The 72,089-nt window shown below is 36.8% G+C and overlaps 1 pseudogene; it reads left to right on the forward strand.

The window, feature by feature from the left end:
* The first annotated feature begins 40,545 nt into the window (after positions 1 to 40,545).
* LOC140498601 (elongin-C pseudogene) lies at positions 40,546 to 41,237 on the forward strand (annotated as a pseudogene).
* The last annotated feature ends 30,852 nt before the right edge of the window (positions 41,238 to 72,089 follow it).

Raw genomic sequence — 72,089 nt, forward strand, 5'->3', positions numbered from 1 at the left:
AGTAGTTAGCTCAGTGCCTGGCACACAGTAGGTGCTTAATAAATATTTATTCCCTTCCTCCTCCTCAATGACATAGAAAATACACACAAAGAAATACATTTTTAAATATGCAAATATAGAAGCCCTCTGGATTTTACTGTATCTCTCTCTCCTTTGAAGATGATCCTGCTGATTGTGATTTCTGGGGCTGACTTTTCAGTGTAAGCAGGATTTGTGCTTCGTTGGTTATTTCATTAGATATTCATTAAAACAGCAAATTAGATAGAATCCTAAATTATAGTCCCAAGTCGATGTAAAGGATTAATTCCAGCTAACATTTGTCAAGTGCCTCTCTACAAATCAAGCAGTAATTGAAAGAGCACTGGGCATTGAACCTAGGAGACTCCATTTTGCAGTCCCCTTTCTGCCCCTTATTTGTGACTAGGACCATGCTCTTTGATGCCCTTTAGCTTTGGTTTCCTTATCTCTAGGGGAAAAAAGATAATAAAACTTGCATTACCTTTTTTGCATTGCTCATACATTCCTGTAATCTTAGAGGTTTTTCATCATGCATGTTTTTTTTTTGAACCAGAATTTTTTTTCATTAGTGTAGATACTCCTACTATGGGAACTCCTCCCACTGAAGTAATTGGGCAACTGTTCTGTAACTAAGTCTTGGGGTATTGTCTGGTCACTGAGAAGAAAAGTGACGTCCTCATCACATCATGTGTGTGCCACAGGTAGGATCTGAAGTGGGAGTGTGCTGGAGCCAGCTCAGACTGCTTCTGAAGAGTTGATTGTTACATTTTCCTTATGAGTACTTAAGCATCAGAAAATGGCAAATGCTAAAAATCAGGTCTTGATTTATTGTTTTGTTAATGTCTAGATTTAAGAAAGAGATAGAGAACATGTCAACAATGCAAATTAAACTTAAACTATGACATGCATTCATTTTCCCCTTCAGTGAGCTAGTTGTTAAATATTTACCAGTATACCTCTGATGTGAACCCAGGCCTTTTTCATTATTCCTTATGTTGAGTGGAAACTTGCCTCTCAAAAACCTCAACCCATTGTTCTTGTGTGTGTGTGTGTGTGTTTTCAAGGAAATTTCTCTTTTAAAATCGCTGTCACTTCAATAGACTCTTCCAACATGGTAGAAATTTCTTTGTTGCAAATAAGTACAGTCAAGAAAATTAAATCAACTTGTTTGTGTTGGAAACACAGGCTTCATTCCACACCTACAGTCCACCACCTCTTGTTGGAATCCAATGAAGTCATAACTGATCATTGGATTGATCAGAATTTTGTTTTTCTTTATATTATCATGGACATAATAAATATCATTCTCTTGGTTCTATGAACTATGCTTGGCATAAATTCATATGTACCTTCTCAAGTTTCTTAAAATGTTCCATTTTTACCTGTGCTTATAGTACAATGCCATTTCATTATATCCAAATACCAGAATTTCATCAGCCATTCTCCTATTGATGGACACTCACTTTCCTTTGAATTCTTTGATTGAATTTTTTGAATTATTTGATAAATTTGATAAATAATTTGAATCCTTTAAATGATTAATAAAGACATTTTAATCAGAAAGAACTAATCTTAGAGCTTTAGTAGTTTTTCATTGACAAGACCAGAATTAGGGTGTGAAATATATATTTTGAAAGTATAAAACATTTGGATAGGCAGCATTTTATAACAGATCAAAGTAATGCAATCAATCACATATTTATTAAATGCCTTCTATGTTGCAGACACAGTGGTAGGCACTGGGGATAAAAAGACAAGAAGTAAAAGGAAAATAAAAATAATCTATGTCTTCAATAAGCTTACATTCCACTGGGCTATATCTATAGCTACATCTAAATCCATGTCTATATAGATAGATAAGTCAAAAGCTATCTCCATCTATATCCATATGAACATGTGAATATATGCAGGGTGTCCAGCTTAAAAATTTACTAAGACTTTGGGATACTCTGTGTGTGTGTGTATGTGTGTAAGTGCACACATATGCATCCATCCATTCACACATATGTGAATATCTATTCATAAATATCTATTCACTCACATGTGTGTGTATTTACAAAATATGTAGACTATAAATGAAATTTTTGTTTTGTTTGGTTATGTCTTTTTCTCATGGGGGAAGGCACCAGTGACTGGGGAAATCAGGAAATACCTGATAAATGAATTTGACCTTGAGATGAACTTTGAAGGAAACTTGAAATTCAAGAGGCATAGTATGTGCACAGGAACAGAGACTACAGATGGAGTGAGCTTTGTAAGAAATAACTGCATGTCTAGTTCAGACTCAAAATCAGAAAATCTTAGAGCCAGTATGAGCCTCACTACTTACCAAGTGGATAGCCTTAGCAAGTCACTTTAGTTCTCTAGTTTTTAGTAACATGAGCTTATTAATATTTTTACCTCATTGTGCTATTTTACAGACTAAATAAGAGCAAGATTTAGAGCACTCTGTGTTTATACAGCTGTATACGAGTTTAACCTATTATTATTATAGGTACTTGTCGAATTGCGTGGCTTATTGGTTATCTCTTGACTTGTTATATTTTAAATGTATATAAAATTACCCAAGCATATCTCCCTTAATAGAGACTCAAAGACCACTGACTAACAAGAAGTTAATGACATCACAGACAACATTCATGAAGGTTCATTTAAAAAGTAAACTTTGAGACACTTTTCACTGTCATTGAATAAAGCAAAGATAAGTGATCATTCATTCACGTTTATTACAGTTAAAACCTATCCTTGTTAAATTGTCATATTTGCTGTGTGATCAGGAAACCGAAGAATAGGATTTGTTAATCTTAATGAGCAGTTAGGTCAGAGGGTATTTATAGAAGGCCCCAGTCTGCCCTCTTCAAATTCTTTTCATCAGGAAGTATGATCAATATTTAGATCTCTACTGAAGATCCAATTTAATATTAGGCTCGTCTAAAAATAAGTTTGCTTTTACCACAAGCTAGCATATACTATAAAAATAATAAATTTAAATTTTGGTAGATATTGAAAAAGATAGCCTTCTTTGCTCTGTTAAATTTGATTTTATTTCTGGCCACAGTTGCTCACTGATGAGTTTATCAACTCTCAGGATGGCCTTATCAATTCGTTATTCCATTTCTTGTCATTCTGCTTAAAATTCTGGTGTTGAGTTTTTCATTCTTCATATTTGCATTCAGATTGTGTTAATCCTAATTAGCTGTCATTTAAATGATAGATATGGATGTATCTCTGACTATCATCATTTTAAATCATTTCACAATTGAAAAAAACAAGCTATTTGAAGTCTCACAATTATGCATGTCTGTTTAACATCATTGGCAAAGACTCACATCTATAAATTTTAACTGACTAGAATTCTGCAGCGGATGTTTATAATAGATGGTAAAATATTTATAGTAGATATATTTGTGGGGGAAAAAAGAGAAGGCAACCTTTTACTTTTTCTCTCCTGGTGGTTCATCAACTTGTTTCTAACTGATGGATTTAGAAGGGGATGGTTTCCTACTCTGAAAGGGAAAGACTGCCCCTAGTGATGGAATACTGACTGTAAGTTTCTGTCTTTGCTTTTTGTTTTGTTTCGCTTAAATCTGATTTTTCACTGATTAGATTATATATTTGTGTATGGGGAATTTGGAAGAGTTTGGTTCTTTAGATATTTTTGGTATGTCTTAGCCATGTTTGAAGATTGTTCATAGTTGTGTAGTGTCTTAATGGACTGTATTTTAAGAAAGAAAAGTACTCAAGTTGTTGTGGATTGAAAAAAAAAAGTATTCAAATTAAGTAAGGCCATAGCATTGTCTATATTGGTTTTGTATCCAGTTTAGATTCTTACATCGATCTTAATATTTACCATTCCCACCCCCCCCATCTGAATGCTTCTGACAATTGGACCAACCTCTGCTCATTTTGGACAGTTAAGATCTAGACATTAAACAGAAAAGCTATATGGAAATACTCCTTTGTTAACTATAACAAACTGTCTTCAAGAACTTATGATTGAGGGGCAGCTAGGTGGAACAATGGATAGAGCACCAGTCCTGGAGTCAGGAGGTCTTGAATTTAAATCCAGCCTTAAACACTTACTAACTGTGTGACCCTAGGCAAGTCACTTAACCCTAATTGCCTCCAAAAACAAAACAAAACTAATGATTGGAAAAAATCAGGGACCAATATTATGAACCTCAGATTTACAGTACATTACAGATAAATATAAAATATCGTATCCTAAATCTCTGAGAGGCTTTATATTTTGGTGGATCTCTAGACTGTTTAATATGTCTAATAATGATGGTGATAAAGAAGATGATGATAATAGCAATATAAAATGTCATCCTCAACGTTCAGAGAAATTAATTGATCCAGATTTTACAAGAAAATGGTACAAACTGTATGACATATTACTATAGGTTGCATAAACAGCCTTTAGCTAATAACTAGTAATATATAATCACATGTACAGGAATATGTACCTGTAATTTTAATTTAAATGGGAAGATCTTTCCCATTCATTACTAGACCTATGTGACCTGCTTAAATCATATGGAAGCCTAAGTCACGCATGGTAGGAGAAGCTTGTTGAACAGGTGGAACAAGAAGGGCAGAGCAGAACTGAGAGGAAGTTGGTGAGAGAGGTGAGGGGAGAAGAGAGAGGTTGTAAGCAGGCACAGCTAGACTTGTGAGTACTTGTGGGAAGGCCCCATCAGCAGCAAAGGCTTGGGAATGGCTTTGTTGCCTGCCCTGCTAATGTGTATTGACTTTTTGGTTACTATGATGGATTTGGCTTTCTGGTATTGGGATTTGACTTTCTGGTGTCTGAATAAATGTTTTTCCTTCTGTCTTCTATACTGAGAATCTATTATACTTTGTGATTCAAATTCTGGCATATTCATAGTTGCCCTTGGTGCTGCGAATATTGCCTGGGCGATACAGTACCAGAAGTTGTCTATCTTTCATAGATAGATGACAAATCCTCACATTGCAAATACAAACCCAAAATTTCCCCCAAAATTAAAAAAAAAATATATTGGAACTGAATCATTAGCATAAGTATAATTATTATCCACAATCTCCCAGGCTTAACCCATAAAAATTTAAGTGCAACATTTTAATGGTTGTCACCAATCAAATATTCAAAATTTTCAAGCTATGTGGAATGAAAGATTGTCAAAATATAGATAATTAACCAAAGAAAGCAAAACCACATGTAAACATGACAAACACATCATCTTTATCAACTTGTCTGCTACTGGAGTTGTCCTAAAGCTTCTTTCAGAAGATAAGTTTCCATTACAGCACTTTCATTCATTTCCAAAAGTACCCATCTCATGTTTCCTTATGGTCATTTTTTGAAAATTAACCATGAGAGAACAACAAGAACATGGCCTTTTGTCCCAAGATCATTAAAAAAAAATCTGGATTACATTGAATATGAAGTGAGAAAAATGAGGGCAACCATAACAGTCTCTGATGTTTGTATATTACTTTAATGTGTACTAAGTGCTTTGCATATATTTACTCCATTGGTTCTTAGAACAAGTCTTTTAGGTGTCATTATTATTCTAATTCTATACAAGAGACTCAAAGAATTTAAATGATTAACTAGTAAGTATCTGCAGGGGGATTCAAAGCCATATCTTCTTGGTACCAAATCTAGGGCTCTACCACTATGTCACACTGTTCGTACCCTTTGAATCAACCCCAATGATAGGCATATTCAGCAAGGAGATAAAAGACAGAAAATAAGTCTCACATGTGCTAAAATATTTATAGTTGTACTTTTTTGTGGTGGCAAAAAATTGAAAGAATGGTAAAAATGAATTGTGATATATGAATGTTATGGAATATTATTTCACCATGAGAAACCATGAATATGAAACATTCAAAGAAGTGTGGAAAAACATATGAATTGATGCAGAATAAGGTAAGAATAATCATGAAAACAATATTATTCACAATAATGTAAATGAAAAGAAAAAAACATGTCTTTATTATGCTCAAACCTGGTAGCAGAGAAGTGATAAGAAGTGCACCCCTCTCTCTTTAATGTCATTCTCTTTGGTGTACATCATTCTCTTTTGATATGTTGATTATTCATACCACAATTGTACATTCAGAAATGAAAGTATTGTAAATATAAACAATTTTGACAAAATTACAAATTCAAATAGTTATAAAGAAAACAATGGCCAAAGGGATAACTGGCACGATGGATGACAGAGACAGCTTCAAATGTATTTTGACAGACTAGAAAGTTGGACTGAATCTAGGAATTTAATAGTGAGAAAGGCATAATTTTGGCTTCAAAAAAAACACAAAATTAAAAAGTCAGGAGTGCATCCTAAAGATCAGCTTATTATTTTAAAAAAAGGATCCAGGATTTTAATAGATTGTGAAAGCTCAATAAAAGTCCAGCATATGATAGGGATACAATATAAGTTAATAGTGTCTTAGTTTGCATTTATGAGAGATAACATCAAGGACAGGGGAGCTAATTATACCACTGTATTGTGTGCTACTCAGAAGATATCTGAAGTTTGTTTCTTTTGGGGACCATTTTCAAAAGGCATTGAAAGTCAAATATTCTTTTGTAGACAATAGGGAGTCATAGAAGGATTTTTTTTTACATAAGGATGAAATGGTAAGATCTATAAACAAGAAAAAATGAAGTCTGGCCACAGTGTTAAGGATGATGCAGAGGTAAAAGAGAATTGAGGGTAGTAATGCTGTTAGAAAGTTATTACAATAATACAACATGGTGGTAAGCAATCACCATGCAAGAATTTTTATAATAGCAATAGAGAAGAGGGGATAGAAGCAAGATATTGAAGAGGGAGAATCAATACACCTTGTTAACTGATTAGGTGAGAAGTGAGAGAGAAGGGAAGGCCAAAGATGGCATCAGAGTTTTGAGTATGTGATTGACAGGGTAAAAGATAATGCTACTCACCAAAATAAAAGTGAGAAGGAAAAGGAGGTTTTGGTCAAATGATATGTTTATTTTGAGATGCCAGTGGAATACCCATGCAATGATGTCTTCTAGTCACTTTGAGATGTAGGAATAGACCTCAGAAGGTTCGTAAAAGATTTATGTGGAATTGCTTTTTTTTTGAAGATGGTGATATATGCAACCATACTGTTTTAGTGGGGGGGTATCTTTATGATTCAGTGAGTTTGTGAGTGGGTTCAAGGCCTTAAAATCTGAGGTTAAAATGAGTGTTAGAAAAGGCACTATTTACATTTAGAGACACCAATATAGTACTGATTGGTGAACTGTCATTTCTTGGATACTTTTGTGATATTTATATACCTTCAAAAAAGCATTGGTCTTGGTCACAATTGTGAAATAAATCAAACTTGTCTCTAAAAGTGATGAGGCAAAGGTAGCTTCGATAAGTATTTTTGGAGGGCATCACTCAACCCAGCACCTTCCTGCACTCTTTTTCTCTTTCCTTTGCCCACTGTTAAAACTTGATTTCACCTTACATAAATTACTTTTAAGTTACTGTGAACAATTTATCCAATAATTAGAAAACTATAGGAACAAACAACTTTGATAACTGTAAGAACTCTGACCATGCAATGACCATCCATAATTCCAAAAGATCAGAGATGAAGCATATTATGCAGATCCTAACAGAGAATTAATAGTACAGATTGAGACAATTTTTTTATCATGCTCAGTGAAAAAAATTATTTATACTGAATATGCACATTTGTTACAAGGAATTTATTTTTCTAGTGTTTTTTTTTATTCAAGTGTGTGTGGGGAAAAAAGAGAAAATAGATGAATGTTTATTAAAAATAAAACAATTTAAAAATATAGGAAGAAGTATTTTTACTGATCTAAAACCAAAAGCTAGCATCATTATAATGGTGGAAGTACTAAAAACTTACTTTGATGTAAATTGTAATGAATATGACACTCTTTAGCTTATGAATGACTCTCTTAAAATGTGGCATTCAGAAATGAACACAATATTCCAGAGGCGAATGGAGCCAGGCAGAGTTCACTGGAACTTTCACTTGAGCAACATTGGTACTAGGGAAGTGAAAATTTCAAATCACCTTCAGCCCACGTTCACTTTTTTTTGGTTGCTATATTAAACTATTAACTTATATACAGTTTTTATTCTACTATAAGGTAACCAGATTTTTTTTCATTTTAGTAGTTATTTAGCTCTACCTTCTCCATTTTGCAGTCAAGGAGCTATTTATTTGAAATCCAGGTGAAAAGTATATGTACATATGTTTCTCTGTGTGTATCACTATTAAAGTTTATTAGCTTAGATGTTTTAGTCTGTGAATACCTTTTCAAATCCTGACTCATACAATGTATTACTTATCTCTTACAGTTTTTTGTGTCATTCGAAAATTTGATATGTGCACAATCTATACCTTTATCTAAATTATGGATAAAAATGTTAAATAGTCTATGTTTAAACCCCAATCCCTGGAAGTTTCATGAGAAATCCTGTCAGGGAAACATTAAGTCAACCATCAGTGACTGCTCTTTGGTTCTGGCCATTGAAGGAGCTTAAAATCCCCCAAACTGTACTATTTTTAAGCCAACACTTTACCTGCATTTTCCAGACGTATAGCATAATAGGGCTTTCTCTCTTTAATATTGGTTTGTTTTCTTTAAATAATTTACTTATTTGGTAGTTGGTATGTACATCCTGGAGAAAAGTATTAAATGAAAGTTAATTTAAAGAAAGCATAGTAATAATAGGACAAACTTTTACCACGATAAAAAATACTTAGTAAAGTCTATACATAGTAGAACTTATACAAAACAATGGATGCCTTTGCAATTCTGAATTTATAGATATCTGTATTTTCTTTAAAAATAACACTTGGATATCCAAACACTAACCGATAAACCAAAGAATTTGTGAAATAAATCTGATGTTTCTTCTCATTGTCATCTGCTGTTGGCAAACAAACGAACAAAGAAAACTTTCAATTACTTCCTAAGAAAAGATTGAAAAAGACAATTTATACTTTAAGACCTAGAGAAGGGGAGGGAACAGTGAAAGTTTTAGAAACTTAGCCTAGAAAAACCGTCGTGCCTCTTCAGAATGCCCCTATCACCCTTTGCTGTCTTCCTTTCCCCACAAATGGTCTCTTTTCTTGGTACCCAAACACTTCATTCTCTACAACCATCTCTTAATTATTGCACTGAAGCAACACTCTCTACTTTGGGGCAGTCAATCTTTCCTGTCCTGGATCTCAAAAAGTTTTGTGTATACCTCTCAGGATCATGAGAGTTTACTTGCTTTCTAACATCTGATAAATCAACATGTACCAGTGGAGCATTGGTTGATACGTCTCAATGTCTTATCCTACCTAAGAGTGGTGGCATTTTAAAATTTGGAATCCTGGACAATACATTAATATAAAGGAAGAGCTCTACAATTGGGAATTTAGGCACTGAGTGCAAGCAGTGGGGTTAGATCCCTGAATCTTTTCCAATTCAGGCCTTCTGTTTACAAGGATAGGCCTAATCAATAGCTACTATTGAGTTCAAGGTTGCTCTCTGAACTCTTTTTGAAATATATTGTATTTTAAAATACCAAACAGAAATTTATTTTCCTCTTAAAAAAACCACAAAGATGCTAAGTCTATATTCATATGGAGATTAGGCTGTTTCTTTCTTTATTTTCAATAATCTTGTAATTTGCCACTATAGCAATTATACTGAAACCTTTTTTCATGAGAACTTGGCTAAGTAAACAGGATAAAAAGGAAACCGAATAGAAAAAGGAAAGAAATAGAAGGAAATTCCCTTCTATTCTTTTTGAGGCAAAGCTCAATATGAAATTAAATATTCAAAAAAGAATACAGTAGACCTTCTCTTCTGTTTTCCCCTTCTCTTTCTCTACGCATCTCTCCTCTCCTCTCCTCAAATTTAGACATTGTATATGGTATGAAATAAACTCTAAAGGAAGTTTCCTTCTCTCCAGAACCTTCTGCATCTGAGAGCCCTATCTCACAGAGAAGATTTGAAATAAGGAAAATCTGGCCTTGACTATAGCTCAGATACATAAGTTTGTAGATAGAGATATATATTCAGATACTCAGCCCTGGGAGAAGTCACTCAAACTCCTTCAGTGTCTCTTTCTTCATTAGTAGAAAGGGAATACTAGATCAAATGAAATAATGTACGCAAACCTCTTTGCAATCCTAAAGTGGCTTAATAATGTGATCAATTGTTCTTAATTATATACCAATATGATATGTCTACAAAAGAATGTAGCTATTCCTGTTATTCATACAGATCAGGAAAGAAATCTTTGAGTTCTATTAAGTAACTGAGCTAACTCCAGGAAAAAGTGCTTCAGTGGGTTGGACTTTTTTTTTTTTTTAATAAAAGAAAATAAATAAGATATTGTGGGGAAAATAAGGCAGTTGCTAGAAACTCAAAAAAAGTTAAATCTGTACCAAAATTCTTAGACTTAGCATTTTCTTTTGTAGAACAAGGAATATTTCTGAAGAAGATATGTGTTTAACATAAAGTATATTTGTATATTGTGAGCAAGCCAAAATATTTGAATCTCTTAAAAATCTAGTTTCAGCCTCATGAGCTAATGACTCTTTTTACTGGAGGATTCTGACCTTTCAGAAGATAAAACATGTGTTAGTTACTTTCATAGGTGAGCGGTGTTGTTGATAAAAGAGAGAGAAGATGATTTTGTTCCTTAAGACAAAGAGGATTAAATCAAACCAAACACATTGTTGAATGAAGATGTCTGTGCCTGTCTGCATTGCCCAGAGATCTAGCCTGAGTTGCTTTGCTCTGTTCTCTGGATTAAGGGAACTGCTTATTATTAAAGTTGTGTAACACTTTATCAATACACTTTCAAGGGTGATTTTGAATTAAAAGAGCTGATCACCAGTATAGGAACAGATAGAAAAGAAGTACAATGTGAACCAGAAGGAGAGTGCCTAGAAGTCAAGTGGTTTCTTGTGATACAGATTGTGAGAGGACTGCAAACATCTAGACCTTCTGTTGAGAGTTGTAAGTTGTTCTGAGCACAGAATTGTCCTCACTTAGCATCTTTCTCCTAAGTTTCTTGAGTGTGTACTCACTTCTCGCTATAAATATTATATGCATTGGGGATGAGTGTTTATGAGAAAGTTTATGAGTAGTATAATGTATTGACTATTCCTTCATTTGCTTCATAATAAATATCTACAATGTATTGATTTTTCTTTTTTTTTAACCTTATCAATAAGTGTTTTATGTTTAGATGAATAGTGTCACCCATGGCTAATGCCTGATTTCATGCAGATGGAAAGCACACTGATAAGGGTTTAGGTACTACAGTGACAAGTAGGGGTAATGTCTCCCCTCAAAATAAAGGGTTACTCCTAGCACCTTGACATAGTTGTAGCTGTGTGGTACTACCTTATGTCTACTATGCTACACTGTCTCTCAATATGAGAGTATTTCAGGGAAATTGTGGGAAATCTTGCTATATACCAGTCACATCCACTTGTCTCTAGCTTTCTCCTTCAGCAATGGAAAACATAAAGACAATAGGATGGTTTTGTTATATGTACATGTATAGTAAACAGAGTTCTAAATTTGGAGTCAGATGATATGAACCTTCTGTTATTATGTTTGTCAACTTTAGCAAATGCTCTAGTCTTGATGTTTTTATCTGTAAAGTGAGGGAGTTGAACTGGACTAGATCCCTAAAAATCTCATAATTATGAGTTCCTTTTCTCCCTTTCCCTCTTCTCTTTTCTTCTCCTTTTTATCTCTTATATTATGACAATTCCAAAGATTGTAAATGGTATGAAGCATCAGGACATGATTTACTCATGTTGTAGTTAATACCATAAAATGAATTATTTCACCCACTGTGTTGTTTGTCCTTCTTTCTTGAAGAGGATCATGACATCAGGGAGGTAATGCCATGATATGCAGGTGAATTGAATTTAAGCAATTGAGGGCTGTGCAGAGTCACCAGTGTCACTTTCTCTTCTGGAGCCATCTGGGTCCAATGGCAAGATATAGATCAGGCAGCTAGGTGGTGCAGTGGATAGAGCATCAGTGCAGGAATCAGGAGGATCTGAGTTCAAATCTCACCTCAGACACTTGACACTCACTAACTGTGTGATCTTGGGTGAGTCACTTAACCCCAATTGCCTCATCCTGGGTCATCTCCAGTCATCCTGATGAATATCTGGTCACTGGATTCAGATGGCTCTGGAGGAGAAGTGTGACTGGTGACCTGCACAGCCCTTCCTCACTCAAAACAAAGTCAAGTGCGAGCCATGTCATTATTTCTCTGATGGTATGGTCTTCTTCAGCAACAAAGGATGAACCCAGATAGATCAGGGCAGCTGGAGATAGATACCAGCAGAAGAAAAGAATCTGGTGTAGTCATTCCTTTGAATGCTCAATAGTGAAAGAAACATTGATTTAGCTGGCAAAGATTAAAAAAAACACAAGCAATGATGATTTAAAAGCTTAAATAGAGACAATGATATTAAAGAGTAGCAGGTAAAAGGAATAATTAGCAAAGTGTTATTTAATATGTGGCATGGAAAAGAGTAAAGGTAAAAATAGCATTTTTAGACTTCACAATGAGCTTTAATATGAAAAAGAACAGTTATTTTCATTAATTCAAGGGACCAAGAATATGAAGTAAAAGCTTTCAGAGATTCTGACAGGATGAAGATTCTTGCAGTTGTCAGATCAATCCAGAAAATGAAATAGGCTTTTACAATTTCATGGCAACCACAGATTTTGTACCCCCGAGATAAGAGATTCTTTTCACTTCACTAGTTAAGCAATGTCTCTGACCTTCTGTAGATAATTAATAATTATTGATTATAAATCAATAAGTCCATGGGAACTCAATTCAATGCTGCCTTTATAAAGTTCCCTTTTCGTACAAATTTAGGATGAAAATTCTATGTATCTACCTCCCCAGATCAAGTTTAATTTAGTGGTACTAAACAGAATGCAGCATTTGGTCATTTTCCATTTTGTTTTGTTACTGTAGATTACATTATTAGACATATTAGAAAGAATTCTTTAGAAAATCCCAGTGAACTATTAAAATATTTCTCAATTAATTTTTCATTATTTATCTATCAGTCATTCATTTTGTAAGAGACTCTAATTTTTTGAAGATTTTTTACCTTGTAGTCTCTGCACTCTCCAAGCCATCTTCCACACAGCTGCCAAAATTATAATGCTAAAGCTCAACCTTCAGGAGCTCCTTATTGCTTAATGATAAAATACAATTTGGTTTAATATTTAAAGCTCCTCAAAATTTGGTTCAAACCTATGCTTTTAGACTGATTTCTGATAACTCTCACCCACCTATTCTATGTTTCAGGAGCAAATAATCCTCTCTGCTGTTCTTCAAGCTTGATGTTCCATTTCCTGCTTTTGTAAAGAGTCTTTGTAAAGACTGTGCCTCTTGCCTGAAATATACTTCTAGATCCTACCCTTTAGAATCCTTGGATTCCTTCTAATATCAGCTCATATGTCCTCCCTTAAACAGGGGTTTCTAACCATTTTTGTATGTGTCATAGATTCCTTTAGCAATCTGATAAAGGCTATGGACCCTTTCTAGAAAGTATTTTTTTTATAATTGAAGGAAAAATCAAATTTCATGTTAAGATTACTGAAACTTAAGATGTATTTTTTCCCATCAAATTCATAAGACCTCCTGACAACTATCCATAGAATGATTCCAAGTTATTAATCACTGCTGCAAAGGAAGCCTTTCTCCTACTTGTTAGTATTGTATCCTCCTCAAATAACCACATATGTACTTATTTACTCTCTGCTAATATTTGTATCCCCACCTTGTCCCCAGTAGAATTAAACTCCCCAAGGGCAAGGAATAATTTTAATTTTTCCTTTCAATCTCTAGCACCTATTACATAGAAAGCATTTCTAGCAACACTTAAGTGCTTAACAAATATTTGTTGTCCTTGTTAACTGTTGGATTTGGATTGGGCTAATACTGAATCATATTTTGTACATTGGAAACTCCATCTAACACTCCATGCAGCAGAACAGAATTCTCTAGCAGAAGGCATATTGATAATAGCTTATCTGTGGGGCTCTTGTTTCAGTGCCTCCAAATCTTCAATTTTTGACCACCGTCTCCCTCAGTCTTCTCTCCCATCTTTCAGCCCCACTCCCTTTTACTCCCATTTTCCTTACTATTTCTTCCTTCCCTTTTAGTTCCCCCTCCCTTTTCTTTCTCCTTTCTCCTCCTACTGCCTATAGAGCTAGTTAGATTTCTATACTTAACTGAGTTTGTTGTTCCTTCCTTAAACCAAATCAGATGAGAGTAAATTTCAAACAATGCTCATCTCCTTCCTCTTTTTCCCTCTACTGCAATAAGTTTTTGTGCTTCTTCCTGTGATGTAATTTACCTTTTTTTGCCTCCTCCTTTTCACATCTCCCATTAAAATCCCTTTTCACCCTTAAATCACGTTTTTATCATTACATCATTTGCTTTATACCCACTCCCTCTATCTATGTATATACTTTTTATAAATCATAATAAGTATACAATTTTCAAGATTAGCAAGTATGATCTTCCCTTATAGGGATGTAAACAGTTGGCTCATATTGAATAACAAGGTTTTTTCCCCTTGCTTACCTTTTTATGCCTCTCTTGAGACTTGTGTTTGAACATCAAATTTTCTATTGAGTTCTGGCCTTTTTATCAGGAATGCCTGGATATCCCTTATTTCATTGAGTGCCATCTCTTTGCCTGAAATATTATGCTCAGTTTTGCTGGGTAAATGATCCTTGGTTGTAGACCCAGGTCTTTTGCCTTACAGAATATAATATTCTAATCCCTTTGATCTTTTAATGTAGAAGCTGCAAGGTCCTGTGCAAGCCTGACTGTAGCTCCTTCACTTAATAGTTCTGGAATTCGGCAACCATATTCCTTGGTGTTTTCCTTTCAGGAGGTGAACAATGGATTCTTTCAATGACTATTTTGCCCTCTGAATCTAGGACTTCTGAGCAGTTTTCCTTGATGATTTCTTGGAAGATATTGTTCAGGCTCTTTTTTCATCATGGCTTTCTGGTAGACCAATAATTCTTAGATTTTTCTCTCCTGGATCTATTTTCCAGGTCAGTTGTTTTTCCAGTTAGATATTTTACATTTTCTTCTATCTTTTCATTCTTTAGATTCTGTTTGACTGATTCTTGATGTCTCATAGAGTCATTAGCTTCTACTTGCCCAATTCTAATTTTTATCAAATTACTTTCTTCAGTTAACCTTCGTAACTCCTTTGCCATCTGTCCAGTTGTTCGTTTTAAGGAGTTATTTTCTCTGGTTAGTTTTTGTACTTCCTTTTCATTTGTCCATTTGCCCAGTTAGGTTTTGTGCTCCCTTTTCCATTAGTCCAATTTTCCTTTTAAATTCTTCCATGATTTCTTTTTTCATATTTTTAAAATCATCGGCCAGTTTTTCTTCTACTTCCCAATTTGGCTTTTAAAAATTCTTCTTGAGCTCTTCCAAGAATGCTCTTTGCACTTGAGACCAGTTCATATTCCCTTCTGAAGTTTTAGGTGGAAGTACAGTCTCAATGCTACCCTCTTTGGTATTGACGTTTTGATTCCTGCTTCCATAGAAAGATTCTATGGTCTTATCTTTTCTGTTTTGTTTCTTGCTCATGATGATCACTCTTTTCCTGGATTTTAAAGTGGATTTCTGCTTCTGGGGCACAGGGGGCTCTGTCCCATGGTTCTTGTGTTTAGAACTTAGGGCTTTGTGTATTGTGGCCTCTGGTTCTTTCAACTAAAGGCTAGAATGCTGTAGCTTACCTGGTGCTTAGCTGACTGATGTGCCAAAGCAGAGACTAGGTGAAGTCTTTCTGAGTTTCCCCAGTTACCCTAGAGCTAACTGTGTTAAGGGTGGGGGAAGGGTGGTCTGGCCACAGGAGGTCTCCTCTTCTGAGCACAGGTAGACTCAGTGTTTTTTGAACTAGTGTTTGCACTAGTGTTTTCCCTATTCCCCTGGCTGTGCTGAGGTATGCCTGGGGTCCTGGTGTTGATGATTGTGGGCTCCACCCCCACTGGGGCTCAGGATCTCCTCCCAGTTTGCTGAGGTGGGACTGTCTGGGATAGCTCTAATCCTGTACTGGTCCCCTTCAACTACAACAAGAAAGACCCTCCTTAGCAATTTTCCTAGTCTCATGGACTAAGAGAATGTTTATCCCTTTGGTTGATCCCACTGTTCCAGGATTTTTCCTGGGAAAATATTCTATGGATTTTTCAAGGTCATCAAGGGGAGGGATAGAGCATTTACCAATCACTCCTCCATCTTGTCTCCTGGAAGTTCAAGTAGGTGGCTTACAGACATTTAATTTGTGGGCTGACATTCTCAGGAACAGCTGCTGCAGTTAGCTGGGATTCTGCAGTTCTCTCTCACTTGGTTCCACTGAACTCCCATCCTGGACTGATATATTTGAGATTCCACTGTGGGGGTGCTGCTTCAGACAACCCAGGGCTTCCAGATTGGCTTTGCTATGGTGGGGACTGGACTGGTACAGCCTGTATGCTGTGCGCTCCTCCAGCCCCATGCAACAGATCCTTCCCAACCTTCTAGGTTGTTCTGGGTTGGAAATCTGGCACACTCTGTTTCCTATTGCATTCTGACACTCTGAAATTTGTTCAGATTCTCTTTTTAGAGGTATCTGAAGGAGTTTGTCTTAGAGCTTAGGTGAGTAGTTGCTCTCATTCTGCCATCTTGGCTCCACTCCCCTCTAAATCTTTAAAAAGTGGTTTTAGCTGTAGGATAGGACCCAAGGGTAGTATTATTACCAAGGTCCTGGCACTCTTTGATGGCTTCATTCAATATTATTCAACTACATTTGTGTGGACATATTCTAGACATGCCTTACTTTCCTACTTCTTAATTCCACTGCATTATCTGGCTTCCAAGATCCATATTTTGTTGTATTATGAAATGATCGAGGACAAAAATCTCTAAAAGATTCCTGCTGACAACATATAATGTCCTGATTCTGGCCACTGATCTTTCATCTCCTACTATTCTGGGATCACAAATGTAGTTTCCCTAGAGACATTTGTTTTATTGGTTTGTCTTTGTCTTTTCAGGAAAGAAAATATCTAAAAGTAACAAAATAAAGTTTTAGTTCACAAAAAAAAAAAAAATACATACCTAAATAAATTCTACTGAAGAATCAGACTAAATGGCTTGAGTGATTCCTAAACTATTTTAAATCTGTCTCATTTCCCTGGACCCAATGAGTTTACCATGATTCCCCTAAAACTCATGCTGTCCTATGTCTTATAAAGAGAATGTTATTATTGTTCTATAGTAGTCTTTTATTCATCAATGAGTGGGCTCTAGTCAGAGGTTCAGGATGAAGTTGATTGGGATACAACCCAAGGTTCACTCTACTCCCATTAGGAATTATTCCAATAGATGTAGGTGGATGCTGCTACTCTACTTTCCCATGTAACTAATCTCACTAAATTTTCCCTATCGCTACCCTCTGATCCACTGAATTGCATCATCTGTTTCAGGGAACTGTAATCAGTGTGTCCTGAAAGTCTCAGTACAGCTTTAAGTTTTAAGCTTTAGCTTAAAACCAGTTGCATAACCTTGTGCAAGTCATTTAACCCTGTTTGCCTCAACTTCCTCATCTGTAAAATGAGCTGGAGAAGGAAATGGCAAACCACTTCAGTATCTTTACCAAGAAAGCCCCTAATGGTATCCTGAAGAGTCAAACACAACTGAAATGACTGAACAAAAATGTTCATTGTCTCCTAAATGATCTTTTCTTTAAGAACTTTTGAAGATGAGAACAAGAAGGGAAAGTGCTTCTTTCATTTTCTTCTTTTTTAAAAAGAAATTCAAGTTGAATACTAAATTATAAAATTATCTCTTTTTAAAGAATAAATTCCTATATAATAGTTCCAAAAATTCCATTAACCTTATCTTGAAATTATTTAACAGACCAAAATAATCAGTAGAGTAACGGTAGTATATACATATGTATAATTTATATTTACATATTAAATGTGCTTATTCTGTAATTTATAAAAAAGATACCTTAATTCTTTCTCTCTCTTTCCTTCCTTTCTTCTTCCTTCCTTCCTTCCTTCCTTCTTTCTTTTCTTTCTGGAATAAATAGCCAGATGTAAGAGATTTGAGTTCAAGTTAGCCTTCATGCACTTAGTAGCTATATGTACAATCATGAGTAATGATACTTCACTAGGTTAAGAAAGTATTTTGCAAGACTTCAAATGCTATATGAATGTTAGTTTGTATGTTATTTATAATCCATATCATTATTATTATATGGAAGTTGGAATTTATGACAGAAGCATATAAGTTAATGGTCTTATAGATTCAGTGAGTTAGGAGGGAGTATGTTAAACCCTCCTTATAATCATGCCTCTTTGAGGGTCAATGTCAGTAGAAGGCAGACGACAGCCATCAATTATGAACATAAATCTCTTAGAGATTTAGCTCAAAGGTTGAGCCAAATAAAACATAAGCTACCTGACATTCTCCGTAATTTGTTTTTGGATTTATTAAAAATTTTAGTCAATTTATTAACAGATATTTACTAAGCGTTTGTCATGTCCCAGGAACTGTGCTGAGTGATATGTGTCCTTACAAAGAGAGGTGAAAACAATCTCTGCCCTCAAGGAGCTTACATCCTGATGGGAGAGGGGAGACAATATGTAAATAAACAGAACAATCTAAGATATATGCAGAGTGGATGGAAAGTAAGCCTAGAGGGAAGGGTCTAGCCAGAATCTATGCTTTTTCAAACAGCCTTTGGAAGGTTTTGGTCCTTTAGATTTTGGCTCTTGTAGTCACCTTGATAGCAGTATAGTTTCAAATTTTGTTTGTTTTGTTTTTCTTTTTATTTCTTTCCTCCCAAATAAGACTCAGTCTTATTATTACCCAGGTGAGGATGGTCCTTTCCCCACCCTGAGATATGGCTCATCATGCCCTTGTGTCATCTCTGTCTTGGCCAGAATAAAACAGTATTGCCTAGAGTCTTAACAGTATTTATCTGACAATGGCAGAATCATTTCTGTACAGTAAGCCCTGTAGGAGGGGGTCCAGGTGCAGAGCTGAGTCAATAGTTGTCCCAGACCTCAGAAGACCTGGCAAGATGAATTTGCAATTCTGCCTGAAGGCAGTTCTCAGAGTCAGCAGTTCTTACTTCAGATTGCACCTGGAACCCCCAAGATTATTTTGCCAGGTAGACAGACTACTTGCCAGAATTTCTGCCATAAGGTAAACTGTTTGTGGATCTTCACAGACTAGACCAAATGGGCTTCTTATCTAATAAGGCAGGCTACCTAGAGGTCCATTTTCTACATCATACACACAAAAACTCACACACACACAACTCTTATTAGAAAATGTACAGGAATTTCTTCAGACATTCAAGAAAATTGTTGGCTGTTGGCAGCCTCTTTCCCCAATTAAGCTGAAATTATAGGGATGAGGACTAGCTCTGGAATGTCATTGATATGGGTTCTCCACAATTTATAATTCTATATAGTTGTGGTTTTTGTCCTTTCAATTGTGTCTGATTTTTGTGACCCCATTTAGGATTCCTTGGCAGAGATCCTGGAGTTGTTTATCATTTCCTTCTCCATGTCATTTTATAGATGAGGAAACTGAGGCAAACAGGGTTAAGTGACTTGCCCAGGATCACATAGCTAGTAAGTGTCTATGGCTGGATTTGAGCTTATATAGAGGGCTGTAACCAGTATGTATACAAGAAAGACCTTAAACCAAAGTCTCCCTAACTTTGGTCGACTCTTTATCATTTATCTAACCATTTCAGGCTGCCTATTGAAGAGTACAGGACTAAAGATTTATAGAGGGAAGTGATCTCAAAAGCAATCTAGTACAACTCTAATTTTATAAATAAACTGATCCTAGAAATGAATTAAATGAGCTGTCCAGAGTAATACAGGAAGTCACTAAATAGTAGAGAGATAATTTGAACTCTGGTCCTCTGACTCCAAATCTAAGGCTTTTTCCATTATACTATGAGATAGCTAATCAGAAAAATTTTCCAGTTCAGGCAAAGGATGGCTTGAAAGAATATAATAGTTCCTCCCAGACCTTGAAGTAACACTTGGCTTGGAAAAATACACCTGTGTTTAGATGTATTTTCAGGGAGCTTTCCTATAGTCATTTAGAATAAATGGACCTTGAAAACTGGACAAGCATTGATTTTCCATCAATAACTGTATTCTGAGGCCCCCACTATGGTCATGGTCTCACTTGTTGCAAACTCTCTCTTAATTTAAGCACTGGGAAATGATTGAGTGATGGGAGGAATGGGTGCAGCTATAGGATACTCTGTCTCATACTAGTAGCCCTATAACAATTCCATCCATGTGTGAAAAATACCTCTCTTCCTTCAGTGCATAGATAATCACATTCTACATGAAGCCCTTCCTGATTCCTTTCTCACCTATTTGTCTGTAGTAACATGATCCAGCCATTCTGTGAGACTCAGGGAGGGTCCCTTTCTGTTCCCATTAAGGCTTAAGGCATTGACTAAAAGAGGTATATGCTGCCTCAAGTCACCCACTCAGCTGCACCCCAGACAAGAGCTCCCTCTCTAGCATGATATTTATCAGGACATCATTTATCACAGTTGAGGAACAGAAGTTTCCCTCACAATTGTCTGGTTGTACCATAACTGTGGTTCCAGAAGCTTCAGTCCTGACGAAATGAACCTCCTCATTTCCTAGGTCCAAGATGGTGGCCCTGAAATAATTCTTGAAAAAAAACTGGAAAAAAGAGTTTTATTCAACCTGGTACATTCCCCACTAGAGTGCTGGGGGGAATTTATTTAATAAATTACATTTATTAAAAGAAAAGTAGGGAGCTAGGTCTGACATGACCATAGAGCATGAATCTATCACTGATAGGCACTGGTAACCCTAACCATTGATACCTGATCCAATCCAATCAGTTGGCAAGAGGTGACTGATGACAGTCACCAAATTATATATGCACCATTGTCTAGTTATAAAGGAATTAATAGCTATCTCTTTCAGACTCTATAGTGTAGATGGTACAGATGCTATGAATATATGAGTTATGCCTTTCGACCTGGAAGCAACCTTACAGAATTTCAAGGACTCATGAATTTGGTATTTCAAGAATTGCTGGACTAGAATGTGATGGTTTATTTTGGTGGTATTTTATATACTTCTGGCATTCTGCCAAGTATGCCTAATGAATCTGAACCTTTCCCTAGAACTTACATTAGTCAATGGATATATGCCAAAATTGAAGAATGTCAATTTGAGATGGAAGTAATAAAGTCTGAGGGCAAATAATAGGTTGGTGGTAAGGGATCCATGAAAAAAGCTGGCCACTCTGCATTTGAGGACCTCTACTTCTATGAAAGACACTTCATTTTTCTTTGGCTTCATGTCCACATTTTCTGCCTTGAGAATACCCTTTATTGATCTGTTTGAATGAACCCAAAGTTTTGCAGCAAATATCAGAGATAGAAGACTCATTAATTACTGGAAGAATTCATATCCTTCCTTCTCTTCATATATTCAGATCCAGAAAAAATAGCTCATTATGGAGACAAATGCATTCAACCTTAAGGAGCCCAACCTCACATAAACCACATTATTGTCTTCTATGTCCTGACTCTGCATTTTCTTTCTAAAACAGCTATGTGTAGTACTTCTGAATGTCTACTTCAAGTGTTGCAAATCTCATTCCATTTATAATCTGTTGCTGGACTTAGAACTAGAAGAGATTTTTGAAGTCATCCAATCCTGCATTTTACAGAGGAGAAAACTGAGGCCTAGAGAAGTAAAATAACTTGTTCAATGGGTTTCAAAAGGTAGAGCTGGAATTTGATCATAGATACTTTTGTGAGACAAATACTCCAGTGTATCTCATATTTCTGGACCATAATATTCATGATATTTCAGATGAAGATTTAAATTTCTGTCACATATAACTCGAGTCAGTATGTCCCAGTATATAGAAAATTGTCCTCATAATTACAAAGATCTGAGTTTAAGTCCTATCTGTGACTCATATGGACTATGTGACCCTGGGCAAGTCACTTTCAATACCTTAGACAATTTTCTAAGATTTTATGCTGCAGAGAAGTTACCAGCCTCCTTCAACTGGGACTTCCTTGTACCAATGAAATCACAAGCCTGATTCTTATCCCTCAGTATCTGTTGACAAAACACACATAGACAAAACATTTTCTTCTGTTCTATACCTCCAAGCATTAAGATAAGTTTCCTACTATACCCCAAAGAAACTTTTTAATAATAGCCACTTGACCACTCAGAAATGCCATTCAATACCAACTATGTGTTTTTTTTTTTAAATTTTTTTGGTTTTTCTCCAGGACACTTCTTGAAAACCATGGTTTTCCAGAGTCCATCAAAGACTACTTAGGGGAGTTAGATGCTTCTGAAACTGATTTGCATTGTAAATTTAACCATTGTGGTGCGGTAAGAAGAGGCTAGCTGGTTACAATCCCAAACTTGAGAGCCCTTGAGCACAGCCCTTGAACACATTAATGAGTTTTCTATCTTTAGTATTTATTGCAAAATCTTCTGTCTTTGATATTTATTGCAAAATCTTCTGTCTCTAGTATGTATTGCAAAACCTTAGGTTCATTCAAACAGATCAATAAAGGATATTCTCGAGGTAGAAAATGTGGACATGAAGCCAAGGAAACACTATATGTCTTTCATAGAAGTAGAGCACACACAATCATAGATTCTTATGGAAAAATTGGTAGTCCCTTTTTTTAATACTCAGGTACCCACTTCTATCTCTGTATCTACTCTGGGTTCCACCAGTCTTTGCTACAAAGGAGTTACCTCAACCCACAATTATACCCTTAAAGTTCCCGCCCTCCATAATTAGTTGTGGATGCTTAGGAATTCCAAGATCTATATATCCATACTCAGTCTTTTTCCTGAGCTCCAGGCCCACACCACAGGCTTCTTGTTAGATATTTCAGACTGAATGTCTTGTAGTCATTTCAAACTCAACAAGTTCAAAACTGAACTCTTAACCTTTCTCCTCAAACCCACTTCTCTTCTGAACTCCCCAATGATAGAAGTCATTGCCACCCTTCCAGTCACAAAGGCTGGCTTTCTTGGGGTCATCTACTCCTCCTTATCTCCCCACATAATCTAAGCAGTTACCAAATTTTGTTTCGATTTCCACAGCATTTCTCCTGTACATTCCCTTTTCTCCGGTCTTACATATTCCATTCTAGTTGAGGTCCTTATAACTTCTTGCCTGATTTATTGCCATGGCCTCCTGTTTTCTCTCTTTGCCTCAAGTGTCTCTGCACTTTCATCCAGACTTCATACAGGTTTTTTTCTTACTGTAAAGCCCAGATCCGATCATGTTGCTTTCCTAGTCAATAATTCTGGTCGTTCAATGCTATCTCTTAGATAAAATATTGACTCCTATATTTGGTATTTAAACATTTACAAGTACCCTCTCTAAATTTCCATTCTTGTTAGACACTGCTCTCCTCTGTGCCATTCTTCCCTTTGTCTTCTCTATGCCTCTGAAAAGACTGTCACCATGACTGGTTGTACTCATAGGATCACAGAGTTTTATCTAGGTGGGATATGAAAGACTACTGAACCTACCTCCTCATTACATGGATGAGGAAACTGAGGAACAGAGAGGTTAAATGAATTGACCAGGGACGTGTAGTATCAAGCAAATATCTACAACAATATGTGAACCTAAGCCTTCCTACTTTCAAGTTCAGTACTGTATCTCATATCCCCTGATCATACTTCTAGACTTCTATTGCTTGGAATCCCTGGTTTCTTTTCATACTCAATGTTAGCATCTTCTTTTACAAAAAGCTTCTCCCCCATTGCTATTTCTGTTTCTCAGAAATCCACCTTATACTTATTTTGTACATATTCTACTGTTATAGTATATGTCCTCCTCTCCACTGGAATATAAACGTATTGAGCCAGGGTTGTGTTTTTTCTCTTGTCTTTATATCCCCATGTATTTAATAGGTTCTTAATAAATGCTGGCTGATTAATTGATTGTTCAGGATATCTTTGACTTTGACTGTGTCAAGACCATCTCTCATCCTGAATGCATTGGCAGGAATATGAGCTCAAAGGTTGGTCATAGGAAATGGTGGCTAGTGTGTAGGCCTGAAAATTAGTGTAGAACTTCTACTTCTATCTGACCAAATTAGTGCTTTGGGGTCAGGAAAATGTTTTGGGGAAGTAATGATTTTACCCATTATTTCATGAAATCAAGGGAGTCAAGGGGAACAACTCTAACACTTTTTAAAAGAAGAATATAAATTTTATTCAAATAGTTACCAACATACTTTAAAATAAAAGAAGTTTAGAGCCCCTAGGTTGAGTCTCTGTTATAGATGATACCCATAAAAAGATGAGAGCTTCTCAGACAAACTCCCATCTTTAGTTTATCTGGAGGGAACTCCTTTAAAAATTGTTTTTCTTTTTTTATTTAGTATTTTATATTTCCTGAGTTACATGTACAAACAATTTTTAACATCCATTTTTAAAACTTTGAGCTCCAAATTCTCTCCCTTCCCCCCTCCCTAAATCCCACTCTCATTGAGAAGACAAGTAATTTGATATAAATTATACACAAAACATATCCATAATAGTCATGTTGTGAAAGAAAAGAGACAAAAAAACCTCAAGAAAAATGAAGTTAAAAAAGGAAGATGCTTCAATCTGTTTTTTTTTCTCTGAGGATGGATAACATTTTTCATCATAACTCTATCAGAGTTATCTTGGATCATTTTATTGCTGAGAATAGTTGTCATTCACAGATGATCATCTTACAATATTGGTGTTAATTTGTACACAGTATATTTCACTTTGCATCAGCCCATGCAAGTCTTCCCAGGTTTTTTTGAGAGCATCCTGCTTATCATTTCTTATAGTATGGTAGTATTCCATCATAATCACATAACACAACTTGTTCAGTCATTCCCCAACTGATTGGCATCTCCTCAATTTCTAATTCTTTGAACCCAGAATAGAGCTGCTATAAATATTTTTGTACATATAGGTCTTTTTCCTTTTCCTTTTTTATCTCTTTTGGGATACAGTCTTAGTCATGGTATTAATAGGTTTTGACCCAAAGGGTATGAATGTTTTTGTAGTCTATTGGACATAGTTCCAATTGCTCTACAGAATGGTTGAATCGGTTCACAACTTCACCAACAAGGCATTAATGTCTAGTTTTTCCCACAACTTCTCCTCTTCTGACATTTGTCAATCTCCTTTTCAATCCTTTTAGCCAATCTAATTAGTTTGAGGTGGTACCTCAGAATTGTTTTAATCTGAATTTCTCCAATTAATAATGAATTAGAATATTTTTCTATATGGCTATAGATAGCTTTGATTCTTTCTTCTGAAAAGCTTTCTTATCTTTTGATCATTTATCAATTAGAGAACAGACAACCCTAACACTTTACCACTGAGGAGAGATAGCCAACAGCAACTGTTGTCCTAAAAGAACCAAAGTTTGGGAGAGAAAGGTTTAGTCAAATGGTCAGCTTTGTGTCCCTCCCTGTAGTCTGCTTCCTGGTCTGAAATAGACATCTTGCTTTGTATCTTTGCTCAGAGCATCAGTTACCTTTTTGTCTTATCCTTGTTTTGTACTGATCTCTTGGATTTTGGTGTTCTGCAAATATCCTGATATCAACATAGCCTGGCTTTTTGGTTTACACTTATTCTCTTCCCAACTTAGATCACACCTTCTCTTCCCCAGACAGAAATTTATCTTTCCTTCCAGCAACTTTGTGTAAACACTGGTACATGCTGACCTTTTCTCAGCAAAAGTGGGGCAAAATAAATTATGTACTTTGGCTTTAGGAAAACCTTTTGTGGCAGTCAACAAACTTATCTGAGCAAATTAACTTGTTGAATATGCCAACTAAAAGTCATATGTAGAGCCAAATTGTCAAAAAAAGAAAAAAAATCTACATTTATTAAGTATTTAAATCCTGCCATTGACATATGAAATCTTTGTGACCTTGGGCAAGTCATTTAACCTTTTAATGGCCCAGGCACTAAAACCTTACATTTCAGAGATACTTCCTAACCAGGAATTCCTTAAGTACCCTACATTAATGAAGCCATAGCTCCAGCAAATACGTGTGTGTATGTGTGTTTGTATAAAGAATCAGACTCATCCTGTCTCTCTCTCTTTTTTTTTTAACATGGTCTTCAGGAAGTGAGAAATATTCTATTAATTGAGCTCAAAGATGCTTCATTCACATTTGGAAGAGTGCAAATTTCTGACCAAAGTTTACATTGTTCCTACTGCTTTGTCTCTTTATAGCCAAGTAAATTTCCCATCTTAGCCCCATGACTGATATTGCCATCAATTGAAAGGATACTTTCTTTTCTGGGTATATATTTAGATAGAAAAGTATATATTAAGATAGAAATATATATTTAGCTAGATAAATATGAAACTATGAAAATATGATGTCCAGTCTTTAAAAACAAACAATTTGATCATGAGAATCCCTTGAAAATATATGTAGGAATCCTTGTGCCTAAAAAAGTATTAAACATTTCTAAAAAAAAGATCGCAAGCAATAAGCCTGTTTACATGTATTGTCTCAAATAGACATCAGGTTAAAAACCTTGTCTCTCTCATATCACTAATTTAGGGTTATTTATAAGGCAACTAGATGGTTCATATGATAGAGAACTGAGTCTGAAGTCAGGAAGACCTGAGTTCAAATCTAGCCTTAGATATTTATGAGCTGTATGACCCTGGGTAAGTTATTTAACTTTAACTTTTATCTTAGTTTCTTTATCTGTAAAATGGTAATAATAATAGCACCTACTTTGCAGGACTGTTTTTACTATCCATAATATTTTGTAAAGCACTTAGTATAGTTCCTAGCACATTGTGGGTCCTACGTAAATGTTAGCTATGATGATGATGATTAATTTTTTCACCTATCATTCAGGGTTGTTGTAAGGATAAAGTGAGATAATATTTTAAAAGCACATAGCTCAGTATCTGGCAGATAGTAGACAGCCTATAAATGTTAGCTACTATTGTTATTAGTGTTATTTTCAAATATATAATCTAAAAATATCTTCATCTATTTTGTTTTTGTTGGAGTCCATAACATTTCTCACACATCTGACAAAGGTTAGGGGGAAAGAGTGCTAGTTTAGACTCAAAGTTACATAGTATAAATTAACAATTGCTATTTGAGCCCCAATTTTTCTATTTCTACTTATAAAACTTGAGCAAATCACATTAGCTCTCTCTCTCAGTTTCTTAAGCTGTAGAAACGGGTAATAACACTGGGACTGAGTGGCAGCTTGATATGGTATCTATAGGGCCAGCCTTGAAATTAGGAAGATCTAATTTCAAATCAGAAAGACCTAGCTTCTATCATATACTGGCTGTATAACCCCAGTCAAATTGCTTATCAGTTTCCTAGGCAATAAAGACTATGTATTATAGCAAAAGTAGAGAACTGCATTGGGAAAATTTCCTCATAAGAAGTTCCATTCACCAATGAAATAAAAGATCTAGGCAAGAAAGTAAATACTGGCATTACCTACATCAAAGAGATCACCATGAGGACCAAATGAGAGATATAATGAACTTCTGAGAGAAAGTTAGAAATCCAAAGCTATGTCTGATGTACCAGTGTTTGCTTGTTCAAAAACCTTGGTTGTAGAAGCTTAACATCGGTGTAAAACCAGCTTGAAGCAACTTAATTTTGAAGGCTGTGAGTGTCTGAGCTTATCACAAGTTTTATTTATAAACTTGTAAGCCAGTGAAATGTCAAAAGAAATTCAATCAATACTTATAGTCACAAATTCTACATGGGTACAGGATTGAAATGTAACCCAACCTGGGGATGGTGTTATCGTAACTGAAGACAACCAGGAAAATTGAAAGTGCTGAAGCATGTTTACTGTGTAAATACTGCCACCTTATTAATTTTAAAAACATTTTATGTCTTTTGTATTCCTCATGGCGTAAAGAATTCAATGAGTTGCTGAAGTGTGGAAGTATGAACACAAGGCTTTAAAGTAATTTCCCTACTTAAAAATAATCACATTATGGGATTAAAAAAAGGAATTGTAACAAGAATAGTACTTGCCCTTTAGCAAAAGTTCATGATTTCCCAACCACCTCCAGAACATAGTAAAACAATTCCAGTAAATACTTTTTAAGTATCTACTATATGTGTTGGAATCTATGGAATAATTCAAAGAAAATAAGATGAAATTCATGTTGTCAAGGACATGGCAATATACTTGAGTGAATAAGACAGCAATACATGCAAGCACACATGTAATATAAATGCAAAAGGATAAACATGTAGGGCAGGCGCAAAGAAAGTACCAAACCTAGTGTTTGACATAATGCCTGGCATTTGATAAACGCTTTTTAATTGATTCATTCCAGGAGGGAGAGATTATTTTTATCTGGGAGGATTAGGGGAAGCTGCATGGAGGATGGAGCATCCCAGGTAGCCTTTGAAGGACAGGTAAGATTACAAGAGGATGAGATGGAGTGGGGGTCGGGAGGGCTTAAAACATTTGAAGTACAAGGGATGGTGTCAGAAAATATACAGAACTGAGGAAGTGTGTGTGTGTGTGTGTGTGTGTGTGTGTGTGTCTGCATAATTCAGTCCAGCCATAGTGAAAGGTATATAAGGAGGAGAAATATGAAATAAAACTGAAAAGGCACAAATAACCATATTATGGAGTTTTGAAATACGAGTCCATTTCTTCAATAGATAGTGAGAAACCCTATTCATTCATTCATCCATACATTTATTTGTTTGTTTTTTAGTCAGGAAATACTGTCATCAGAATTTGTTGCCAGGGAAATTATGTAGAAGTAAAAATTACTTGGAATCAATGTTTACACTCTGCTGGTCTGAAGAGACTTAGAAGATTACTGCTACAGTTTGATCTGAGGAGCAGGAAAGGAGATATTGCCCATGAGCCGACCAGTCTCACTTCCAACTGAGGCTGCTTGCTATAAGATTATAAAAGAAAAAAACAGCTCAATATTCTAGACAAGTGCTGCAAAGCTGAATGTTGTTAGGAAGCAGAGAGAATCAGGTCAGAGTTCTGTGTGTCAGAGCAATGCAGCTCTGAAGAGTCTGGGTTATCTCTTCTGGCTTATTTCCTACTGTCTATAAAAATGCTTGGGACAGCTGGATGGTTCAGTGGATAGAGCACTGGACCTGGAGTCAGGAAGATCTGAGTTCCATTCCAGCCACATCACTTACTAGCCATGTGACCTTGAGCAAGTCACTTACCTTCTGTCTTAATCCACTGGAGAAGGAAATGGCAAACCATTCCAGTATCTTTGCCAAGAAACCCCATGGATAGTATGGAACACAGAGTCGTGAAGGGTAAGACATGACTGAAGGACTGAACAAGGATAATTATACTCATGTCTCCTTTATCCTGAAGGATCCTCATATAATCCTTCCATCCTCACTAACTAGTATCCTGTATTCCGGATTCCTTACTTTCCAAGCTATTGCCTGTCGATTTCACCTCTCTTGAATATGCTCCCCTCCTTTCTTCTGACACTGCCACCACCCTGGTGCAGATCTTCATCACTTAATGCCTAGATTATTGCAATAGCCTTCTGGTGGTTTACCTGTCTCATATCTCTCCCCACTCCAATCTATCCCTCACTAGGGAGTAAAAGTCATTTTACTAAATTGCAGGTCTGGTCATCTCACTCCCCATTCCCCTACTCAATAAATTCCAGTGACTTCCAATTGCTTCCAAGAGCAAATAGAAAATGCTCTGGAATTCAAAACCTTTCATAACCTAACCCTCTCCTACCTTTTCAGTCTGCTTACACCTTACTCCCTCACACACGTTCTTGGATCCAGTTAACGCTGGCCTACTGGATGTTCCACTCCATCTCTCAGTTCCCAGCATTCTCTCTGGCTGTCTTCATCTCTGGAATGCTGCTCTGTTCCTTCTTCTGCTTTACATACTGACCTCCCTGGCTTCCTTGAAGTTGCATTTAAAATCCTGTGTTCTACAGGAAGCAGTTCCCAACCTCTTTTAATTCCAGGATCTTCCTTGTGTTAATTACTTCCTATTTATCCTGTTTTATATGGATATGGACCTTTTTTGCCTCCTTTTGTATTCCCAGCACTTTGCATTTGAGTCTAACATTTGTTTTTCAGTTATTTCTGTCCTGTCTGACTCTGTGACCCCATTTGGGATTTTCTTAGCAGAGATACTGGAGTCATTTGCCATTTCCTTCTCTAGTTCATCTTACAGACGAGGAAACTGACTTGCTTAGGGTCACACTACTAGTAAGTGTCTAAGGTCAGATTTGGACTCAGGAAGATGAGTCTCCTGACTCCCTGCCTGGGATTCTATCCATTGTGCCACCTATCTGCCCTTGGGCTATTTTCAATCTACTTTTTTGAATTGGGGTAAAATAATTATTTTCAATTTCCAACAGGATCTCAGTCACTAATCTGGACCCCTACAAATCAATAGGACTCACAAATGTTGTCCTGCTTTTCTGTGAATAAAGGACTGAAGCAATAATTGATAGGACTGAAGTAGGATGGAAATAGATATAATCAATAAGACGCCAGAAAGTAGAAGATGAGGGAGAAACACAATATGATTCCAAGGTTTGGAAATTAGGTGCCTAACAGAATGATTACACCATTAACAGGAAAAGGGAAGGTGGGGATTTGGGTTTTGGGAAATAATAATGATTCTGGTTTTGTTTACAGGTAAAAATGTCTTACTGGCAATTGAGGATGTGTGTCTCTAGTTTAAGGGAATTATCAGGACCAGGAACTATAGAACTGGGAATCATTGAGATAATGGTGATAGCTAAAGTGTAGAAGTGGATAGCATTACCAGAGAACAGAGAATAAAGAAAAAAGAAGAGAGCAGAAAGTAGAACCTTAGTAGATTTCCACATTTCCAAAATGGGAAAATAATGGAGGCAAAAAGACTTCAGAAAGAAAGGAAGTCATGGAAATGGATAGTCAATGAAAGCAAGTGCAGAGAATGACAGATAGTTAATAGAATCAGTTGCTCCAGAGAAATCACAGAAGACTAAGACTGAGAAAAGGACAATAAATCTCAGTCATAAGAAAGTTATTGGTGACCCTTGAGAGCAGCTTTGGTTGTGTTAGTTCCAGAAGCCAGATCGCATGGGTTGAAGAGGGTTGGGGAGCTAAACATATGCTACATTCCTTATCAAAGAGTTTGGACAACCTCTTTATCAGGAATTTTGTTTGAATCTCTTATTTTAGATTAGTCTTCCACAAAGGAGAGTTAATCTTTAGATGATCAACTTAACTACTTTGACCAAATTAAAAATTCAATTTAGTGAAAAGAATTCTTATTTGAATGTTTTGACCTCTGAGCTGGATCAAAAAAGCCACTTCGGTGCCCTTCATTTTGCCACAACTTTCCTCAATGCTAGAAACTTGTGGGAGTTTAAGTTCTCTTTTATTGTAAGTTTTTTTTTTTTTTTCCACATGGACTGAGCATTGTCATGTCCGAGTCTCCCAGTTGTGGAAAAAGGAAGGTCTGTTCAATGAGAAACATACAGCTCTCGGTGAGTAATCAGGAACAGAGCTGTCAACATTATGAAAACAGTCTTTTGAAAGTTGTGACTTTTTTTCAAAAGGCTGTCATAAAAGTAATCTGTCTTTTCAAACTTCACAGGGTGACGCTTCATTGCCATGATTCAGCAGGTGTTCTGAAGGAGATGCTAATAAAATATCTAGGCATTATGTGGTTTAGAAATGATACACTGGTTCTGCAGTTCTGGAAATAATCTTAAAAAGCAAAACTAATTTAGAAATCTCATTATGTCCAAGGAATGGCATTTCTCAATGTATAAACAGAATAAATGCAGCTAAGGCTGGCTTTCAGCAAATTATATAGTAAGTGAAGTTTGTTTTGGGCATCTCTTACCAACTCTTTCTGTATTTCTCTTCCCCTCTTTCTGTGGTTCTTTTTTTCCTCCCCTCTCAGCTCCTCCAAATGAAAGTAATTGGACAAAATAATTCATATTAAACTGTTGATGACTAACATGTTACCCCTTGTCAAGAATATATTTTAAGAGTGTATAACAGACAGAAAGCTGCCTCCAAAGGTGAAATTTCATTTTTTGGGGTGCCTGTTTTTTGGAGATCATGAGGATTTGAATTGGAAGGGATTTTGGAAATCACGTAGTCCAATATTCTCACTTTTTGGAAAAAGAAAATGAGTCAGGAAGGAGAAATGAATTGCCCAAGGTTACACAACTGGTAAGAAGACCCAGGATTTAAATTTGGATTCAAATCCATTCAATCCACTGATAAACCCTATTGATTCTATCAACAATCTCTCACATCTGTGTCCTTCATTTCACTCAGACATCCAGCACCCCAGTTCAGATTCTTAATGACTTTCCTTAAACTATTGCTAACCGTCTCCTGAATGGTCTTCCTGTCTCTGCTCCCTTCTTTTGTTGCTACAGAAGAAATCACCTTGAAGTCCTTCTGGGCTTAGAAATCTTTAGTAGTTACAGATTAACTGTAGGATAAAATAGAAACTCCACAAAATGGTATTTAAAATCCTACATTAATTTGGCCTCAACTTACCATTCTGAATGTGTTTCACATTATCTTCCCTGCTATATTTCAGATAAATTGGTTTAATTGTTCACCACACTCACCACTCTGATCTCAAGTGCCTCCCAGCCTTCCACTCACCATGTTCCCCCCTCCAATAGTGTTGACTCCTGTCCACATCTCACCTTATGCTATATTTATAGTAGAAGCTCATCTGTGTCAGCTGTCAGAGCTCTCTACCTTCAACAGTAAATTGAACTAAACATGGTGCAATTGACCAGAGTCAATGAGGGATTCACCTGCAGTTAGTAATTTGGATTGCTGGTGGGACCTAAACATGCAGGGCTTCTCCAAGGAGTGACCAGGGGCAGCACAGTTGATCACCCAGGAGTCTTGGAGCTGATCAAATGATGGTTCTCAGCTTTTGCAGCCAGAGTGACTGAATACGTGGGTAATAGAATCTCACCATTGGTATCCTGCCTAATGGGTTTTTCTCTATGTCAGGAAAAAAGATCACCTCAAATGTAGACTGTATGTACTCTTATTCAGCAAAATTAGGTGTTAAATAAGCTTCTAAAAAATTCTGAACATAACAACAATCAGTAACTAAGATGAGCATTTCCATATTTTAGAACACAAAGGCTTTGTATGTGGAATCATGAAGTAGATCTTACTTTCTTTTAAAAGTACATAATAAAACCAAATAGAGCTTGTATTAAGGCTTATGTTGGTATTTTCAGGCTGACCTGGGGGATCTACCTGCCATTTCAGTGAGGAAAAATGTGTTCTGAGTTCTAAACAACCTTATTATCAATCTTTTGGAGCAAGACTTTTCTGAATTTCAGGATTGCACATGTTGTAGTAAAATACCGACCTGGGAGACATAAGTTCGGATCTTGTCTCTATTATGTGCTGGCTGAGGGACCCTGGGTAAGATACACAACCTCTCAGTGTCCCTAGCTAACTCCCTAAGATGAAAAACTGCAGACCAAGTACTCACCTGCACTGATAGAGAATGCTTCCATATCTTGGTGAAAGTACTAATAATGACAACAAAAAACCACCTCTTTGGTTCTTTACATGATCCATATTTTGGGTTCCCATTTTTCTGAATCTCCTTCAAATGGTGAAAATCAGAGCTGGACATCCTCATTCCAATGAAGATTCAGTTCTTCCCTCAAAACATGGTAAAATCATTCCTAGGAGAAAGGTAAGAATGGTTTGTGGTAGAAAGTCAATTTAGTTTGATTATGATGTGTTTTTTTAGGCTGCCTGATATGCATCCATCTAAACAACGCAGATCACACATCCAAAATTGTTCTTTAGTCATATTTAAGGGTGATACTTATTATCTTTTTTGTCTTATGACACTACAGAAAATACTGCAGGAAGCATAAACTTTATTAATGAAGATTCAGCAATTGAATTGTACTGATAAAAGCACCAGAACCAAATTAGAGCATTTTTGTTGTTCAGTCGCTTTTGATTCTCTGTGACTCCATTTGGGGTTTTCTTGGCAGAGAGATTGCGGTGGTTAGCCATTTCCTTCTCCAGCTCATTTTACAGATGAAGAACTAAGGAAAACTGGGTTAAGTGAATTTCCTGGGGTCACACGGCTAATAAATATCTGAGGGAGAATTTGAACTCGTGGAGATGAGTCTCCTTCAGTCCAGGCCAGGCACTCCATCCACTGTGCCACCTAGCTGCTTCTTCCCTAGAATATGCTCTCTTTTTGCCGAAGGTAAAGAGTTCTGCTTTCAGATGTCAGAATGCCTGAGTTCAAATCCTGACTCTTCTATTATTTTTATGGTCTTGTAATATTCACTAAACACCTCCGGGCCTTTGAATCTTTATCTGAAAAAGGATAGTTGAACTAGATGGCCTAGAACATTGTTTGGAGTGAGTATTGCTGAATTTGTGATTTCAGTAGTATAGGAAACTCCCACATGAGGAAATTTTCTCTACCAATGAAAGTAGACTCTTATTTATTCTGCAGCTTTTCATCTTAAAATGTGCTTGGAGCAGAGGTGTCAGACTCATGCCTCCAATTCTCCCTCTATTTCCAATTGCCTTTGGAACTAAATTAAATGTAATTGTGAAAAATAACAAAATAAAAATGCAATAAAACATCAATAACATATTTTAAGACTAAACCAATATACTACTTACCCACATGGATCCTTATGTAAAGATTAGTGGCCCCCATTTCTATCTGGGTTTGACAATTGGTATAGAGCACTGAGAGTTTAAGTGACTTGCCAAGGGTCACTTGTCCATTATGTGTGAGAGACATAACTTGAACCCAGATCATTCTGGCTTCAAGGCTGGTCCCCTATCTGTTAAGCCATCCTATTGATAAACTTGTTATTTGAATGCAGATCTTCCCCTCATGTGAATTTTTTTCAGTGTGCTACAGTAAAAAGTGGAGTCAGATAAGACTTTGGTTTAAATCCTGCCTCTGACTCTCAATTACTGTGTGACTATAGAAAAATCCCTTCAGTTCTCTGAATCTGTTTCCTCATTTGTAAAATGGACATATGTCTGCCACGCTTGCTTTCTAGTGTTGCTGTAAGCACTTTACAAATCTTCAAATCTTGCATAAAGGTCAGCTGGTCAGGAAAAGGGTGTGATAGACCTATTGAACTCTGTTCTCTTTGAACCTCATCTGGCTTATTGTGTTCATCTGGATACAATGGTTTAAAAAGGAAGCTAAAACACTTGAGAAAATAAAGAAAAGGGAAGTCAGCATCAGTTGAAAAAATTTGACGTGTAGCCTGTAGAAAACTGGGGGAAGGTGGTGGTAGCATTATTCAAGTATTTGGGGACTTTCATGGTAAGTCATAAGCATATATGGAAACTGTCAAAATATTGAATTATACATATGTTTATATATACACATATGTAGGATATATCTCTGTGTGTGTGTTCGTCCTTCATTGCTGAAGAAGACCATGCCATCAGAGAAATAATGGTATGACTTGCGCTTGACTTGATTTTGAGTGAGGGAGCTTTGTGCAGGTCACCTAGTCTCATTTCTCCTCTACAGCAATCTGAATCCAGTGACCAGATATTCATCAGGATGACTGGAGATAACCCAGGATGAGGCAATTGGGGTTAAATGACTTGCCCAAGCTCACAAAGCAAGTGAGTGACAAGTGTCTGAGGTGAGATTTGAACTCAGGTCTTCCTGCACTGGTGCTCTATCCATTGCACCACCTAGCTGCCCCTAATTAGTAAGTGTCTGAGGGCAGATTTGAACTCAGTTTCTCCTGACTGCAGGGTCAGTGCTCTATCCACTGAACCAACTATATATAATATATACAACATAATTGTATTATACATACATATAACACAAACACAAAACATGTACAGTATTTAACATATGAAATATTAAAACATGTGTGCATATGTATTTGTACATATATGTGTGTGTGTATAGACACATAGATGAAGAATGGGAATTAGTCATATTCTCCTTAGTTTCAGAGAACTGAACCAGGAACCATGGAGAGTATCTGCAAAGAGGAAAATTTAAACTTCATATCATGAAAAACTTCCCAACAATCAGAGCTCTCCCAAAGTAGGATGGTTGCCTTAAGGGATTATGGATTTGCTCCCTTTGGCAGTCTTTATGAAAGGGGTGAAAGACTGCTTCTCTGGTATATTATAAAAAGGATCCCTTTAGCATATGGCTTAGACTAAATGATCAGTGAGGAGGGTCTTCCAACTTTTAGAGTCCGTGATTCATAGCCTCTCTCATTCTATTCTATGGCTGTCTGCATCTGTTTTTCCCCCAAGAGTATAAATTCCTTGATGGCAGGGATTATTTCTAAATCATTGTTGTTTCTCCTTAATCACCTAGATATTGTCCAATAGTATCTGATTCTTTGTGACTCCATTTGGGGTTTTCTTGGCAAAGATACTTGTTTGCCTTTGATTTCTCCAGATCATTTTACAGATGAGATAACAGAAACGAGTGACTTGCGCAAGGTCACATAGCTAGAAAGTGTCTGAGGCTGGATTTGAACTCAGGGAGATGAGTCTTCCTGACTCTAGGCCCAGCTCTTTATCCATTGTGCCTCCTAGCTTCCCCCACCTCCTAGTACAGTGTCTTAATTATGGTGTGTATACAATAAATATTTGTTGCCTGCATTTAGTTGAAAGAATATTGCACTGAAAATCAGATAACTTACTGCTGAAGCAGGGCTATTTTGGTAAATGTATTTGGTAAATGTAATATTTGGTAAAAAAAACTTTCCAAAAAGACACTACACACATTCAAGTTTAATCTGCATTACTAAAAAAACAAATTAAGCCAAAATTTATGGAATTTGTTGATTTCTTAGGTGTACATACTTATAATGAAAATTTCACATCCAGTTCTTATGAGCTGGCTCCAGATGACTCTAGTACACCCCAACTTAGATCTCTTGCTACTTATGCGAGCTTGGACAAGTCATCATTCTCTATATTTTTGTGGCCTTCTCTGAAAAATGAGGGCTGGGGACCTTGACATTCTTTAATGATTCTGTAGCTACTAGTGGGTATGTAGTTCTTAGGTCCCTATATTCCTTATTATTCCCCACTGAAATGCCACTAGGAGTGTGTGTATCCATTTAAAAGTATTCATCACTCTATAAGATACCGACTCCCAGACCTTCCTTAGTGTGTATAAAGCCTTGACAGCTGGGGTGGGAGTGGGACAGGCATGAGTAAAGGGTCATCTGTTCTGGGTCACTGACTTGAAAGACACCATTTACTTAGAGCTTGTCAAAGTTTGCCTTACTCACCAGACTCAGGAAAGCCTTGTGCAACTGGTGTCTTTTCTCTTCTGGACGTGTGTATCCTAGCAATATACTTCACTTAAATCTCCACCCTCAGGTGTATCTTCCAGTCACTTCTGGCATTTCCAAACTAAATACAAAAGTAAACAAGGCTCCCTGATTCATGAGGTGTGGCCTAGATCATCTCTAAGGCCCCTCCTTAGTCTAAAATTCTGTCATTCAGAATAAGAAAAAGCACTTTATTACACCATAACTCAAACCCCCTTGGCTTAAGGAGTGATATTCCAATGTATCACTTTTAAAATGTTCTTCCTGAGTCTATTTATGTATCATTCAGATGTTTTATGTTTCCTTAAACCCACACAGCTAAATCAATGAAGGTCTGCATTAAGAGCTTTTTAATGCTCATGTAAGCAGTAAGTAAGCATATGTTTTAGTACTGGTCTTCTACATAATGATACAAGCTACCATTACTTGTGTTTTCTTTTTCTTCAGCAAATTTAGAGACATTTAGGATCACAGAGCCAAAGAGTCAAATGAGGTTACATGACTTTACCAGAGTCACAAAGGGAGGATTTGATTCAGGTTCTATATCTAGTCCTCCATCCACTATCCCATTCTTTTAATTAAATATTTATTTATCACAGAAGCTAAAAAAAAAATCCCATCGCAACAGAAACTTAATAAATTTTGGAAAGTTTCTAACATCTCAAATGTTATGAAGTAATTTCATGGTCAATCATAAGCATGTATGTGAACTCTTTTGAATTTACACATTCACATGTAATATCCATATATACACACACACATACACACATATGTAGCTGCATTGAATATGGATGAATTATACATGGATATATATATATATATAAAATATATATGTACACACACAAATATAATTTATACCTCCCACCCCACCCAATCTCCATATACATACACATATACATACATATGTAGACAGACATATATAATTTGTCAAGGCCTCTGAGAGTTTAATATGTGTAAACGTATAATATAAACATATATAATGTATGTAAATACATACATACACATACATACATACATACATACATACATACATGACTTGTCTAGGTCACTGATAGGTTAGGTAACTTACTTAGGATTACATATCTGGTATTTTTTACATATATATTTATATCTATCTAGATACCTATACCTAGATATGAATGTATTTTACCTTTATATATCCACAGATACACACAGGTATGTGTGTGTGTGTGTGTGTGTGTGTGTGTGTGTGTGTGTGTGTGTGTGTAAAGAATCTCCAAATGGTTCAGAAAAGGGCTTGAAGATGGTTAGAATTTACTTGGTAAAACCATAAGAAACCACTGAAAGCTTTTTTGTTTTGTTTTGTTTTTCAAGGAAGTGAAATGATCAGAACTTCACATTAGGAAGCAAATTCTGGCAGTCATGTGTAGGATAGATTAGAAGGGACATAAATGAGAGGCATTGAGACCATTTAGATCAGCCAGGAGACTATTTATTGCCAAAGTCTAGATGATCAGTAATCAGGTTAACGTCCTCTTTAGAGCCTGTAGAAGTGGAGAAAAGTGTGCAAATTTAAATGATAATATTTCTATACTTCTTATACCTACAATCTCATCCATGTAACTACTTTCTCCCAAATTGCTGATTGCCATCCATCCATTGTCATTCTTTTTCATATCTTCCCATCATCCTCCAGGGAGAGATACAATCTCACCATCATGCTGGGGAATTCCTCTAGATCTCATGAGAGCATAGTAGAAAACAAGCATTATCCGTATGTTGTCTTTTGCTACTTCTACATGATTGTCCCCATCTTATTGTTCTGACATAATTAGAATGTCAGAGTAATGTATTACATACATGTGTGTTTATATATACACATATAAATTATGAGATAGTATTTTAAAAGTGCTTAGTTTATTCATTGGTAACATGCCACAGCATACCCACACTCACAATGTTTCTTTCTATGGTCTTTTGGTTGACTTGCAACTTTAATTCGTCAGTGATTATGAAATTCCACACTTCATAGCCATAGAGCAGTACAAGAAGAAAAATGATATTAAAAATATGGTTCTTTATTTTACAAGCTTGGAGTCATTAAAAACACTATGTAATCTCCAAAATGAGATCCAATAAATTTTCTCCAATATAGTTCTCACCCATTTCATTTGGGTGTCTATCCAACATAATTGTACTGATTCATGGATCTCTGCCTGTCCAACTAACAGGACATCATAGTGGGGACAATAAGCATCTTTCATCAACTTTTTAAAAAAATATGTAGGTAAGGTGAATTATTTTGCATAAATATGGATATTTGAAAAGGAAGCTTTAAAATGTTCTGGAATTTGATGCAATTAAGATATATTGGATGTTGTTGATGTACAAATGGCAAGATTTATGAGCTGATTGTATGTGGGACATGAAGCGGAAAGAATAAAATATGAAAGGCAGCTAGGTCGTACAGTGAATAGAGAACCAGCTCTGGAATCAGGAAGACCTGAGTTCAAATCTGGCCTCAGACCTTTGACACTTACTAGCTTTGTGACCTTGGGCAAGTCACTTAACCTCAATTGCTTTGCCTTCCCCTCTCCAAAAAACAAACAAAAGGAAGTGAAAGATGAGCCCGAGGTTTTGAGCATAGATATTAGATGGCACCAATAAAAGAAATAGAAAAGGTAAAAGGAGACACTATTATTTTGTGGGGAAGATATTGAATTTTGTCACTTGATATGTTAAACTTCAAGTGATGGTATGATACTAAAACAGGAACTCACCAGAATAAATTGGGAAATGTGAATTTAGAAATTAGGAGAGAGGTTAGGTGTTCAAATTTAGGTTTTGAGGTTATTTACATAGAAGCTGGTCTTGAGAGTAAATGAGATTTCCAGTGCACAACCTGTAAAGAGAGACAAGAAGGAGGCTCAGGATAAAATTCTGATGGATGTCAACATTTAGGAATAGAAAGAAGAGAATAGGTGGCCAAAGAGGTAGGAGAATGACAATATGATATTAAAGAAGCCATGACAAGCGAGAGCTTCAAGAAAGAAGGGATGATCAACGTAGTCAAATCATGATGAGCGATTAGTTCAAACAAACCTTTATTGATGATGGTTAAAGAGGCCAATGATGGAAAAGGTCATTGGAAATGAACGCATCCCTTTAGAAAGAAAGTCATGTTAAGAAGGCATTAGATGTGTGGTTAGGTATAGATGGCAAGTAAGGAATACTATGATATCTAGAAATTTGAGAATGGAAGGGAAGGGAGTGAGAAAGAGAATGCTAGCTAGGAAACAGCAAAATTGGGGAATTGGGGGGGACGGTCCCGGGAGCAGGGGCTGTGGTGATGAGTGGGGACTAAGCTGCAGCCACTGCAGAACCGACAAGAGGGTGTTTTGTTAAAATTCCTATGGAAACAAAATATAATTTCATAAGGAGATAATGGAGAAGAGAAAACATACATAGGACCCAGATGCTATGTATATGAAATTGATATCTTCCAATGGTCATGAATTTATTGTGAAAAGAGAGCATGCTTTAACATCAGGAACAATAAAAGCCCTGTCAAGTGGCCCAGGTCAGTTTGCTGAATATGAAACCAATGAGGTAAATTTTAGAGAAATTCCATCACAGGTGCTATCAAAAGTACGCATGTATTTTACCTACAAGGTTTGCTGCACTAACAGCTCTGTAGAGATTCCTGAATTCTCAATTGCACCTGAAATTGTGCTGGAATTGCTGATGGCTGCAAACTTCCTAGATTGTTAAGTAAAATAAATTATAATAAAATGTTTTTTTTTTAAAAAAGAAAATAGCAAAATCTAAGACAGTTTTTTTTGGGGGGGTGGGATTTGGTTATATCTAAATATCCAAAGCAGAAAAAGAGATTAAAAATGCGGTGGATTCACAAAGGATAAATTGTAAGTTTCTACTCACAGTGCAAGATTACTCTGTATTTATGACTATTCTCAGGTGAGAAGTTCAGCACAGGCATGGTCTGTGGGTTGACAAAATACTTTTTTCCCCTGATGACTCATTCAGATAAAAAAAGTAAATATTGTACCTGCTAGAGAAAATCAATTGATTCTTCTGTAACTTTTCTCTATATTGACTCATATACACTGTATAAGCATTTACTATAGAATACTTATTTATTCTTGTTCCATTCTCTGCTTTCATTATCTTGTGGTAGAACAGAATGTTGTTCATTTTAAATACCACCTTGAAAATGGAGAAAGCCATGAAAGCATCCTAGTTGTTTGATTCCTAGTACAAAAACAAAATCTAAAAACCTCAAATTCAGTCACTAAAAATGCCTGTTTTCCATTTATTTGCATATTATGCCTTAAACAGTCTTTGTAAATAACTTCTGAATATCTGGTCACTAGATCCAGATGGCTCAGGAGGAGAAGGTGAGGCTGGTGACCTGCACAGACCTCCCCCTCTCAAAACAAAGTCAAGTTCAAGTCATGTCTTCGTTTCTCCGATGTCATCTTCCTCTTCGAAAATGAAGGATGAACACACAGCAACAAATAACTTCTAAAAGGCTAATCAATTTTTTTTAATCTGACTTGTATTTTTACTGTATGATTTTACTTTGCTTTCTACTGTTAGAATTTTTGTATTCAAATTTACTAATTGTCCTGGAAATATTTGGCAAGACATTGCATGAAAAGTATCTTGTTAAGCTTTCAGAAGTTAAATCTATTGCAAAACTGTGCACTTTTGTGACTTGGAGTCCTACTTGTCATGAGTTGAGCTATGAGATTTAGTAGAGATCCTCCCATATTGAATTTTCTCCCTGTTATTTAGATCCCCTCTCAATTCTTTTCTCTAAAGCTTTACTTTATAGCTCTCCACCCACCATAAAAAAGTAGAGTAAAGAGATGAATCTTCCCAATGTAAAAGACCAGGACAATATTTAGGAGTAGAATAAGTGCTGTTAGTCATCAGCAATCAGGGAAATGAATGACAGGCTAATGGCAAAACTTAACCAAGTGTAAGAGATGTGGGTGGTTATTGGAAATTAGTTATAATTTATTTTTAAAGATGTCTTTGAAAAAATAATTTTAATGGATTCTGTTTCCAAGATACTAAAACATTAAAGGGAGATAATGTTCATGCTACCCACCCCTCTCCTAAACTATAGCTCACAGCTCAACTGGGGGGAGGGAGGAGAATTATCATGGAATTACAGAAATTCAGAGCCTACAAGAATCTCAACAGCTATCTAGTTCAACTCATACTTGAAAAAAAGAACATCTCACATATCTTCATCTCATGCCTGCTTGAAGATCTATTGCAACATCATATCCCATTTATGGACCACTCTAGTTGTCAGGATATTTTTGTTATTGCTTTTCTGGCATTTGCCTCTTATCAGCTTTCACTCATTGTCTCTACTTCTGCCTTAGGAAGCAAGGTGAAACACATCTATTCCCTTTTCTGTTTTTGGAGGCAATTGGGGTTAAGTGACCTGCCCAGGAACAAATAGCTAGTAAGTAGCTGAGGCTAGAGTTTGAACAAAGGTCCTTCTGACTTCAGGGCTGGTACTCTGTCCACCATGCCACATAGCTGACCCATCTAATCTCTTTCCTACAGGATAGGTCTCATACTTGTAGACAACGATCATGCCCCCTGAGTTTTCACCTCTCCAGGATGAGCATCCCCAGTTCCTTCAAATAATTCTTATTAAATATGAACCTTAGCTGCCTGTAAAACTCCAGTTCTAGAACCAGAGCAGTGTGCTTTCCCTTAGTAACCCTGACTTAAATATTCTGAAACTTTAAGAAGGTGGTATAGTGGATGAAGTATTGAACTTTGAATAAAAAAGACCTGAGTTTAATTTTAAAAGTGGTATATAAATATTATCTATTATTAATAGTTACTGTTATTATTATTAATATTAATAAACACATGCACAACTACCACTTCCAGTCCTTATAGAATAGACTCAGTCTTTTGAACTCAATTAAAAAAGATATTTGATGTCGACGCAAATACTATTGGATCCCATTTTCATCAACATTATCTCTCATGCTCTGCTCCTTTATTTCACTTGAACTACATACAGATTGCAATCTTGATCTCATTATCATTCCATAACTTAATACTTCTTTCTGACTACAAACTGCTAATATTTCATGTCTTCCTATTTCTCACTTCTCCTTAACCTCTTCTCCCTCCTCTTGGCAACCTCCTTTCATTCTACTTTCTTTTTCAAGACAATGAAATTCTGCTTTATTTTCCACTCTGCTTTCTCTCCCACATCCTCCCCGCTTCCCCTCAAACTCTGGCTTTTCTTTTGAAATCATGACCTTGTAAGTTATCATTTCAACTTTTCTTGTTCTCTGCCCCTGTATCTTGTTCCCCTTTATGTAATCAGCTGCTTTTTAATCTTTGCAAATATTGATCCTGGATTACATCCATTATTGCCCTTCCATTATTACGACTTTTTGAGCTATTGTAAACTGTACAGGACATCACATAGCTTTGAAAATACATTTGTTATCTAATTTCAACTGAGTTTCACTACTTCATAGCAATGCTTTTTCTTATGTTCTCCATAGTAATGTCTCCAGCTTTTCATCTTTCTCAAGCTGCCTATACTTCCCCCCACCTTCAGAAGAAGATTTTATCTTACACTTTATTTAAAAAAAATGACTACATTCACTGAGACCTTTTCTTCCCAGTAACTTTCTCCCCCTCTCCTTTCTTTCCAACTGAAGAAGAGGCAATCCTCCTTGCAAATAAGAACCTCTCTAACTTTTTGCCACTGATCTTTTGCTTTCTCCTGTGGAAACTTTCTTTTTTCATAATTTCATCTGTCAATTCTTGCTGTCATATATATCTGTATCTATGTCTCTGCCTCTCTGTCTCTTTCTGTGTCTCTCTGTCTCTTTCTTTGTCTCTTTCTCTGTCTCTCTCTGTCTCTGTCTGTCTCTCTCTCTCTCTTGCTGTCTGTCTCTCTCACTCTCTCTTAAGTGCCTGAGATGTGCTAGAGTCTTCCAAGCTTATATTGGACTGATCAGCCAGTCAAAAACACTGTATCCTGGTTCCTACATCACGATGTCATTGGTCTACTTTGAGTATGAAGGATCAACAACCATGTCTTACATGGGGGCATCTACCATGATTCTGTCCTGGGTACTCCTCTGCTTCTCTGTGTCTGGGTGTATACCTGTGTCTCTGTCTGTCTCTGTCTCTGTCTCTCCTTGCTGATCTCAACATGATCCATGGATTCAGCTATCATTTCTGTGAAAATGATTTCCAAATCCATCCTTTATCTCTCTGTTGAATTCCCGTCCCATATAACAACTAGTTGTTCAAAATCTCTTTAGACATGTTGAGTGTGAGATATTCAAAACATAACTTTCCATGTTTCTCCTTTATCCCAATCATAAGCTTAAATTCCTAATTTCTTTCAAGGTCATCTTTAAACTCTTTTGTCCCTGACATACTCATTCCTTTATTCAATGAGTTGCCATTGATTTTACCTTCACAGCGCATCTTCCATCCATTCCATTCTCTCTTGATAGAATATGGTGGCCACCTCCTTAATTCAGGTCTTCAGTTTTACCTAGCCACACCTTTCCAATCTATTCTTCATGAATAGGAGGAAAAGTACCACACTGTCTTAGGTCTCCATCACCTGTCACATAGACTATTGAAATAGTCTTATAAATGGTCTCCCTAACACATCTCATTCCCATTCCAATCCATCTTCCATACAGCTACTCAGGCTAATATTCTTAAAGCACAATTTGACCATGTCTCTTTCCTGCTCCTGAAGTTCCAGGGCTTCCTTATTATTCATACTCATTTTGGTATTTCAAGCTATTCACAATCTGGATTTAAATTATATTTTCAGATTTATTTCATATAATTCCCTGTCATACTCTGCCTTCTAGTCAAATCTCATTGCTGGAGTCTGCTCCCTCCTCATCTGTAGCTCTTGGAATTCCTTACTCCTTTCAATGTTTATCCTAAAGGCCACTCTTCTACAAGATGCTTTTCCAGATTTTCTCACAAAAATACCTTTTATTTCTTTTCCTGTTTCTTATTTGTTAGATACTGTTTTCTCCTCAGTAGAATATAAGCTCTTTGACAGACTTACTTTGTTTTTGTATCCCCAGAACTTACAAAGTGCCTGGAACAAAGGAGGCATTTAATGAAGACTTATTGAATTTTAATTGGGAGAAAGAAATCATATTACCTTCAAAAGATAATGCAATGATGGAACATTCCAAATTCTGCATGACATTATGACTGAATAGTTTTATTTCATTTATTTTTATTTATTTATTTTTGTGAGAATATGCTTTTAAAATTATAATTTATGAAATAAAACAAGCATTCCCACAACATAGTGCAATAAAAAAGATGATTATATATGAAACTGCAAATCTCCTATGCACAACTAGCCATTCATTTCAAATATACAATGACATTATCATGCAAATTTTTTTTTTTCTCTTCCCCATACTAGAGATGTCTATTACAGAAATATATATACACACACACACACAAACACACACACACACACACACATATATATATATCTAAAATTATTCTATATATACTTTTATGTATCAGTTTTTCCCTGGATGTGGATAGCATCTTTCTTCACATGTCCTTTATACTTAATTTGGGTATGTATAATAGACAAAATGACAGTCATTCAAAGTCCTTCTTAAAACAATGTTGCTGTTACTGTATACAATGTTGTCTTGGTTCTGATCAGTTAGCTCTTTATTATTTTGTGTAAGTCTTTCCATGTTTTTCTAAAATCATTGAGTTCATCATTTTTTATAGTGTAGTAGTATTTCATCATAATAATGTACCACAACTTGGTCCAATTGGTCCCAGTGATGGCCGTCCCTGCAAAATACAGTTTTTGCCACTACATGGAGAGTTGCTATAAACATTCTAGAACACATAGTTTCTTTTATTTTTCCCAGTCATCTTTGGAAATAGACCAAGTAGTGGTATTAAAGTCTCCTACTATTGAAGTACTACTATCTTTACCTATAGTTATTAACTTTTCTTTTAAAAATTTACATGCTATAGTGTTTGGTGAATATAGGTTCAGTATTGATATTGCTTCATTGTCTGTGCTACCTTTTATCAAAATGTAGTTACCCTGTATGTGTCTTTTAATTATATCTATTTTAGTTGTAACTGTGTTTGAGATCATAATTTCTACCCCTGCCTTTTTTTTTTTATCAACCAAAGTATAATAAATTCTACTCCAACCCTCCATTTTAACTCTGTGTGTATCTCTCATTTTTAAGTGTGTTTCTTGTAAACAACATATTGTTGGATTCTGATGTCTAATTCACTCTGCTATCCATTTCCATTTTAAGAGTGAGTTCATCCCATTCAAATCCAAATTTATAACTGCTATTTATAAATTTCTCTCCATCCTATTTTTACTCACTATATTAATTCTTAGTCTCTCTTTTTACCCTATCCCTGTTACCTTATGTTCTGCCCAAGTCTTTGGTGTTTGTGGGTTGAGAAATCTGGAAACTGCCTCAGCTGCCAGTGATTCAGTTCCTTGAGGTCTGATCTGTGTTTGCTGGGGTCCAGTCTGTGCCTGAATGACCTGCTTTGGACTGCCTTCTTTTTGCTTTTCAAAGCAATTTCATAAGAAAGTTGATAAATTCCTTGCTGAAATCCAAATTTGTTGTCCCATCAGTATTCTCCTGTGTTAAAGCAAATATGTCTTCTGTGATATGGTTTATTATTATTTTTGAATTTTTTGATATATTTTTTCCATTACTTATTTTTAAATTTATTAGTGTGTTACTTGTGTGTAGATAATTTTAATTTTTATTGTGAAAAGTCATCAGCACTAACATTCCACTATTCAGAAAACAAAAAAGAGGATTATATATTAAACTGTGAAATTGTTATATAATTTTTAAAGTGCGTATGAAATTTAACAGGGAAGAAATGAAATTACCCTGTTTGTCATGACTTGAATGAAGAAATCATAAGGAATTTATTAAGGGATTACTATGTGCCAGGTACTATTCTAAATAGGGATAAAAAGGTGTTTTTTTTTTCTTTTTAAAGAAATAGTCTCTCCTTTTTAGAAGCTTACTTTAAGGATAGACAGTATCTGTAGGGGATGGTGACTGGAAAAAGAGTTTCGTTTTTGGAACATTCCAGAAGGGTGGGAGATGGGGTGAATTAGGAGCAGTGGGGAGGGTTTCCCAGCAGGAGTAGGCAAAGTAGATGACTAGAGAGGATGTGAAACTCAAGCACATTTTCTGGTGTCCAGGGTAAGCCAGTAGTAGGTATGTTGGGTCAAATGGGATAGTTTGATCATTTGAATATACTAAGTCAACATTTAAGAAAGTTGGATCCTAGAGTTGGACAAAACACTTAGCCAAGCTCTAGAGAGAGAAAGAAAGGCAAAAAGCGTCTCTTCTCTCAGGGAATTCACAGTCTAATTGGAGTGGGGTGGAGGAGTAGGGGTGGAGAAAGGCACACAGCTATGTCAAACAAAGAATAAGATAAATTGAAGGTAATCCTAGCAGGAAGGGACAAATATTGAGTAGTGGGAAAGTCTTTTTGTAGATGATGTGATTTTAGATGTCATGGTCCTCTTTGAGAACAAAGGACAAACACAACCTGTGAGTGAATAGCAGCTCTCCTCCTCCTCCTCCTCCTCCTCCTCCTCCTCCTCCTCCTCCTCCTCCTCCTCCTGTGTTCTACCCTGGGGGAAGGTACACTCCATTCCTCAAAGCTGCCTTTTTTCCTCTGGGTTTACTGGCTACATTTCTTGCTCAAAGATCAAGCCTTCAACCCAATTCATTCTGGAGCTCACAGACTGGAGAACAAATCCTCCCACCTAGCACAGAGTGATTGTAATTACTAAATAGTAATTATTTCTCTTTTACCCAGGAACCTTGAGGATCTTCCCTTCCCAGTTTGATTTTTTTTTTTGTTTTATTAAAGGAGCCATCCCTAAGTCTATTCAATGGGTGTATCTCACTCAGAATGAGAATATGATAAGACTTTAACCTGAAAGGGCCAGATCTCACATTGCACCACATGAATATCAGGCCACTGGACCCAGATGGCTCAGGAGAAGAAAGTGAGGTTGGTGACCTTGCACAGCCCTCCCTCACTCAAATCAAAGTCAACTGCAAGTCATGGCATCATCATGATGTCATGGACCTCTTCCGGAACTAAGGACAAACACAACAACAACAATCTTCTGCCCTTAACCTCTAATTCCTTATTTTACTCTCCCCTCTGAAAGAAACTCCCTCATTATTTACCCTACCCTTCTACTCTTAATCAACACTTCCTTCTAAAAGTCCCTCCCCCATCCAGCACTGTTTTCTCACCTGTCTCAAAGTTCAGAAGACTGCTAAACCTCTCAGACATATGTGTGTGTGTGTGTGTGTGTGTGTGTGTGTGTGTGTGTGTATACTTTGTTTCCTGTTTAACTAAGAGTAAGGTATTTCTAGCCCCCTACCCTAACCTGCTTCCTCTGTATTAATTCTTCCTTACATGCCCTATTTTTATGAGATAATTTCTCTTTGTAATGTTTTCTATCCAATTTTGTTTTATAGAATCATGTCATTCTATTCAACTCAGCCCCAACCTTTCTTTCAAACTGCCTTAGTTATAACAGTTTTCAGACTATTCCTACTAATAATAACAAATAATTACTAATATTTATAACATTTTCATGTATCACAAATAAATAGTTTGACCTTAATCAATGCCTTATATTAGTCTTCAATGATTTTCTCATATTTCTTCGGGAGCTTTTACATTGAATTTTCTGTTGAGTTCTCCTCTTTTTGTTACAAGTACCTGAAAGTCTTTCAATTCATCAAATGTCTGTTTTTTTCCATCCAGGATTATACTTACCTTTGCTAGAAAAGTTATTCTTGGATGCAACCCCAGCTTCTTTGTGCTTCAAAGTATAATGTTCCAAGACAGGGTCTTTTAGTGTAGAATCTGTTAGGTCTTGTGAAATCCTGATAATTTTTCTGAGGCATTATTTTTTTTCTTGTTGCTTGCAATATTTTCTTTTTAACCTGGGAATTTTGAAAACTGGCTATGCCATCCCTGTAAATTTTCTTCCTTAGATCTCTTTTCAGTTTCCTTTAAATAATTTTAAAATGAGAAATCCTTCTTCAAAATATATTTCCTCTATGGAGATATGAAATATTTGATGTAATACACTATTTTCCTCAAAAAGAGATAAATGAAACAAGATTCATTAGCCTGAGGAATGAGAAATTTGACACTTTCTGAAATCAGGCTGTAAGAATTTAGCTTAGAATACAGAGCCACTGAGTTCTAGTTCACCAGTTAATTTCCAAGTCACCATTTTCTGTGTACACAATCTGCTCATGTTGCTACACTTTTGAAAGAGAAACTCAAATAAAAAAAAAAAACAAGATTCAACATTTCTTAAATATCTATCATAATAAGCAAGGTACCCTAAAGCTAAAAAGATAAAATAAAACCCAATGTCTGTCTACAAGGAGCTGATGACAAATAGATAGGTGTTTTAGGTGTTATTCTTTCTGCCCAAACCTTTGGGTCTGAGGAACTAATCAAGCTTTATCACTTTAGTAAATGAAAATTAATGCATAGAATGGAGAAAGACAAGGAAAGAAGGAGGGTGACAAGCATCTATTATTCAGCTACTATGTGCCAGGCATTATGCTATGCATTTTACAAATATTATCTCATTGGATCCTTCCCAACCTTGGGAAGTAGTTACTATTATTATCCCAATTTTACAGTTGAGGAAGCACACAGAGATTAAGTGACTTGCTCAGGGTCACAAACTAATAAATGTCTGAGCTGGATTTGAACTGAGGCCCACTGCTCTATTCACTGTACTAATTAGCTAGCAGAGAAGATATATAGCCCTTTCTTGTGAAGATCCTGAAGGGGATAGGCTAAGTTTAACAAGGTCTACTTTTTGATGGAACTTATATAAGCCAGTATCAATAAGTAGGGTAGATTTTCAGTTTTGATGAATTATTTAATTTTGCCTGGACTGTTATAATTGACTGTACATAAGGATGTACAGAGCTACACCTGTTTTATATTCTTGCTACATCTTTATTGGATAGTTTGCTAATTTTTTGATTCTTTTTACATTTAATAGTTTTTTACCTCATTGACTCAATTTCTTTATACTGTGAAATTGCCTTTGGATCCAGCGGACACCTGGCCAAAGACACAAAGATAAAGGAAGGTATGATACATGATAGAATATGATGAGAGCAAAAGAGATACAGAAAAGGGGCTATAAGAAAGATGAGATGAGGGAGAGGTTTCACGTGGAGGGATCATCATGGAGCAGCTAATACTTGCCTTGGGCCTTGATGGAAATGAAGTACATTCCATTAGTTGAAGGTTGAGTTAGAATCAGACTGTGGAGGACCTCAAATATCAAAAGAGTTTATACTTTTTTTTTCACAAGAAATAAAGAGCTACTTGTGGCTTTTGAACAGAAGAGTTAGGTGTTTAGAAAGATGCTTTGGGAAATTCCCCAGACAACTATGTTAATGATATATTTGAAAGAGGGGAGATAGGAGGCAAAAAGATCATATAGGCAATTTATTTAAATAGATAACATCTCTGGCAACAAGTGACCTTAATCAAGGTAGTGATGGTGAAAATAGAAAAAGCAAGACAAAGTACTAGAAAAGCACAGAGAAAACAGTGTTGGAGGCAGAAGTAACAAGTCTGGCAATTTGTCTCTTACATAGTAATAGGTAAAATTTATGAAGCACTATGAGGGTTATTTTCCTTACAACAATTACATAATATAAGGATCATTATTTACATTTAACAGATAAAGAATCAGAATTTTAGTGACTTTTAAACTCAGATATTCTTGACTCCAGTTTGTTGCCCTTTCTAGTACACTGACACATGAGGAAACTAGTTCAGAGAAGTGAACTTGGTTAAGTGAATGCCCCACTTGTCATGGTTGGTATATATTTATACATATGTACATATATCAGAGACAAAATTTGAACCCAGATTTTCTAACTCCCCACTACTTTTCCCAGAGCAGTCCTCTTCATTAGTACAAAATGGTGAATGATGGGGGAGTAAGGAAGAGAGAAGAATCAAGATGACTGAAGTTTTATGCCTGTTTTAACTAAGATGATTGTACTGACATTGATAAAAAATGGAGAAGTTTTAACAAATAGGGGATGGGGGACAGGGACTGGAGGAAGTTTATTAAGTTCATATTTAGATAAGTTGAGTTTTAGTTGTTGGTTGGACATGATGATGATCACCTGTGTGTGTGTGTGTGTGTGTGTGTGTGTGTGTGTGTGTGTGTGTGTGAGAGAGACAGAGAGAGATATCAGCTTGTGAATGTAGGATGGAACTGGAATTCTGGAGAAAGGTTCAGGGAAGACAAAGTTTTGCAAGTCATCTATACAGAAGTGATATTTGAAGTGATGGGAATGGATAAAATTTCTGAGAGTGTATGATGACAATAGCTAGCATTTTTGTAGCTCTTTAAGGATTGCAAAACACTTTACAAATGTTATCCTATTTGATTCTCACAACAACCTGTAAGATAGGTGCAATGACTAAAATATTTTGCAGATGAAGAAAGTTAGACTGATTGAAGTTAAGTCATTTGCCTGAGGTAACATTGAATAAAGTGCTGAGCTAGGATTTCGACTCAGCCTTTTCTTACTATAAGCTTACTATAGGCACTCAGCAACCTCTGAAGGACAGAGACAGAAAAGAAGAGGACCAAGGACAGAGTCCCTAGGGACATTCATATTTAAGGAGCAGAAGGAGAATGAGGAACCAGTTAAGGAAACAAAGAACACCTAGGAAGAGAAACAGAAGAGTGACTGACATATCACAGCACATCATAGAAAAGATAACAGTACCAAATTCTGCAAAAGCTAATAAGGGACTGAGAAAGATCATTGAATGTAGTAAGAAGAATGTGATGTTTTTTTTAAGAGATTGGTTTCAAGATGTTGCTGAGAAATGGCATCTGGAGTGCAGGACTCTAAGGAATGAGTGGATGAGTGGTGAGTGGTAAAGAAGGGAAAACTACATTTTCCATCAGTTTCTCAAGAGTCAAGATGATAGCTTGTGGATGTATTAAAAGGAAGTAAGGTGTTTTTTTTTAATGAAATAAACAAAACTTTAATAACATGTTTGTTATGCGACCAGTAGGAAATCTTTTGGACATCCAAAAAAGAGAAGTCATAGGACAGTGTAAACTCCAGGGCACAGGTATTGGGGTTAATTTTGACAAGAAAAAGGATCAACATTTACTCTAAAATTGGAAGGGAGGAGAGGAGAGGAAAATGAGAAGTATACATGGATTTGTTGTTGTTGTTTAGTGGTGTTTGATTCTTTGTGACTCCATTTGGGGTTTTCTTGGCAAAGATATTGAAGTGGTTTGACATTTTCTCTCCAGCTCATTTTACATGTGAGGAAACTGAGGCAAACAGGGTTAAGTGACTTTTCCAGGGTCACATAGCTACTAAATATCATAGCCAGATTTGAACTCAGGAAGATGAGTCTCCTGACTCCAGACCCAGATTGTTATTCACTTCACCACCTAGCTGCGGAGATATTTGAGGGGTCTCAACTGGATAGCCTCAGTCATCTCTGCAAAGCAGGTGATGCTACTATTTACTAAGAGGGAGTAAAAAGAATTGGGGTCTTGAGAAGAGAAGGTGTATAAAAGGGGTAGTTGAGTATGGGGCATCAAGAAGAGATATTACAGCTGCTATAGTATGTATCTGTTTTTTAAAGGCATGTATCCTCTGAGTATGTGATTTCAAATTGGCATTTCAAAGTTTTCTGCTATTCAGCTCCTACCTACAAATATTATTTTTCTTTCACTTTCTCCTCCTCCTTACCTGATTTTCTTTAATAGTTCCAGTTTTGTTCATTCCTCCCACTCCAATCTCTGCTTTGTTCCATTGTTCCTAAAACTTAATCTTCCTTAACAGTTTCCAAACTACCCTTCTTTTATCATATAATATAGTCTAAAGGCAATCTATTTGGGAAACAGATTAGCAAAGAACTTTACAAAGCACACTTATGATACCTAGTCTGTATCATTATGGTCTCAAAGTCTTGCCTTTTTGTGTATATATTTAATCTAATGAACAGATATTCTATACCTCCATGATATTGATATGCACATAACCAGAGTGAAATGTCTGTCGCTGATAACCTCCATTCTATATTAACTTTAATAAAAAACCTCACCAGTCAATAATTGTTTTTAATATAATTCTCTCCTAGGAGTCATATGGAATTTAAACCAGGACCAAATGATTTTTTTTCTTACAGGAGAGATAATACATTTTTATAACACTAGGTGTGTTGGTAGAACTTGAGGGAATGAGACTCAGAGTGACAATTATAAATGGTCTTCTTTTTTGGTAGGGGAATTATCTTTGATTTCATGGATATAGAGAACTCCCAGAGTGACAACTTCCCCTACAGATACAGATTGGAAACTCATATCACTTACAGATGTGGAGGTGCCTAAGACATTGAGAAACTGAATAATTTGCCTGTAACCACATGGTCTGTAGAAGAGACAAAGACCTGAATCCAGAGCTTGCTGACATCAAAGTTAACCCTTGATCCACAAATAAGTGAAATACTCCATAAATTAGTTCAAAATCTAGACTTTTTTTGTATAGGAATGTAAGGAAATCTGAGCCTATGCCTGGAGAGATGAGGTAACTCAACTGTAATTTGTGCTGAAAATAGAAGTTGTCTAAAATCCAATGGTTATTTATTAAGTGCCCAGTGTATACTTGGCACCATCCTAGGTATGACAAAGTCAGAAAGGGAACAGTCCCTTCCAGCAAGGCACTTGCATTCTATTGGGGAAAAAATCCATGTATATAGAAAAGTAAAATATAAAAGAAATAAAAAATAATTTAAACACGGAGGATTTTTGCGATTATAGGGATGAAGATGGGCTTCAAATGTGGAGAAGAAGGAAGAAGGGAACAAGTTTGGTATTCTATGAGATAGAGAGGAGAAGGGAAGACATGTCAGGTGTAACCTGGCTTCCAAAGAAGCATGGGGAGTTTTGCTTCCAGTAAAAGAGATGGAGAAGGGTCAATCAGAGAGGTATTGGGAAAACTAAAGGAGAACAGTAGCAAAAAACTAAAGGAAAAATAATACAAGTACCCTTACCACCATTTTCCTTCGGACATTGATGGAAATAGTCCAAGACTGAACTCAAGAGACTTGAGCATGTCTTCCATATCACTAGTCTTGATCCCATTCAAGGGCTGGCAGCCAATACTGAAGAGAGAAATTTCTCTGGAAATGCATAATGTTCTTCAATTTCTTCTCCACTACCAGCACCAGCTGCTGACCAACTTCTACTTATTGAGAGGTAAGTCAAAAGTCCCTGAGATTCAAGGCACACCCCTCATCTGCCATTTTGCTTCTGGCCTTGCCCTTGAAGCCATATGGAATAACAAGTCCTATGGAGATTTGACCAAGTCACTTCTCCTGTGGGTGCAGCAGCTATTCTTACTTAAGGCTCAGGAGAGAAAGTTCTTGTCACTATTAAATAGTTCAACATCAGATACTAAGATCTGCTTTGTTGCTGCTTCCTAAGGATCATGGGACTTTTCTTTGTAGTAAAACCTTCAAAATATGTCGTTTCCCCAATAAGAATGTGAGCTCTCTAAATATAGGAATTGTGATGATTTTCTGTTTGCATCCTCATCACTTTGAACACATCTTTGGACATGGTAAACAATAAATGTGTCCCTTTTTTTCATTTACTCATTCAAGAGAAGGGTGTGGTCAGCAGTGTCAAACACTGTAGAGAGAGGTGGAGGACAAACAATAAGAAAGTTATTGAGTTTAGCAATCAGATGACTGTTATAAAAAAAAAGATTATTTGTGCATCGGAGAGAATAATATCATTTGAGAAATTGTCCTAAACCAGATTGCAACAGTTTGAAAAGTGACTTGGAGGAGAGAAAGAAATGACAATAAATATATACAATTCCTCATTTCTTGCCCTCCTCCACTAGGAGTTTGGGTGTGGAAAGGATGAAGACACAAGATGATAACTTGAAGGGTGAGAAAATCAAATGGAAAGACTTTTTTTCAATAATTTTTTAGGATGGGGATAGATGTAGGGATATTTGTAAACAAAAATGAACTATTAGACATGTTGAGATTTAAAAATGGTGAAATGTTTAATATGAACTTTCTAAATGTAAGTGGATGAAACAAACTGATAGAATTAGATTTTTCATTATATTTGTATGTAGTATGCGGCAAGTATATATATACATATATATATATGTAAAATGAACTCTATATGTTTAGAGAATAAACATAAACATTTTCTATTTTTACATGCAATAATGGCCTTTAGAAATAGAAAATGTATTAACATATGTTTGAAAAATTTTTTCTATCCAATTTAGGCTGCTTAAAGTTGTAGGTGATATTTGTAGACAGACCACAAAGCATACTGATCTGAAAACGTGTTAAAAGTAACCCCCTCATGTTTTATTTCCAAGGTGCTAATTTTTTGAACAAAAATCAGTGACACTTATTGCCAAATTAGAAAATGTTCCAAGCTATCTATATGTCTCTGATTAGTTGACAAGATAGGATATATCATATATCCCCAAATATTACAGTAGAACCAACCATCAAGTATGGAAATAAATGGGATACTTTGTTTTCTAAGGGTGCAAATTTAAAATGATAATCCAAGAAAAGAACAGGAGTGTTGAAACATAGTCCTGGATTGCTGGGACTTTAAAGACATTTAGGCCAGCCTCTTATTTTAAGAATTCTTTCAGTCATATTCCCAAATAGCTAACTATTCGTAGAATCACAGGTTTTATCCTCAGGTGGAATAGAATAGTCCATTAAGAAGTTGTGGAGAGACAAGTAACAGCATTATATAAGATAAAATGACATTTCCCAATAGAAAAAAAAAAGTATTCAGTGTATATGAATAGTTCTCAAAAGAGGGATCATAAACTTTTAATGAACATATACAGCAATAGAAAATACGCATCAGATCAACCCTGAAGTTTCACCTCACATGCTGCAAATTGGCAAAGAAGTCAACAGATGGGAAGAGGCAACATGGGAAGGGTTGTGAAAAGAGAAGCACACTAATGCATTATTAGTGGAGCAATGCATTATTACAGCAATTCTAGAAAGTAATTTGGAATTATATAAAGTAGCTGATGTCCATATACTTTGACTCAGAGATTCAGTTGTTGGACCTATAGCCCAAGAAGGCCATTCCTAATATATCAAATATATCATATATTAAAACACTTTTGGCGATAGCCAAGGACTAGAAACAAAACAGATATCCACCAATTGGGAAATGACGAAAGAAATTGCCTCTGATTCTAAATCAGAGATTTAGGGTTAGGGTTTTTGAATGAATTTAATGTAACATTCAATAGAACCTCGGTTTATGAGTAACCAGGTTTACATTTGCAAAAAATGGCAAAATTTGACTTGCAGGGGGAATAAAAATTCGCAATATCATGTTTGGACTTGAACTGCTTGCGAAGGGATGAAACTCAACTAGGGCAATGGTTTTATTTTGAACCCATATAAGATTGCATGCCATCTCGGGGAGGGAGAGGGAGAAAATTTAAAACTTATGGAAGTGATTGTTGAAAACTGAAAACAAATAACTAAAAAAATGTCAAAAACAAGTGTTGTCAGATAGATTCCTGCCAGGCCTAGAGGCCTGTGTGGGCTACCCGAGTCTTCTTACCTCACCTCCGAGGTCTTTGGTTGGCCAAAACCTGATGCTCATATGAGAGAAAGGACGTTCCTGAGTCGAACAAGGGTTGAGCTTTATTTCAGGGTCTCGGTTACAAGTGCAGGGGGGTCTTCCTTAGGAGGAAGAGGGGGAGATTTCCTAAGGAGGCTAAGATCTTAAGGGATTGGAAGTAGAAGTACAAGCGGGGAGAGAGGGGGAGGGGAGAGAGGAAAGAAGAGAAGCGGAGCCTACTGTCCTCTTGGCTCCTCACGTGCTAAGAGAGCTTTCAGGCTTCCTCAATCCTACTTAACCTTCAGCCGCATAGTTTGCATCTGAATACCATGCTGTTAGGTAACTAGGTGTGCCCAGATCCGGGACAATCTCGAGGGCGGGGAGATCTCTCTCCCATCACGTTTCTCACGGGAAGAGGCGGAATTACTCGAGATAGCTCGGTTCACCTCGATTCCCTGCCGTTTCCTGGGGGGGGTCTCGTGAGAGCTCTAAGATTTAGAAGCTCCCACCTTTACCCGCCCGAGACTGTCCACACGGAATTGAGCTTCCAATCCCAACAGATTCCCAGTCAGAAGAGAATGTAAAGGAAAAAAAAAAACAGTGAGTTAAAATACGAAAGTGATACTACAAAACGAAAAATAAGTGAAGGCAGTAGTGTTACTCTTACTTTTAGTGAAAGTAGAACAAAAGAGAACACTCCGGGGCAGAGCCAAGATGGTGGAGTAGAAAGACGCACATACACATAGCTCCGGAACCCACAACTCACGGAACGGCTAGAGGGGACCAACTCACCGTGAATTCTGCACCCAGAGGCCACGGAATATTGGAGTGAGGGAGATTTCTGTTCCGGGGAAACCTGCAAACCTCTCGCGGGGGGTCCTTCCCGCTGTGGACTGGGCGCCGGGACTGGGAGCTGAGTGCAGCCCTGCAGCGGCCACGACACCGTGAGGAAAAGATCCAAGCGGGCTACGGGGACGGGACCTCCAGCGGCCACGCGGGTCCCTCCACCCACAGAGGGACCTGCAAACCTCTCACAAAAGGTCCGTCGCGCTGCAGACGCGGAGCCCAGCACAGACCTGCGGCGGCCGCGTCTCTGAGAGGTACAGATCCGAGCAGGCTTCAGGGACAGGATTTCTAGCGGTGGCACAAGCCCCCCCCCCCCCCCCCCCCCACAGATGACGAGGGTTGGTGAGAGAGTCTCTTTGGCGGGTCGAGAGGGGAGTGGGGTACCCCATGGCTCGGGCGCCCCCAGGAGATAGAAGCTGAGAGGCGGCTGCAGACAGGGGCTCCCCAAATGGGCGGAAGCCTGGATCCATTGTGGAAGGTCTGTGCATAAACCCCCCGAGGGAACTGTGCCTGAGAGGCGCCCTGCCCCGACCTGACCATCTGAACTTAATTCTCACGCTGAATAGCAGCCCTGCCCCCGCCAAAAGCCCTAAGGCAGGAAGCAGCATTTGAATCTCAGTCCCCAAACGCTGGCTGGGAGGACCAGGAGGCGAGGTGGGTGTGAGGAGAATATTCAGAGGTCAAGCCACTGGCTGGGGAGAATGCCCAGAAAAGGGAAAAGAAATAAAACTATTGAAGGGTACTTTCTCAGAGAAAAGACACTTCCTCCCTTCCTTTCTGACAAGGAAGAACAATGCTTACCATCAGGCAAAGACACAGAAATCAAGGATTCTGTGTCCCAGCCCACCCAATGGGCTCAGGCCATGGAAGAGCTCAAAAAGAATTTTGAAAATCAAGTTAGAGAGATAGAGGAAAAACTGGGAAGAGAAATGAGAGGGATGAAAGAGAAGCATGAAAAGCAGATCAGCTCCCTGATAAAGGAGAACCAAAACAATGTTGAAGAAATTAACACCTTGAAAACTAGCCTAACTCAATTGGCAAAAGAGGTTCAAAAGGCCAATGAGGAGAAGAATGCTTTCAAAAGCAGAATTAGCCAAATGGAAAAGGAGATTCAAAAGCTCACTGAAGAAAATAGATCTTTCAAAACTGGAATGGCACAGATGGACGCTAAGGACTTTATGAGAAAGACAGATATCACAGAACATAGTGTGAAGATTCGAAAAATGGAAGATAATGTGAAATATCTTATTGGAAAAACAACTGACCTGGAAAATAGAATCAGGAGAGACAATGTAAAAATTCTGGGACTACCTGAAAGCCATGATCAAAAGAAGAGCCTAGACATCATCTTCCATGAAATTATCAAGGAAAACTGCCCTGAGATTCTAGAACCAGAGGGCAAAATAAATATTCAAGGAATCTGCAGAACACTGCATGAAAGAGATCCAAAAAGAGAAACTCCTAGGAGCATTGTGGCCAAATTCCAGAACTCCCAGGTGAAAGAGAAAATATTGCAAGCAGCTAGAAAGAAACAATTCAAGTATTGTGGAAATACAATCAGGATAACACAAGATCTAGCACCCTCTACATTAAGGGATCGAAGGGAATGGAATAGGATATTCCAGAAGTCAAAGGAACTAGGACTAAAACCAAGAATCACCTACCCAGCAAAACTGAGTATAATACTTCAGGAGAAAAAATGGTCTTTCAATGAAATAGAGGATTTTCAAGCATTCTTGATGAAAAGACCAGAGCTGAAAAGAAAATGTGACTTTCAAACACAAGAATGAAGAGAAGCATGAAAAGGTGAACAGCAAAGAGAAGTCATAAGGGACTTCCTAAAGTTGAACTGTTTACATTCCTACATGGAAAGACAATATTTGTAACTCTTGAAACATTTCAGTATCTGGGTACTGGGTGGGAGCACACACACACACACATGCACACACACACACATACATAGAGACAGAGTGCACAGAGTGAATTGAAGAGGATGGGATCATATCTTAAAAAAAAAATGAAATCAAGCAGTGAGAGAGAAATATTGGGAGGAGAAAGGGAGAAGCTGAATGGGGCAAATTATCTCTCATAAAAGAGGCAAGCAAAAGACTTATTAGTGGAGGGATAAAGAGGGGAGGCAAGAGAAAAACATGAGGTCTACTCTCATCACATTCCACCAAAGGAAAGAATAAAATGCACACTCGTTTTGATAGGAAAACCTATCTCATAATACAGGAGAGTGGGGGACAGGGGCACAAGCAGGGTCGGGGGGAGGATGGAGGGGAGGGCATGGGGAGGAGAATGCAATCCGAGGTTGACACTCATGGGGAGGGAAAGGATCATAAGAGAATAGAAGTAATGGGGGACAGGATAGAATGGAGGGAAATATAGTTAGTCCTATACAATACAACTAGTATGGAAATCATTTGCAAAACTACACAGATTTGGCCTATATTGAATTGCTTGTCTTCCAAGGAGAAGGGGTGGAGAGGGAGGGAGCTAAAGATGTTGGAACTCAAAGTGTTAGGATCAAATGTAATGTTCTTACCACTGGGAAATAAGAAATACAGGTTAAGGGGTCAAGAAAGCTATCTGGCCCTACAGGACAAAAGAGAAGACGGAGACAAGGGCAGGGAGGGAGGTTAGAGGGGAGAGCAGATTGGTCACAGGGGCAATTAGAATGCTTGGGTTTGGGGGGGGGAGGGGATAAAAGGGGAGAAAATTTGTAACCCAAAATTTTGTGAAAATAAATGTTAAAAGTTAAATTAAAAAAAAAAAAAAAAGAGAACACTCCCAATGTTGAAATCCCCGATGTTCTCATAGGAGATTCTCTTTCCAAGCAATAGCGCTTCCTTCTCCTCCTCCCTCTTGTCTCCCTCACGCCAGCCACGACTTGTCTCAACGGTGAAGTGCAGGTTAATTTTTTTTTTTTTCAGTGTATATTGTGTACTAATAGTTGCTATTGGATTTCAGGTCCATTAGGAACAAAAAAAAACTTACTTAAAATTATAAATAATTATTTTTATATGAATATTTTTTTGATATGTGGTACCTATCATCCGACTTTACATTATTTCCAATGGGAAAATTCTCTTTGCAATACGAACAAATCGCAGGATGAACAGAATCTCAGAATGAATTAAATTTGTAAACCAAGATTCTACCTTACTGCACTTTAAAAAAAAAGATGAATGAGGGATATAGAGAAGCCTGAAAAAACTTAAATGAACTGATAAAGCAAAGTAAGCAGAGCTAAGAAAACTGTACATAATGACTACAATGATGTAAATGGAAAACAAAATGATTGAAAGTGTATGTTTCAAAATTACAAAGAACAAGTTTGGCCCAAAAGATGAGATATGATTAAAAAAAACAAATAAACTTCAATTTTAAAAAAAATGTTTATTTAATTTTAGTTTTCAACAGTCACTTCCATAAGGTTTTAAGTTTTCAATTTTTTCCCTTTCTCTTCCCTCCTCCTTCCCCAAGATAGCATGCAATCTGTTATAGGCTCTACAAATACATTTATATTAAATATATTTTAACAGTAGTCATGTTGTAAAGAAGTATTAGAATCAATGGGAGGAACCACAAGAAAGAAGTAACAAAACAAAACAACAAAAATAAAAAAAGAGAGGAAATAGTATGCTTTGATCTGCTTTCAGATTCCATAGTTCTTTCTCTGGACATGGACAGCATTTTCCATCATTAGTCTTTTGGAAATGTCTTAGATCCTTGCATTGCTGAGAAGAGTTAAGTGTATAGAAGTGAGTCATCACGTAATGTTGCTATTAATATGTATAATTTTCCTTTGGTTCTACTCATTTCACTCAGCATGACTTCATATAAATCTTCCCAGGTTTTCTGAACTTCACCTGCTCATAGTTTCTTATAGCACAATAATATTCTGTTACATTCATATACCACAACTTGTTCATCCATTCCCCTATGGATAGGCATCTCCTCAATTTCCAATTCTTGGCCACCACAAAAAGAGCTGCTATAAATATTTTTGTACATGTGGATCTCTTTCCCATTTTTGTGATCTCTTTGGGATACAGTCTTAGGAATGGAATTGCTGGATCAAAGAGTTATAGTCCTTTGGTAATAGTTCCAAATTGCTCTTCAGAATAGTTGGATCTGTTTACAACTCCACCAACAATGCATTAGTCAGAATTCAATTTCTTTCCAGAAGTTGGAAGTTCTTGGGTGTGGAGCATTGCATATGTTACGAGATTTCTCCCCCAATATATTGATTGTTTTTGTTGATATTTCCCTGTTCTACCTTTTTCTCTTTTAAAGAATAACATGTTAAAAGTGATGGTTCTCTAGGTGAGTGGAGGAGAAGGAATATAGATGGAATTTAGACAATGTGAAGACTGTCACTAAAATATATATATTTTTAATTTTTCTTTGTTTTTCCCCCCACATTTTAATTTATTTATTTATTTATTTTGAAAATTACTTTCACAAAATTTTGAATTCCACATTTTCTCCTTATCTCTCCCCTCCCACCATCCCATGACAGCATACATTCTGATTGCTCCTTCCCCCAGATTGGGGGGCTGAGTTCCAAATTCCTCCCTCCCTACCCACCCTCATGGAGGGGGCAAGCAATTTGATATAGTCATGCAAAACACTTCCATAATAATGAAGCACCTACTGTATTTCCCTCCATCCTTTCTTGCCCTCCCACCTTCGTTTATTCTATCCTCTCCTTTGACCCTGTCCCTCCTCAAAAGTGTTTGCTTCTGATTACAACCTACACCAATCTTCCCTCCCTTCTGTTATGCACCCCCCAATCCCTTTCCTCCCTACTTTCCTATAGGGTAAGAAAGATTTCCATACCCAACTGAGTGTGTATGCCATTTTCTCCTGGTAAGTGAGTGACCACAAGCATTCTTTCCTACCCTGGCACTATGAGGAAGGTTTCTTCTCCACTGCTGTCATTAATCTTTGCTATGCCAGTGCTCCTCCTCACCCCAGGACTGCAACCCAAGACTGTGACCCAGATCCAGGTATGGGCAAAGGCATAGAATTCTGCCTTAGTGCCAGCAAAAAGATCCCTGTAATTTCCTTCTGATTAGTTGTTCGATTTTCTTACTGTTTGTTGGCTGAGAGCTCTGAAAGCCGGTGCTGCTGCCACCACTACTGCCACCACCATCACCACTCCAGGGTTGTGCTGGGGTCACAGGGCTGGTCTGTGTTTCTCTCTCACCAAAGTCTGACAGACCTTTCCCAGTGACCTATGTTGTTTTTGGCACTTGTGGATTGAGAAGTTTCTAAACCGCTCCAGCTGCCAGTGATTCAGTTTTCTAAGGCTTGCTCTGGGTTTGCTTGGGTGCAGTCTGTGCTGGATGGCTCACACTGGACTGTGCTCCTCTCCCAGCCTGGAGCAAAAGACCTTTCATATTGACCATCCAGGTTGTTTGTGGTTGACAATATGTTTTACTCTGTCTTTTGTGCGTTCTGCTGCTCTAGAATTTTTTAGAGTAATTTTTTATGGATATTTGGAGGGGTTTGGAGGAGAGCTCAAACTAATCTCTGTTTTTATCTGCTATCTTGGCTCTGCTCCTTTTTCTGCCAAATTTATTAATTTATTTGTTTTCAATTTTTAACAATCACCTCCCTAAGTTCCAAATTTTCTCCCCTCCCTCCCCTTATCCTGCCCAAGATGTCATGCTATTTTTATGGGTTCTAAAAATGTATATATTTTTAAAGAAGCATCATCTTTGGGTTTAAATCCTATTCCTACCACTTATGACCCATATGACTGTGGGCAATGTTCATGGTCTTTACTTATGAAATGAGTGACTTGGGCTAGATAAACTTTAAGACATCTTTCGACTCTAAATCTCATGATCCTATCTATGAGTACACATTAGGTTCCTTCTTTCTCCTACTAAACATTACTGCAGAATTCCTGAAGAATTTTGATAACTTTGATAAGTTTAAAAGTCACATGGGTGACGTAAACACATAGATCCTGTTGCTAGAGAGGTAGAGGCTAGTGGACTGCTTGAGATAGGGAATTCTGAGCTTCAGTGGATCTAAAACTAATCCGGTATCCACCCCGATATGATGAGCCCTCAGGAATAGGGAGTCATCTGGATGCCTAAGAAGGAGCAAACCAACCCAGGTCAAAAACAAAGTCCATTTCCCATTCCAATTTGTATTATGATTGGGCCTGAGAATAGAGTTGCACTTTTAGCTTTGGCAAGATAGGGAGACCCAGTTTCAGAACAAACACAATACAATAATAGCAGTAACAGCAACAACAAATTAAAGAGAGAAGTCTAACAATGCCATTTATTATTTTTTATTCATCTATTTACTCATTCACTTATGCATTTTCTAATAGGACATTTACTGAAATCTACCCCCATCCCATCAACTCCTAGTCATGAAGAGAAGCACTTAGGGGGAACCAACTGACATATTAAGTATGCATCTCCAAGTGCCATTCAGCACCTTTAGTTCCCTATCACGCAATAGAGGCAGGAGATGTGATATATCATCTAGCCTCTGGAGCCAGTAATGGTCCTTTTCTGACCATCTGAATTCAGCTATCTTTGAGTGTTGTTTTCTTTTACATCATTATAGTTACTGCATTCATTTTTCTCCTGGTTTGAATTTTTTTTTACTATGCATAAGTTCAAACAAAAGCTTGTTCAAGTTCTTAATACTCATTGTCCTTGTTTCTTTCTGCACAATAACATTGCGTTACATTCCAATGGAGAGGTGGCCTTGCCTGCTGGCTTTGGGTCCAGGAATATCTGCCTCATCCTGGCTAGATAATGCAGGTAAGTCATTTAACTTCTCAGTCAATCTTTTGAACAGCTCCTGAACACAAAGCAGAGAAGGTGCTGACATTCACTGAGAGAGAGATTAATGGACATCTCCCATTGAAGAACTCCCTCTACCAATAAAATCATAAGTTCACTTCCTATCCCTTATTTTTTAGCCTTGACCTCCTCAAGATATATGTGCAGTAGTGTGATCACTGGGTCCTGTTAACTATTTTTCACAGGTTATAAATGCAAATATTAAATTTGCCTCAAATTAAATTCACCAAGTTTCGCTTTCCAATCAATGTACTACAGTTATTCTTGATGTAGGGGAAAAATGTTAAGGGGTTGAATTAATTGACTGCTTTTCTCTTGGATGCTTTTGATGTCATGACTATAAAATAAGCTTTATAGAATCTGAATATGAGACCAATAACCTTATCTCTAGAATTGGCCTAGTAAAGGATCATACCCTGAGTGTAACATGAGAATTTATATGCTGCTCCACATGGTTGTATCTAACGGGTACAAGGAAGCAGGTTTCTAATTTAGTTTCAAATGAGTCTTATAAGTGAATGTTCCAGTCAGATAAGGACAGTCTACTTAAACTGATTTGGGCCCAATCATCTTTAAAAGAAGGTAACAACAGGGAGCCAAAGGGGTTAATCTATTTATTTTTAATTCCTTCAGAGTAAGAGCACTCCAGTCTCTTATTACAATCCCTTCTCCTCAGACTACTCTGCTTGGGGGTGTGTGTGTGGGGGAGTCTAGGTATTGTGAGACCTAACACAGTCAACTTTTAAATAGTTGATGATGGCTGTTCAAGGCAGTAAGAGAAATCAATGTTAAACTATTACGCTATTTCATTTTCTTTAAAGTGCCAGCTCCTGCTCTGAAGAGCATGGCGGATTGATGAGACTGCTCCTAACCCTCAAGGAACATGGGCAGCACCCCATGAAAACTGATTTCTGTCTAGAGTATAAATAAAATCCAGTCAGGGTGAACCTTTATGCTGGGGAAAGGAATCCTTGTTCTCCTCCATCAGAGTTTAGGGTCACCCAGTTTGTGGAGGAGAAAAGAGGTAAAGAGGTCCAGATAGAAATCACTTCCCCTACCCAGATTGCTGGAGATTGTTGAGTCTTATGATCAAGCCATGTTCTCAGCAGGAAGACCAGAAGACTTATAACCTACCTTCTCATTAGCTGTCCACTAATAAGATTGATTTTCACTTGTCAGGGCAATTCCCTTGTAGGAGGGATTTTAGGGTCTCCCTTGACATCTTTGGTTACAAAAAGAAACTGTAACTAGCTAGTCTAATTAATAAACTGATTTATTACACAAACACTCTCTCAGGGTTTTCATTTATCTCAGTAGCTAGGTGGCACAGTAAATAGATTGCCAGGCCTGTGGTCAGGAAGACTTATCTTGTGGAGTTCAAATCTTGCCTCACATGCTTACTAGCTATGTGATCCTGCGCAAGTCCCTTAACGTTGTTTGCTCAGTTTTCTCATCTATAAAATGAGATAGAGAAGGAAATGACAGACCATTTCAATATCTTTGCCAAGAAAACCCCAAATGTGGTCATTAAGAGTTGGACTTAACTGAAATGACTAAATTTAGGTCTCCCATGGCAGAAACTGGAAAATTCTCATACATCACTTTGGAAACCAAGAATTTTTTGCAAATTTCTTTCCTTCAAGTGACCACATTTGACTGAACTGTACTTTCTCTGGGCATTCTACTCAGCTAGGTGGTGTGGTAGATAGAGTGTTAGACCTGGAGTCAGGAAGATCTGAGTCCAACTTCCACCACACATACTAATGGTGTAGCCTTGGACATGTCACTTAACTTCTTTATCCTCATTTGTAAAATGGAGCTCATAAGAACATTTATCTCAGAAGGTTGTTCTGAGAATCAAATGAGAGAGCATATACAAAGCATATACAAGTGTCAGCCACTTACTAGCTATGTATCCCTGGGCCAGTCACTTAATGTCTGTTTGCCTCAGTTTCCACATCTCTAAAGCGTGGATAATAATAGTATCCACCTCAAAGGGCTATTGTGAGTATCAAATGATATGACAATTGTAAAGTGCTCAACATGCTGCCTGCCGCATAGTAAGTGCCATAAAACTGTTAGCTGTTATTATCAGTCATCATCATCATCATTTTCTTGTTCTTGTTTGCTGTTTTACTTCCTTTTCTTCTTATTGCTATGACTACCATTACAGCTACTACAGCTCCAACTACAAGTATGGCTACAACTACTGCCATTATTATTATCAATGTACCATGGTCCATTGGAGTGTCTCAAGTACCCCAGAACTAAACTGGCCTCTGGATTTTAGAGAGCAGAATATCACTCAGCTGACTGTATTATATTAGGAATATGTCCCTGGGTTAAAAAGTAAGGGAAAGTTACTAAAAGAAAGGATTTCATTTTAAAAATGAGATTTCATAGAAACTTTGATGTATATATATACCATGTTCATTTTAAGATGAGATGAAAATTTCTATAAGATTTTAAACTAAATGGAATTATTATCACACAGATCATTCCACTAATTAAGTTTACTTTCAAACTTCTTTGGAGGGGAAGGATGACATTGTCTTACTTTGTGTTTTATTTTCTAAAACTTGAATTTTCTTTGTCTTAAATAAAAAATGATTTTGTCTCACTTCTACTCTCATTCTTGAAAAGAAAATAGAGAAAAACAAAACTCTAGAATCAGATATCCATTGTCCAATGTACATCTACACTGGCCATGACAAAAAATGTATTCTGTGTCCTGAGTTCATAAAGCCTCTATAAGGAGGTAGTTATGCGTTCTTACTACTTTTGAAGTTATTTTCTTTTACAATTTTTTTTTGTTTTTGCATAAGTTGCTCTCTTGTGTGCATTTTGCTCTATTTCAATCCAGGCAAGTCACTTAAGATTTCACTGAAACTGTCTCTTTCATCATATCTTATAACACAATAATCTTTCATTTAGTTCATGTAACATGTCATTTCTCAGTTGATAATTGATGGGTACTCCCTGTGTTTCTGGGTTTTTGCCAAGAAAAAAATGCTGGAAATATGGATCCTTTTCTTCTTTTTTTTGATCTTTCTGAGTTATGGGCATGCTGTTTAGTCCTGATAAGTTATAAGTAAGAGCTCTGGCAGGCCTTCTTAATATAAAAAAGTCTTTGAGTATGAGTCTAATGATGGGTACTTCTGTTCTCAGAGGGCCAGCTCAGTTCCCATGGGCTCATCATCAGATTGACCATATGGTAATGGATCTTTTAGACACAGCAACTTTCAAAGATCATCTACTGAATTATAGAGACATTTGCAATATTTTTCAGTGTAGATAATACTCATGTTAAAGAATAAAACAGATCGAATGCGACTGAGTAAACATGCAAAAGCAAAATAATGTTAAAAGATAGGTTCCTGAAATTCTAGACTTGCAAAGGACCTTAGAGATAACTTAGTCCAATTCTTACTTTACAAAGCAAGAAATCTAAACCCAGAGATGTTAATGGACTTCTCCAAGGGCACATTTCCTTGACAGAACAAAAATCATCTAGCCATGTATATTGAGGTCTGATTGCTCCCCCAAATTATTGAAACAGTCATTAGAAGTTAGCTTGAAAACCACATCCCCCAGATAAATACTTTTCGGGAACAGAGAAATATCATTGTAGCCTCTCTGTCCCTCTATCTCTGTCTGTCTCTCTGTCTCTGTCTCTCTGTTTCTCAGAGTGGCCAAGTTTCTGACTCCAACCTTCTACTTCTCTTTCTGGCAGGAATTGAATTGTCCCTTGGAGAAAAGTCAAGGGAGAAGAGGCTAGAGATATTTATTCTTCCCCTCAAGTGACATAATCACACCTTTGTAGTGAACTTGTGATAGGGGGTGAGCAACAGAATCCCACAGAATAAAGCGGTATGACTGGTCTATGGTGTGCATGGCTGAAGAATACCTAGAGTAACTCTGGTCTATCTCCAGTCATGCTGATTTATATTTGTCCACTGGACCAAGATGGCTCTGAAGGAGAGAAGGAGGCTGGTGACTTTGCACAGCCCTGCCTGAAATCCAATTCACTTGCAAGTCATGGCATCACCTTCCTGATGTCATGGTCTTCTTTGAAAATGAAGGACAACTAACAAGAATGACCAATAGGAACATTGTTTTAGTATTTGTGTAAGGTTTTTTTTTCTTTTGGTTTGGTCCAGACCTGATTTTATTTGATTGTGACTGGATTGTTATAGGGAACTCCTAATAAAGAAAATGCTTTTACAAATACAGATCTGGCACTTAGAGCCTTAGCTTCAGTGCAGCTAGTATTTTTCAGACACACCATAGGTTGTCCTGATTCTGAGGATGCTCCTTACACACCTTCTACATTCATATTCTGTATAATATTTTTTGAATTTAATATCTGTCCAAAAAGTATTTGTTAATTGCTTATTAGACATAAGGTAATATGCTATGATCTGGGGAGAGAAACAATGTTTACAAAGCTTATAAATAAGGCCAACATCACACAATTTATAACTGTTAGAGCTAGGCTTAAAACTGAGGTGCCTTCTGAATACAAGTCTAGCTTTATTTCCACCATACCCTGCTGCTTGTCATGGCAAGTTTTAGTGTCCTGTAAGTTTGATATGAGTCAGCATTGTGATATAGCTGCCAAATAGCTACTTTAGCTTTAGGTTGTTTTATTAGAAGTAGAATTTATAGAACAAAGCTAGCGGGATATAGTATGAGTCCCAGAGTCTTAATTCCTTATCTGGAGATTTATTTTCAGATGTGGATGCAACATTCTAAGAGATCTAATGAACTAGAGCTAGAGCATGTCTAGAGTCTTACCATGATGGTGAAAGTTCTTTTGATTGAATGAGTCCTGCAGACTAATCTTTTAAAAATTCTTCTTTCATCATGTTTTTCCAAATCAATTACAATAACACGTCTAAATTTCTCTTCCTGTCTTTTGAGGTTCACTATAATCTGGTACAAGGTTACTCATCCACTTTGCTCCTCACTTCCCTTCAACATGAATCATCCATTCTTTTTAAATGTCCATTTATAGTTTCTTCCAAGTACCTGGATAATTTCTGTCACCATGTTATTCTGCCTGTCCAGAATGTCCTCCTTTTTTCCTCTATGATTATATAAATATTAGTCATTTTTCAGAGTTCACTTTATGTCCTATCAGCTCCTGAGGTTTACCTGATCACACTAATTTCTTAATACTCTGAAATTCTACATCATTTAGGATCAGTAATAGATTACAGTTTTTCCCTTAACTGTACTCTAATTGCATCATATATTTTAGTTCTGCCTCCCTACCATGAATGTAACCTCCTTTAGTCAATCAACAAACTTTTATTAGTTGCCTACTTTGTATTAGGCGCAGGTGTCAGTGTTAAGAATACAAAGAAATGACTTCTACTCTATAGGATATCACGTGCACGCACACATATAGATACATATATATGCATATATACATGTGTATATGTGTGTATGCACACATATACATATGTATATGTGTATATGTATGTGCGTGCATGCATATGTGTGTCTGTATATGGAGAGAGAGGAGAGAAAGAGAGAGAGAGAGAGAGAGAGAGAGAGAGAGAGAGAGAGAGAGAGAGAGAGAGAGAGAGAAAGAGAGAGAGAGAATAAATACAAACAAATAAAGTTGTGGGAAGAGATCAAGAAAGGCTTCATGTAAAAGTTATTTCTTGGTCTAAGGAAAAGGAAAGAATTCTATAAAGGAAAAGGATGGATTCTATAAAGTGGAGGTGAGGAGGGCGTGTAGTCCAGGCTTATGGAGATAGCCAGATAAGGGGAGGTGTCATGTGAGGCAAAAAGACCTTCTGACTGGATCCTAGAGTGTAGTGGGAGTCACCTTAAGTAAGGCCTGGAAAGGTAAGTTAGATCCAGGGTATGAAAGCCTTTAAAAAGGCTAAATGGAGTTTATATTTTATCCTAAAAAGATTAGGGTATTTGAATAGAGGGTTGAGGTGATTAGCTCTATACTTAAGAAAATTTACTTTGGTAGCAGCATGTGAAAGGACCTAGAGAGGGAGAGAGGGGCAGCTAGGTGGTACAGTAGTTAAGAGCAGTGGGTCTGGAGTCAGGAAGACTCATCTTCCTGAGTTCAAATCCAGACTCAGATACTTAGTAGCTATGTGATCTTGGGCAACTCACTTAATCCTGTTTGCCACAGTTACTGCATTTGTAAAATGAGCCGGAGAAGGAAATAGCAAGCTAGCCTAGTAACTTTGCAAGAAAACCCCACATGGGGTCACAAAGAGTCAAACGCTACTGAAATGTCTGAAGAAAACTGTTAATGAAGATGATGAGAAGGTTCAGTAAAGGAAGATACTTTTGGGTCAGAAATCCACTCAAAAATCTTTGCATGTGGTAGAGTATCACAGTAGCCAAATCAAATCAAATCTCAGTTTAGCTTGGTTTGGATGAACTTTTATATTATATGTAATGAACATTTCATAGCCAGAAATAATTTGTAAAGTTCATCAATTGATAAAATGATGAATTTTGGAAGCTAATGTCAGGTTTAACTTTGTTGCTGAGAGTCAATAAGCTTTTTAATTTGAAAAATCACTGAATTCTTATTTTTAAACCAAAATTAAAACAGTAATACACACATATACACACATCTCCTAGAAGACTGCATTTCAAAATGCATTGTAAACGATTTTGAATTTATTAAAAAAAATGTGACATGGTGATTTTTTTTTCTTTTCTCAGAGAGACTCATGGTCAATTGATCTCTTTCAGATCAATTAGGAAATACACATAGGAACAAAATAAAAAAACAAGCAAAAACAATAACAACAGAAAATGAACAATATGTATTTGTAAGATTATGACATTTGGTCAGAAGGACATGCCACTGAATTTATCCATCAATTCATATATCTTGGACTTGCACTACATATAGACAATGAAGTGGTCATAGCAGTTGAGGAGGAGGGCAGCGTGTATCACATTCAAGAAATTGCATATTATCTTCAATGACAAGCTGTTTCATGCCACAAAGGCTTTTTTTTTTTTTTAACACCAATAGTCGTTTTATGTTCTGTGGCTACAAATTAAATTGATCTAATGTAGCGGGTGAAAGTGGGTTGCAGAATATTCCCAATGATTTGTATATTCCACAAAGAGATGAAAAGACATAAA

The sequence above is a fragment of the Notamacropus eugenii genome, chromosome 4 (genome assembly GCF_028372415.1).
Source record: "Notamacropus eugenii isolate mMacEug1 chromosome 4, mMacEug1.pri_v2, whole genome shotgun sequence".
NCBI classification, from domain to species: Eukaryota; Metazoa; Chordata; class Mammalia; order Diprotodontia; family Macropodidae; genus Notamacropus; species Notamacropus eugenii.